The sequence below is a fragment of the Dermacentor albipictus genome, unplaced genomic scaffold, assembly GCF_038994185.2.
Source record: "Dermacentor albipictus isolate Rhodes 1998 colony unplaced genomic scaffold, USDA_Dalb.pri_finalv2 scaffold_11, whole genome shotgun sequence".
Lineage (NCBI taxonomy): Eukaryota > Metazoa > Arthropoda > Arachnida > Ixodida > Ixodidae > Dermacentor > Dermacentor albipictus.
In genome coordinates this window covers 1,800,896-1,872,984 of record NW_027225565.1, presented here as the reverse complement: position 1 = coordinate 1,872,984, position 72,089 = coordinate 1,800,896, and the positions used below count along the sequence as shown (strand labels likewise).

Here is a 72,089-nt window from a genome sequence, read left to right as displayed (position 1 = left end):
AAGCGGTTTCGGGAGACTCCATCGCGGCGACTGCGCGTAGTGGCGTTCGCTGTACGTATTCGGTCAAGAGATAGCCTCTGTAAACGATTCTGTGCTATCAGTTTGCCCAAGATCATTATATCGACAGTCAAAAACTTCCCTCATCTTGAGAGTACTTACATAAATGTCCAGGAGGGCTGCCGCGTGGTGTTTTTATTGAGCACCGTAAACGAAACCTATGAGGAGCGCGCCGCGTCATCGCTCATACTATGCAAGAGAGGCGCATCCGACAGATGGCGACTCCGTAACTCCTCGCCCCCAATATCACTACAACGCCAGTCGCTCCGGTCGCTGCCATGGAGTCGTCATCCTACGCGACTGCGCCGCGCGGAAAGCGTTCTGCTCAAAAGTATTCTGCAGCCGCACTGATTTTAGTGATGAGTATTCGAGCTTCGAGTCCGAAGATGACAGTACTTCTTCTTCAAGCTCTGACGGCGACGATGTTTCGAGTCAGCCCGGGACATCCGCAGCTGCTCACCGGTGAGTTACCTTTACGGCCTTGAGCAGTCACCGGCGTCGCGCGCACTTATCTGCCGACCTTTGTGCACAAACTTTGAGCTATTCTTGTTATCTGCAGGGTCCGTACGTCGCTACGCCAGGATGTGCTGCCATCGGCTGTGAAGAAACTTCAGTTCAGGCCAACAAGGCCGCCCGGAGCACACTTCTGCCCAGCCCTTCGGAGCAGCGCAAGACGTTTTACAACGGCGCGCGATTTTTTCCTCCTGTTGTTCCCCGCAGAAATGGTACGCACTATCTGCAAGAACACGAACATATATGCTTGGGTGCATATTTTGGAGCTTCCAAGCTATGCTGAAAGAGATGGGTCATGGAAAGAAGTGACTGCCGACGAACTAGTGAAGTTCATTGGACTGCTCATTTATATGGGCATTGTGAATGTGCCACGGAACCACCTTTACTGGAATACCAGTAGGCTTTTTTTCAGGGCTTCATTCGCAGAACGTTATACCAAGGAGGCGGTTTTCTGCACTTCTGCGCTTCCTAAGCGTCACTGATCCGGAGGCGACTACTGTAGCTTCGCACGGCAAGCTGCACCGCATATTGTGGCTTCTGCAGCACGTGAATACTACTTCAGGAGAACTTTTTCAACCTGCAAGGAACCTCTCTGTGGATGAAAGAATGGTCAAATCGAAAGGAAGATCGGTTATTCGGCAATACATGCGGGACAAAATTGTAAAGTGAGGATATAAATTGTGGGTGCTTGCCGATTCACAAACTGGCTATTCCGTTCAATTTTATGTGTACGCAGGCAAACGGGAAACAGCTAGTGCAAGTGGGCTAGCATTTGATGTGGTGACGCGACTGCGCAATGCCTACCTCAGTCAAGGATGCATTGTCTACATGGATAACTTTTACACATCTGCGTCTCTCTTTGCTCACCTGCTAAATCACAAAACCCTCGCTTGTGGCACGACACGTAAAGATTGTCGGTGCTTCCCATCTGAACTGAAGGACATGTCGTGGGAGAAAGCAAAGAGAGGTGATGATCGGTGGCTCCGAAGGAACGACATTCTCTATTTGCAATGGAAGGACAGGAAGGTTGTCCACATGAGGTCTACAGCGCACACTGCCAACAGGCATGTTACAGCCACAAGAAAAGAGAGAAGAGGGCGCGTGTGGACTATCATCCCAATCGAGAAGCCGCTACTGATTGACGACTATAATTCGGGGATGCTTGGTGTTGATAAGTCGGATCAGCTGATTGCATCTTATAACGTTTTGATGAACTGCGTGAGGTGGTGGAAAACACTCTTCTTTCATTGTATTGACATCACTGTTGTGAATAGCTTAATTATTTTTCATGAGCGCCGCCAGCAACACCTCTCGACACCGGAATTTCGAAGGAGCGCCCACTTCCACCAACTTTCTTTTCGGATGGAGCTCACCCAACAGCTGCTCGAGCTTGATGATGAAGAGGTTTCCCAAGTAGATCCTGTCCTCCAAAAAAAGTTCTGCACCATCCACAAAAGATGTCGAAAAGGTGAAACTGCAGGATGTGCTACCAAGAACGTAAAATCAAACAAAAGACGAACGTTGTCTGTGCAAACTGCGGAGTGCACCTGTGCCTCACGAAAATGAGGAACTGCTTCACCGCATGGCACAAGCGATGAAGCTGTTCCCAGTCTCTAGTTTTTTTTATGTAGCTGAAGAATGGCGTTGGACAGAGAATTTATTTTTTTAGACAGTGTTCCAGAGTCATTGATCTTCAAAATGTATATTCTCAATTTTCTTTGTTAATAACGCGTATGTGGATATTGCGCCTTTTCTTTCTTGTTTTTATCAACTTGCCACGAAAAATGGCACTTTTCCCAATTTTTGTGTGTTCCCTAATACATTTTTTGCTTTGTACCTTACGTTTTGGAAAGAGCATTCCATTATGTGCAATTTGGCATGCTGCAACGTGTGCTGGAGTATTATTTGTACTGGCAAAAAAAATTTCTTCCGAGACCTATAAAAAACGGTCATTTTCTCACGGTTTAACGTGAGAAAGCGGATTAACGAAAGAGTTAATGCAAGCAGGTATAAGTGGCCATATTGTAAGCAGCGTAATTAGATGGCAATAACTACACTGTATGCATACATTGTTCAAAGCCAATCTATAAAAAAATTTATGATGAAGACTCACTGAAGCAGTACTTGAAAAGGGTCCTCACCAGGCGTCATAGCAAATTTTGGTTATATGCTGGAAGTTGTTACGTGAGATCTAGGGAGCATTCTGCCGCAAACATTTTTCAAATCGGCTCATTAATAGCCGAGATAGAAATATTTCAGCAGGCGGGCTTCACCGCCAAGCAAGACTCTCTCTCCACCCGCCCCGTCTAGCCTTCGCAAGCGAAATTCCTTCCCTGCATTCTCCCATACGAGACCTCGAGGATCGCGTGACGCATACGTCACAGGCGCCGCCTTCAGTTCTTTCTTTCTCCTCGCTTCTTTTTTTCCTGCACTACGTATTTCGGCTAACCGTGCCTCGCTAGGTTGGTTTGTGTTAGCTAGCTAGGTTAGCTAGGTTGTGTTTTCCTAGCTAGATTTACAGAGCAGGATCAAGGCAGTAAAGCAGCAATCATGGAGTTAAGGACACTGCTGAGAGACGAGTTGTTGATTGTTGGTGAGGAACTGGGCCTATATGTACGCAAGGAAATGCTAAAATAGGAGTAATTGGAGCTAATTTCCGATCAGGCCAGTGAGGAAGAAATTGAAATGGGATTGAAACTTCTAAAAAAGAGAGAGAAACGGAAAGAGAAAGAGAAGAACGGGACAGAGAAAAACGAGAGAGAGGAACGCGATAAAGATCGCGAGTTAAGAAAAATGCAACTGGAACTTGAAAGCAAACGTTTGGAGTTGTCTCAAAGAAGTGAAGGCGCTCTTGGACGATGAAGTGAGGCAGAATTGTACCGCATGGATAGGCTATAAAAACCATTTGAGCTGGGGGCTGATATAGGCTTGTTCCTAAGCAATTTCGAAAGGACTTGCGAAAAGATGAACTTCGGCCCGAGTACATGGCCACAGGGGTTGCTGTCTATGTTGCCGTGTGAGGCGGCGGAAGTAATCGCCAGACTGAGTGCACAGGATGCATATGATTATACAAAAGTTAAGGCTAGTCTCTTGAAAAAATAGCGCTTTTCAGCCGAAGATTTTCGGCAAAGGTTTAGGAGCACAGGCAAGAAAGATAGCGAGTGCTATCCGGAGTTTGCATATAGCTTAACGGCTAACCTAGTCGAGTGGCTTAATAGCGCGGAAGCGTACGAGAGCAGAGACATGATCATTGAATGCATGTGTCTAGAGCAGTTTTACAAAACCATCCCCCAAGCTGAGAAACTGTGGGTGTAAGACAGAGGGAATGTAAACACTGTGGAAAGGGCGGCTGAATTAGCCGCAGAGAACGCAACCCGTAGAAAGTTGAACGCCAAGGACGGAAACTTGAATGGTCGAAATTGACCGCGCAAACCATTTCCGTTCAAAGGGGGTTCTTAGACTAGGCGATCGGAGCCTGTAGACATGGCGGAAAAGCCCGCAGAAAAGAGCGAGGGGAAACTTAACGGAGAAACCGCACAAAAAGAACAGAAAAGAAAATTCGAATCTTTTAGACCAATTTGCTGTTTGAAATGCCACAAACTGGGACATATAGCTGTAAACTTCGGCAAGCTTAGCGTTGTTTCCTCCTACGTGGAGGAAAAAGACGAGAATATGGAACTTTTATGTCCAAATCTCACGACCTGTAAGTTAATGGCAAACCATGCCGAGTGCTAAAAGACAGTGCCGCCATGATGGACATTGCCCATCCGTCTTACGTGAAGGTGGATGACTTCACCGGAGAAGTAGCGTGGATAAAACAAGTTGTAGAAGAACACAGCGTGTGTCTGCCCATGGCCAAAGTCAGAATCAGTGGACCATTCGGGGAGCTAGAGACTGAGGCTGCAGTTTCCAAATTTTCGACACTGCAGTACCCTTACATCTTCTCGAATCGTTCGAATCAGTTACTCCGTGACAAAGGGCTCAAACTGGGAGAGGGCATAGCACGTAAAGTACGTTAAGTAGTTAAGCAACGTGCGATTGACCTCTTGTCAAGGCATAATCTTCATAGGCTTGTCTGTAATGTCAAGAAAGCTAAATTCCTCACCTTAGAACTGTTTTTCTCGGCCAAGACCCATAAACAAGAAATTCCTTTTCGTGCTATAGTGTCAGAGATAGGGACTTGGCAGGTCTGTGTCACTACTTACCTACAGAACTACCTAGCTTAACTACCTTTTACAGACCCATTTTGACTACGTAATTCTCAGGCACTAGTTCAGTATTTGAGAGAGGAGAATCTTGGTGATTGTATAGGTTTTATTATGGATATCGAAGACCTGTATTATTGTTTGCCCTATGACGGGTTGCTAAATTCCGTAAATGAGTGCATTAAAGAACAAGTGCAAGAGTCACCTTTTATTGACAGATGCGGTGTTTCCATGGGAGCTTTTCTAGAAATTCTTTCAATGTACCTGAAGTCGACGCTGATTGGGTGGAGAGATGGCGTTTTTCTGCAGAAATCAGGCATTTGTATTGGCTCAAAGGTTGCCCCTATTCTTAGCAACATTTACCTGAGTAAGGTTGACAACTGCTTAGAGAAAGCCTTAGGTGATTGCGTTATCAAGATATTTCGTTACGTTGATGATTACCTGATTTTCTGCAATAGGGAAGAATTCGATTCCGCTGCTACCTCAGTAAGTGAGCAATTTAAACTTTATGGGGGAGGATTAAAGTTTACCAAGGAATTTCCTCAGCGACGCGTAATTCAGTTTCTTGACATTTCCTTGATCTTCGAACAAAATCATGTTTGTTGGCAGTACTCCCCAAGATCTTCGAAGCCGTTGCTAAACTTTCAATCCAAGCTTTCCAAAGTAGTAAAAGACGGAATTGCCATGTCGTGCCTTAAGTATTCCCTCACCAGATCTTGCATGCACAAAATGAGCGCCAGTTTTAATGTGCAGGTCCGGCACCTATTAGAAGCAGGTTATCCTAGTGTAACGGTGGCCACTGTGGCTGAGCGCCTAAAGAAGTCGGTTTCGAGAGGGACGGACGTGATTACAAAAAGCAGTAATAGCAAAAAAAGAGTAGTGGCTATTCCGTATATTCATTCGTGTCGCACAGGCTTAAAAAAGTTGCTAGTAGATATGATGTTAATGTTGCTTTCACTGCTCCCAATAAGCTAGGTAAGATATGCGCTGCCGTACAGAATAAAAAGGAGCGGGTAAAAGGCAAAAAACGAACAGATATTTGTCCAGTGAAGCACAATAAGAACAACAGTTTTACTGACTGTCGTATTAGTGTGGTTTATAAAATTTCCCTTAGCTGTGGCCAGTTCTACGTATGGCAAACGGGACGGTGTATCAATCAGAGGCTAATGGAACATAAAAGGTCGTTAACCGGTGGATCGCCTTCTAATCTTTCGCTACATTGCCGAGATTGTAACTGCACGCCTGAGTTAGATGAATGCGCGATATTGTACAGGCATAGGAATGAAGATACGCGTCTTATGGTAGAGGCATGGATATCTATAATGATGGAAGTGCGTGCGTGAGTCAGCCTTCGATTACTTTACATAAGGAAGAAATTAAGTGCCTTAACAGTTATCTCTCACGTAGACCGGCACGTGTTCCCGATTGAACGTGGTGTTACCATTCCTGAGCACGCGCAGATGAGTTTTGTCTCTTCTTTCTTTTTTTTTCGCCTCAGTGCTCCCTTCAGTTTATAGTCGGCGTTCGTGTTGTCGGCTTCTCTACTCTTGTGTCCTGTCTGCACGCCTCACTTCTATTTTGCATAATGGCTGTTTCAAAGACGTAGAAAACTTTGTAAGATCATGCGACGCCTGCCAGCGTTCTGGTAAACCAGGAGAGACATGGAAAGCTCAACTGAAGATAGTGCCTCTAATAACAGAGCCTTTCAGACAACGTTTAGTAGACACGGTAGGGCCCCTTCCGAAAACAAAATCGACTTTCAGGTACTTGTTTACCACACCTGTGTCCGGCTACAAAGTTTCCAGAAGCAATCCCCCTGAAACAGTTCAGCTCCACCGAAGTGGCAGACGCGCTGTTGACAGTGTTTTGCACGAGTTGGGTTTCCAGCCGAAATTCAGGCAGATCAAGGGTCAGTATTCACGAGCGCACTGACTTCCCCATTCTTGCAAAAGTGGGGGGTAAAGTTAATACACAGTTCTGTCTATCACCCTCACTCAAACAGTGTAGAGAGGTGGCATTCGGTGCTTAAGCGAGTTTTGCGTGCGCTCTGTTACGAGCACAAGGACGACTGGGAGAACTGTCTGCCGGCAACTTTGCTTTGCGAACGGTTCCACATGAAGTGACAGGGTTCTCGCCAGCAGAACTAGTGTATGGGAGGACACTCCGTGCTCCACTGAGAATGTTAAGAGAGATGTGGGAGGAAAGAGGGGAGAGTCCAACAGTGGTTGAATACGTGCTAAGTTTGCTGGAACGGCTAAGCACAACGCAAGAACTGGCCGGAAAGAACATGAGAATAGCTCAAAAGAACGCCAAATTCTATTACGACAAGAATGCGAGGCTTCGTATGTTTAACGCCGGAGACCAGGTAATGATCCTCAAACCTTCAAGAAAGAACAAGCTAGAAGTTCACTGGGACGGGCACGTTAAAGGGTTGCACAAACTTTCAGATACTAACTCTGCTCTGAAAATGCCCGGTCGCAGGAAGGAAGTGAAGATATCTCACCGTAATTTGATGAAGCCGTATGTAGAGCGGAGCAGAGCCGTTAACTATATCATCAAAGAGCAGGATGGCACTAGTACCAAGTTTAAGGAGTATAGGGCGACCTCCATCTCTGAAATCGGCCTAGAAGAAGTAGTAGAACACTCGGTGGGCTCACACGCTCTAAGGCCCGAGCAGCTAGATGAGCTAAGAGGTGTTAGGGAAATATGTCGAAAGATTCAGCGACCGGCCGGGTAGAACTGAACTAATAACGCATGAAATTGAGCTGACAAAAACCGAACCAGTAAGATCAAAGCCTACAGGGTGTCTCCAAGACAGAGAAATTATGGAGGCAGAGACACAGCGCATGCTAGAGTTGGGAGTTATTGAACCCGCTGAGAGTGACTACACGTCACCGCTAATACTGGTAGAAGCCCCTAACAAGGACCCTGGTCCGTGTGTTGACTACAGGAAGTTAAATGCCATCACTAGGGATCAGCTGTTCCCGATACCCAACATTGTGGAACGAATTGAAAGAGTTAGCGCTGCTAAATACATTTCAACTATAGATCTCGTGAGGGGGTACTGGCAAGTTCCCCTTTCAGAAAGCGCCAGCCGCTATGCCGCATTCATCTCACCTGTAGGCACTTTTCGCCCTCTCGCACTCAGCTTCGGGCTGAAGAACAGCCGTTTAGCTTCTCTAAGTTAGTGGATATTGTCTTAAAAGATTTGAAGGAGTTCGCCTTGTACTATCTTGATGATGTAGCAATTTTTTCGCACAGCTGGGAACAACACGTATCGCACCTCAAACAGGTGTTCTCACGGTTGAGGGAAGCCGGCGTAACGATGAAAGCGGAAAAGTGTAGGTTTGCTTGTTCGCAGGTTACTTATCTGGGCCATGTTGTCGGTCAGGGCATGAGACGGCCGGCCGAGCTAAAAGCAGCTATGATTGGAGAATTTTCTCAGCCGCGCACGAAAACAGACCTTCGTTCATTTTGGGACTTGCGGGGTACTATCAACGGTACATTCCGAATTACTCGCAAATGGCAAGTCCATTAACGGGCGCCCTCCGAAAGGGAGCGCCGAGTAACGTACACTGGGATAAGGACAAAGAGCACGCTTTCCAAAGTTTGAAAACGCTATTGGTTTCACGTCCTGTGCTTCGCGCGCCAGACTACACAAAGGAATTCATAGTTCAATGCGACGCAAGCGACAGAGGTATTGGTGTGGTACTTAGTCAGGTCGGCGACGATAACGAGGAGCATCCTATCCTCTACGCCAGCCGTAAACTAAATGTAAGAGAGGAAGCCTACAGCGCTTCAGAGAAGGAATGCGCTTGTTTTGTTTGGGCCGCCCAGAAGTTGTCGTGTTACTTGTATGGAGCGAAATTCATCTTCGAGACCGACCACTGTCCTCTGACGTGGCTCAATCAAATGTCACACAAAAATGGCCTCTTGCTCCGATGGAGTCTCACTCGCCAAGAGTACAACTTCTCCGTTAGATATAACAAGGGAAAGTTGCATAGCAATGCGGATGGTTTGAGCAGGCTAATTTGAATTCTGCGTTTGAGGGTCCCGCCTAAATTTTAGGGTTACTAGTGTTAATTTTTTTAAGCGAAGAAGATCTCCTCTCATTTAGTAGGATTCCCTCCATGTTTGCTGAATTTGTCAGCACGAAATTGCTTCAGAAATTGGCATAGCGAAATGCAGCATTTTTTTTTGTTTCTGCACTTATATTTCTTTTTTGAAGCCTAGCGGATCTAAGTGGGAGCCGAGGTACGTCATCTCGGCGCAGAGCCGTGTTGTAGGGTTCATTTTGCAGTTGCCTGTCCTTGTTGGATGTTCTGGGGCGGTGAAATCAATACACAAATGGTCGCTGCGAGTCAAGGCATCAATCACCCCCTGGCCACCAGGCGTTCTCATCCTGCCCAGTGGTTGTCAGCGCTAGACAGTCGAGATTTTTCGAGCCATGGAGGCGCTGTTAAGAACGGCCAGCTGCAGTGCAAGTTTGCCACCCAGTTACAACTATGGCGCAACATAGCTGTAAGAACGGTCAGCTGCATTGCAAGTTTGCCATTCCGGGAGCGTCACCGCCAACTTCTAGCCACAGCGTGACTAAATCGACTTTGTGTCGGGGAACAACATGGGCGTCCCCCACTCTCCGTCGCTTCAGCTAGGATGCGTTCGATGAAGCAAGCTTTGTGCTGAAACCGACACCAACCTCAAGCCTCATCGCCGTTGTGACGGAATGAGTTCGGCGGGCCAACTATTGTTCCCAAACTCCCCAACGCGCTACCCGGAACGGCTTCGAGTTATACGGGGCCCCTCTGACGTTGGCTCCGGACATTCGAACGTGTGTGCATTTGCGTGTGTAGACCGTCCTGCGGGGAGGTGGCTAGTTGGCGATGACGAAACGAATGTTCGCATCACCTTGTATCGGGAGAGGACCGAGTGTTTAAGAACCGCTGTTGTGCGGCTGCTCAGGTCAGCGGCTGCCCGCTGTTGTGCGGCTGCTCTCTCAAGCAGTCATTTTAGGCTGATGTACTTTCTCAAGCAGTCATGTTAGACTGGTATAGATACTGTAAATAAACCCATATTCCTCGTTCTCGATGAAAAGCTGTCCTTCCCTTCATCAACGTCCTCAGCGTGGATAAGTTGGACGATGGCATGGGCCAGCTATCTTCTAATTCACGCCCGACTCCAATCTTGACAACGGATCACGAGCGATGGGACTGAGCCCCCACTCCTGACATGGCTTAAAGCATACCTCAACTTTTGGTGAGCCCTTTCGTATTCCTTCTACAGGATGTTTTGTGTTGAGTGCATCAAAGACGTCATTCACTGTCATTGTAAACGCTTCTGTTCCCTCCGAGTCTTGAAGGCCTTCAACTCTTTCTGCCCTGCATAATTGCAATCCAATAGCAGTACTATGGCTGAACAGCTGTGGAGGGCAAAGAAAGTGTAACAGTCGCATTTGAAAAAACTTACAACGCAACAAAGAGCCACCTTCTATATTTTGGCATATTACTATTTTTAATCGCTCACCTGTGCAGCGAGTCGCACGTTCATTCTCTGCAAGTTTGTGGGGTTGACGTCGGCAGCTGAGAGCTTGGGGACGACCTTGAGATGATGCTTTCTTTCGCACTCATAGATGAGTTGATAGTGGGCAAAATTTATGCAGTAATCTCCAGCCTGAAAATAAGTTATCGACGGCAATCAGCACAGGTTATATATGACATAAACTACGCTAGCTCACCTGTCCATATTTGTGCTTGAGCAAATGGTTGCGTACACGCTCCAGGGCATGTGGCACATCAAACAAGAAATAAAGGTAGGCGCGCTCAGGCAGGCATCGATGTGGAATCTTGTGAGAAGGTAAAGTTACGCTGCCGCTGATTCCCATCTGCTGCCACATCGAGCGATTGTTCCCAGCCCCGTCAATGACTACGGCGACCACCATGTCACCATGTTTATGGAATTGCACTACTGCTTGCAACACCAGGTGTGCTAAAATCTTGCCAGGCACAGCACCTTTCGTGGCAAAGGTGGCAATCAATGGCACCCAGCTCTCCAGAAGTGGTACGAACATCATCACGATCTCATGATCTGCAAATTGGTCAGTTCCTTCATTTGAAATACCCCCGCAGTCCACAAAACCATCAAGTTTGAAGGTTGACTTGTTGAAATCGTACGCCTGGCGTAACCTAATTTCATCCAAAATCAGTGTGCCGAATTTCTTCCCATCTTCTCTGTTGCCCAGCTATTTTCTAATATGTTATATATAGAGAGGATTGAAACCATACTTGCATGGCATTCCTTTCAGAATTTGTGTGAGACGGCACAGGGAGGGCAAGGGCAGCATGTTCATGTCAGATAGAAGCTTATATGCTCGAGGGCTCGCTATCCTCAGCATTAAACATTTCAGAAGCCAGTCCGCATTGTACTGCGCACCACACGGAGACTTTGCTTGCAACTGTTTAAACGATGTCATAAATGAAAGTTGCTGTAAAGGCGGAAGTTCCGCCAGCGCTTCCTCGATTCAGTTATCGGGCATTTCAGAAATCTTTTTCTTCAGAGCCAAAATTTCCTTTTTTTGCTTTGTTGCTTTTGATGCGCAGCAGCCGCCCTAAGCAGCCTCTTCTTCACATTGCGCAGTTTCTGATATCACATGAGCGTTGCGCTCGAAGCCTTAATGCTCAGTCGAAGTTTCCTCTGTAAACGTTATAGGGGTATTACTCAGGCTCGCGCGTGCGCACCTGACCCTACTCTGGATCGCACAGCGCCGACGGAGCGGAAGTCGCTCCCCAGCACTTTCGCAGCAGCCCTAGCAGTCAGAGCTGTGACCCCTAACCCGCGGTTCGCAGTGAGTTGAGACCACGGCGGGTTCAGGCCAGGGGGGACAGGGTGAGTCTCGACCTAAGGTGTTTATTCACCTTAGGGTACAGAGATTCCAACAGACAGCAACAGCCACAACACACACAAATACAACACAATACACAACCACAGCGGCGGAGCATTCCGCACGTCTGGGGTGAAACAAACCGCACAATGTGGGAACCACAAAAGAGGCTGATAAGAGTTCAGCTCACCCAAAAGTGGATCCGCGCTCGGGCCCTGGGGCGGTGAGTCGCACACAAAGGCCGGGCGCAACAGGGGGGACGGCGTGCGGCGGTCTCAGCGGCGGATTTGAGATGCGGCCTTTCGCAAGCTCTTCCACTCTGAGACAAACGTGCTTCGGGGGAATAGCGCTTCTCCTCGAGCGGCGGAGAGGAGTCTCCCCAGTTCCAAGAAAGGGAAAGGAGGGAACGGGGTGCCTTGGCTGCAGCGTCGCGGCCAGGCGCGAAGAGCAGCGGGAGCGGCGTAGGTGCCCTCTCCCCGCTACCCTCCGCGAGCGAGCACGTGATTATCGCGTGATATCCGCGTGGCCGCTCCGGAGATATCGGGATGCGCGTGCGATCCCCACATCCCCCCCTCCTTAAAATAACCCTTTAGCCGCTAAGAGGCCGCCGTCACGTGAGGCTTTCCTGCGAGAGGGACATGCTACTCCGACAGCAACACGGTTTGAGTCCATGTTGGTGAGGGAGCAGCTCTAGCCGCAGACCGTCGTTGTCGCCGTGTAGGTGGTCGCGAGCCAGGCCGGAACATTGAACGATGCCACGGAGCATCTTGGCAGTAACGGGACGCAGCAGGAGGCAAGAAGGCTGCTGGGTCCGGGTCACCTTGCGTCTCGGCGGCGTCACCTGCCCAGTCGGACGTGCCGGGTCCGTGGTGGCGAAAGGGTCCCTGGATTTTTCTCGGCTGCCTCGCTTACGCTGACGCGATCCCCGAACCGGCCTCGAGATGGCGCAGGACAGCTGTCTTTTGGTGTTCCCGGGGTTCGTTGTCCTCTGGTATTGGCGCACCCTCGCGGGTGTCGGCACGCAAGATCGGCAAAGGCGCGCCGACCCGCCCCGACGATGGCTTGCACCTCGCTGCGCAGCAGGGGTCCACTCTGTCCTTGCGGGAGAAGTCTACGCTCGGCCTTGAGGCTGGATGCTTGGTTGCGGGGGCTTGCAACTCGGTCGCGGAGCTGTGCGGTGCGGTTCGGCGAATTCTGCGCCGCTGCCACCATTCCGGACCGGAAGTCGTCCGCTGAACCTCTCACCTCGCTGTTAGCCGCCGGAGGATCTTTTCTCGCCGCCTGTTGCCTGCACTGTGCTGCGGACTGCTTACGGCCTGCTCGTCCCCACCGGCAGTGGAGATGGTCTTTCCTTTTTGCTTGATGGTTGTTTCACGGCTCCCGACGGTCGGTCTGCTGCTGCGACAATTCTGTTAGCCCCTCTCGCTTCTTCCAAAGAGAAAGCGCGTGCTCGCTCTGGAAGCCTGCATGCTAGACATCGGAGGAGCATTCCGACCGATATCACGCACAATAAAATAGCCTCCGCGAACCGGACAGAGTTAGTTCTGCCGAGATCGCTAGTTATAATGCCGCACCGGGCTCGAACGTCGAGCCGTGCCACCCGATGCCGCTGCCTGCGGGCGCGGGAGAGCATTCTCCTCGGGCTACTCGTTCCCTCTGTCATAGTAGGGTTTGAGATCGCAGACATGCACCGGTCGGCTGATCGGTCTTAGCTTCAAGTCCGCCAGCCTGTACACGAGCGAAGAGACAGATTCTCGCACCCGGTACGGTCCTGTCCATTTCGGCGCCAGAGAAGCTGAGAATTTCTTACTGGCGTCGCTCAGGACGTGATTCCGTCTCAACACCAGGTCGCCCACTTTGTACTGAACTTCCCGATGAGAGCGGTCGTACTGCGCTTTCTGCTCGGCACGTGCAGTGCTCAGGTTCCGTTGCGCTTTTCGTAAAGCCTCCGTTACCTTCGCGCGCAGCCCAGTCGCATAATCGGCGCGTGCCGACGAAACAACCAGTTCCGTGCTGCATCGTTCCTGTAGAGTAAGTTCTACCGGATTCAACAGCTCCCTCCCAAGGTTGAGGGTGGCGGGGGTATACCCAGTCGATCGATTCACTGTCGACCTGATAGCAAATCCAATTTCAGGAAGACAAGCGTCCCACTCATTGTGCGTCCCCGCAAATGCAACTAGCATGTGCTTGATGTTGCGGTTCACACGCTCAGTGGGATTCGCCTGGGCATGGTACGTGGTTGTTCTCCTGTGCTTAATGGCGAGAGCTGCACAAGAGTCCACGAAATGTTTGGCAGTGAAGTAGGACGCATTGTCCGTTATCAGCTGCTCAGGATAGCCGAATCGTGTAAACACCTCGATCAGCTTTCCCATGATTACGCGTGCCGTCAGCTTCCGTAGGGGGAACAGTTCCACCCACTTGCTGAAATGGTCTGTGACTACGAGAAGGAATCGGTTCCCGCTCGGTGTCCTGGGGTAAGGCCTCATGACGTCACATGCCGCAATTTGCCACGGTGTTCGGCTATTGATCGGCTGCATGAGCCCGGGTGGGCGTCCACCACGCGGCTTCACGCGTTGGCACACGTTGCACGAGCGGGCGTAGCGCATCACCTCCCGCTTCATTCCAGGCCAGGTAGCAAAGCGGCACAACTTTAGATAAGTCTTAGGGCCACTTGCATGCCCGGCCAGGCACGTATCGTGAAAGTAGCGTAAAAGTGCTCCTCTCAGCGTGCGTGGAATCACCGCTTTGAAGGACTCGTGTGTATCCTTCTCAGCGGGAATGTATCTCAGCAGGACGCCGTCAGAGTCTAGCAGGTAGGAATCCAACGCGCTCACAGCAATACCAGCTGTTTCAGAGCGCCGCGCACCCACAGCAATACCAGCTGCGTCCATGTGCGCCGCGGCCGCGCCGCCGGGCTCCCGCAGCCCCTCAAACACTTTCTTACAAAATGGATCCTCCCGCTGTGCCTCTAACAGCTCCTTTCTGCCGAACACGCTCCCCACTGAACTGACGCAGTCCAAGTGGTTCACGCTTTCGTCCTGAGAAGGGGGTTCTTCCGCCCTTCCTTCGGGACCAGCGCCGTCGAGCAGTGTAGCAGTTACTCTGCTCTTAGGCTGAGTCACTGAGGGGTCACGATGGGTATTAATATTACCCCTCCTGACAACCTCAATCGTCGCAGCGGTTAGTCCGCTCTCAAGCTCAGTTTCGGGCGAGGTGAGTTGAGTAGTAATATCACTCTTCTCGCAGTCAACGGGCGCGCGCGAAAGTGCGTCCGCCACAACGTTGTTCTTTCCTCTCCTGTAGCGAACGGTAAAATCGTATCGCTGCAGGAGAAGTGCCCATCGCGCGAGCCGGCCGCTCGGCTCTCCTAAGCGCCTAAGCCAAGTTAGTGCCATATGATTGGTCTCAATTATGAATGGGACTCCATCAATATAGTAGTCAAACTTTTTGAGAGCGAAAATGATCGCCAGACATTCCTTTTCTGTCACGGAGTAATTTTTCTCTGCGGGAGTCAAAGAGCGGCTGGCAAAAGCTACCGGGCGCAAACTACCTTCGTGCTGTTGGAGCAAAACCGCTCCTAGGCCAAGGTTGCTGGCGTCCGTATGAATGACAAATTCTTTGTTCAAATCAGGTAGCCTTAACTCGGTGGTTTCCACGAGCGCGTTTACGAGGTTGCGCAGTGCCTCCTCTTGCTCGGGACCCCACCTCCACTGCTCACCTTTCCTCAACAGCATTGTCAAGGGGGCTTGCAGTGCAGCGCAGTTTGGGATGAACTGTCGATAGAAATTCGCCAGCCCCAAAAAGCGTCTCAGTCCGCCTATGTCTTCCGGTGACGGGTAGTTCAATAATGCCTGAACCTTGTCATCCCACGGTAGAAGGCGTCCATTATCCAGTTCAAACCCCAGTAGCGTTACTCGGGTTGCTGCGATCTGGGTCTTGGTCGGGTTTAGCGTTATCGCCGCAGACCTCAGACGCTCCAACACGTCCCTGAGATGGCGTAAGTGCCCATCAAAGGTACGCGAGTATACCACAACATCGTCCAGGTAAGCAAGAGCGTGGTGCCACCTTGCGTCACCCAAGACACGGTCCATCAGGCGCTGGTAAGTCGCAGGCGCACCGACAAGTCCTAATGGCATGCGGGTAAACTGGAAAAGTCCCCTGTGACAAGTGAAGGCAGTCTTCTCTCGGTCACAGGGGTCTACCTCCACCTGAAAGTATCCTCTGCTTGCATCGAGCGTAGTGAAGTACTTCGCTCCGCCAACGTTGGATACGATCGAGGGAATGCTAGGAAGCGGATATGCATCCTTGCGTGTCACCTCGTTCAGGCGGCGATAGTCAACACAAAGGCGGGGCATCCCATCCTTTTTAGGAACCAACACCACAGGAAAACCCCATGGGCTGTCCGACCTTTCAACAACGCCTGTATCGAGCAGTTCGTCCAGAGCGCTGTCTAGTGCTTTCCTCTTAGCCAAACTCACCGGCCGAGGATTACACTTCCACGGAGAGGCGTCGCCAGTCTCAATTTTGTGCCTGTATAGCGTAGTGCAACCAGGCCGCTCTGTGAATACGGCATCATATTCAGTCAGAAGCGCTGAGAGGCGAGCCTTTTCTTCCCCCGACAAACTGCTTTAGTCGTCCAGCAGCGGGTGGTATCGTTCGCCCCTCACTGCGGCACAGTCTGCCACCGCAGCGGGGGTTATGGGCTTTGCGGGAGGGGAGCAGTTCCCCTCCGCGCCTCTTTTCTCAGTGCGGTTGGCCGGACAGCATTTCGACCCGGCCGCAACCGTTCTGAGGGACCTTTTCGGGCAATCGTTTGGTCGGTCTGCGCGCGAAGCATCATCGAACGAAGTTGTCTCTGACGCTTTTTGAAATGAAACGAAAGGTTTCAGGGTGCCACATGCTCGTTCCCTATATCCTCCGTTGCAGACGTCAATAACAATGCCCGTCTTGGCGAGGAAGTCTCTACCAAGAATTATAGGAACCGACAGGCCGGGAAGGTGAGCTAGGTGCTGTCGCCTCACCCGTTTCTCCCACCGCACCACAAGCCTAGCAGCACAGCTCGCGTGTGCCGTGCCGCTGGCCAGTCGGAAGGTCACATTACTCTCTCTCAGTCGGATAGCGTTCCGACGGAGATGTTCACACACCTCGTCGCCAAATAGTGAAGCGCTTGCTGCTGTGTCTAACAGCGCAAAAAACCTGCGCCTGGCGACTGTAACCTCTATGAGCGGGACTGGCGTGTCGCTGGGCAATCCAAAACGACAAGCCAACGGGGCAAGGAGTTCGTGTGTCTCACTTCGCACCGCTGTAACCGCCGCCGGCCGTGCAGCATTGCTCACCAGCGGCCCCGCTCGTTTCCCGAAAGCGCGTGCTCTCGGTTCGCAGGCTGTCTGCAATCCCGGGCGAAGTGCCCCGGCTGGTTGCACCGATAACAGAGGAGAGCCGGCCTTTGACGGGCTTGGTGTCCAGTGCCTCGCGCCGTTTGACCGTTGTTCATCTCTATCGACTGCTCCCTTGCAGCCACGCTCTGCTCTCGCATCATCGAGCCGGCATATCGACCACGATTCTGCATACCTCGGCCATCGGCAGCGCATGCTGCACGCATGGCATAAGTGTACGGGTCGAGAGCCCGGTCAGATAAGCCTTAACCGTTTCTCATTTGTCCGTCACTGAAAGCAACCACACCATCTCCACCGGAACGAGTGCGAAAAGTGTCCCCGTTCCACGCGCATCGCGGCTCAAGTGCCCTCGACGCTGGGGGTGGAGGTCGGTACGAGCGCAAGGCGAGTATGTCCGCCTGTATGCGCTTTGCCTCCGAGGCCAGCTCATCCAAATCCCTGAACTTGCCTCTTAGGTACGCTGCGAAGGTGGGATGAGCTTGTCGTGTGACTCTCTCCACCTTATCGCAGTTCGGAGCGGTAGGGTCAGCGGTACGATAAAGTTCGTCCATCGCCCTGACGTACTCGAGCAAGGATTCGTACGGATGCTGAGTACGTAGCTCCAACTCGCGCCGCAGACGACGCTCGTAATCTGCGGGCAGGAATTCCTCGCGTAAGGCCGCTCGGAACTCAGCCAGCGTGCTAGACCGGTAGCCAGTAAGCCGGAACCAGCGGGCAGCGTGATCAGTTAACGACACTGGTACGACGCGTTCCAGTATCTCGCCATCGGACAGCCCCGTTGCGCGCTGGTAAGTCAGCATGCGATCGAGGTATTCGTTGACGCTAACTGAATCATGATACCCGCTCTAGGTGGGTAAGTCCACCCTCACTCTCGGTCTAGCAGCGGCGGCAGATGTCAGCAGAGTATTCTGCACGGCACCTGTCAACCCCTCAATCAAGCGCATCGCATCCTGCAACAGCGCATGTTGAGGCTCGCTCTGGCCAGTAATGCCTGGCACAGGAGCAGAACGCGTCGAGCAAGTATGCCGCAGTGGCTCCATGCTCTCCGCAAACACTGGTGAAGGGTTCGGCGTAATGTGCCTCACGCCTTCAAGGGTACATCCTGCCGGAGAGAGCGCCTCATGTGTCGCGCTACCCTCTTCGAAGCTTATCAAATTCCCAGGGCTAGTGTTCGCCGCACGGCATGACTGAGCGGTAGCAGTTACCGCCGCTTCGAATTGTTGCCTGTTGGTAGCAACCTGCGACAGCGTATACAACGGCTGTAAATCAGCCCCGTATGCTGCCATGGTTCGTTCGTGCAGTGGCAGTCACTCACACAAACAGACTCAACCTGTCACACCTCTGGCCCCACGTTGGGCGCCAAATATAGGGGTATTACTCAGGCTCGCGCGTGTACACCTGACCCTTCTCTGGATCGCACAGGGCCGACGGAGCGGCAGTCGCTCCCCAGCACTTTCGCAGCAGCCCTAGCAGTCAGAGCTGTGACCCCTAACCCGCGGTTCGCAGTGAGTTGCGACCACGGCGGGTTCAGGCCAGGGGGGACAGGGTGAGTCTCGACCTAAGGTGTTTATTCACCTTAGGGTACAGAGATTCCAACAGAAAGCAACAGCCACAACACACACAAATACAACACAAAACACAACCACAGCGGCGGAGCATTCCGCACGTCTGGGGTGAAACAAACCGCACAATGTGGGAACCACAAAAGAGGCTGATAAGAGTTCATCTCCCCCAAAAGTGGATCCGCGCTCGGGCCCTGGGGCGGTGAGTCGCACACAAAGGCCGGACGCAACAGGTGGGACGGCGTGCGGCGGTCTCAGCGGCGGATTTGAGATGCGGCCTTTCGCAAGCTCTTCCACTCTGAGACAAACGTGCTTCTGGGGAATAGCGCTTCTCCTCGAGCGGCGGAGAGGAGTCTCCCCAGTTCCAAGAAAGGGAAAGGAGGGAACGGGGTGCCTTGGCTGCAGCGTCGCGGCCAGGCGCGAAGAGCAGCGGGAGCGGCGGAGGTGCCCTCTCCCCGCTACCCTCCGCGAGCGAGCACGTGATTATCGCGTGATAACCGCGTGGCCGCTCCGGAGATATCGGGATGCGCGTGCGATCCCCACAACGTAGACAACGCGCACAGACTAGTTGCTTTGTAAGTACATTGCACTGCTTGTGGTGCATATTATATGAGGTCGCCGTGTCACGCTGGCCTGATTTCACGCCCTCACATATGTTCACGCTGTCTGCTTCTCTCAGGATTTTTTCACAATTGCAATGCTAGTCGCAGCTCGAAATACCCTCTTGTGAATTTTGTTGTAGCCGCTTAGTACCAACCTATTCAAGCACAACAGTTTTCATTACTCGCAGATGCCCGGCTACCAGTTGCCTCAAATAAAATACTGCACACCGCTTCTGTGTTGCCTCGTCCTCAACAATTTCGAATTTCCAGAGCGCAGAAGGCAGTGTCACGTTTGTGAGCTCGTTGAGCACGAAATGTGTAGCGCATATTTCTGAAGTTCCTTCTTCCGAGCCCAACAGCAAATTCGAAGTTGAAGCGCTGCCACTACAAGCTTCGCCCGATATACTTGCCGGCACTTGCGCTGGTTCTTTTCGTGGACGTCGTTTTCGCTTCACATTTTTTGGCTTTGAGATGTACTCTGGCAGCCCCGGAAAGAGCCGAGGGGGTGCGCCGGGAACAAGCATCCATTTCCAGTGAGGAATCAATATTTCTTTGTTCCCCACAACATGCTTGTAGTATTTCAAAATGTTGTCGTCCTCAAAGTGGCGTTCACACACTTTTGATTTGTTTGTGAGGCATTTGTCTTTTCGGTGCAGCACGCGTTCCCAACTTTTAAGCTCTCCAGCGCCTTGCGACGGTGCGAAAGAGTGGTGAACAGCAGCATCGTGTCTCAGGCCGCTGGTGCAGCCGAGGGCAAAACAGCACGGCATAGGGAACTTCTTGCTGTCATGAGACGCGGAAACGCTTCTTCGAGAAGCTTTTCAAGAGAGCAAGTCACGACACATCACACAACCCCTACAAAACGGAGAAGGATAACGGCAGACGATGCAGCGCAACCAAGAGGAAACCAAAAGTGAAAGCAGAAGTCAAGTTTTAAGTTCATTAGCAGAAACGCATATACAATACCTAGCTCAGATATGACAAATCTTTACAAAGAGGCTCGAAATTGACAATTGTGAAATAACTACTTTTCGAAATGGAAACCAGAAATCTACCAGAAATGAAGCAACTTCTATCAGAAGCGAAACAAAAAGTGACAAAAGAGGCGATCGTAGCGCCGCTAGTTAACGTGACCACCACTTCGGCCATCTGCCGAGCGAAGCTGTGAAACTGAATTATGGCTACGAACGTTGTCCCAGAGAGGACTTCTTTATTCTATTACGGTGTACTAGAACAGGGGCAGTGTGTGCAGGAAGAGCTCGCCGCTGAGGCGCTTCGTGTAGATAGCACAAGATGGCGCTGTATGCACAGAATCGAAACTTACTTTTGGAAATGCGGTTGTTTGCTTTAAATCAAGGGTACAATCAGGGCTCGACGGGAACCAAAGGTCAGTGGGTCACCTAGAACTGGGCGCTCACGGGAAGACTACAAATGGAGCTGTGCTGGGGGATATGGGCTGGACTAGTTTTGAAGTGAAGGAAGCTCGCAGTAAAATTGAGTATGAAGAACGGCTGAGGTATATGGAAGAAAGAAAATGGGCTGGGAGAGTGTTCAGGTATCTGTACAGGCAAACATTGATTCACAGTGAAGGAAAAGAACTAGGAAGCTTACCAGCAAGTATGCGGCCTGTGGGGTGGGCAACAAAGCAACAAAGAAGATCAAGTGGAAAGTCAGAGAGGCTGAATTAATCTGATGGGTGGCGGCAATGGAAAGGAAACCTGCCATGACTAACTACTTAAGAGGAAAAAACGAAATCAGGAAAGAAACCATGTATGATAACTCAAAGGGAAGCTCATTACTTTTCGAAGCGAAATCTGTATGCCTTAGAACACGCACCTATAAAGCGAGATATAAGAAGGAAGAAGAAGCATGTGCTTGCTGCGGTAAAGCTCGGGAAACGACGGAGCACATTTTATTAGAATGTGAAGACGTCTACCCAGCGGTCGATTTAGGCAGTACTGGCCTCCATGAAGCCCTTGGGATCAGCGGGAGCAGTGGTAAAGCAAACAGGTCCGCAACAGACATTAGTAAGAAGCGATTGGAGGATTGGTGGCAGAAAAGTAGGGAAACGACAAAAGACGGAGACGTACAAAAACACAGTTCGCAATATGGGATCAGATAATTTGGACGTGGTAGTTCATAGTGTTTTTTTTTCTTTTCTTTTTTCATTGGTAAACATAGGTAAGATATTAGGGAGCATAGTAGCAAGAGCTTGGTGGCGCAACCCACCGCCCCGTTCCAAAGGGGACGCTCATAACATCCATCCATCCATCCATCCGATGGCGCAGCGCTTGCGCTGCGCCTTAATATTCTTGTGATAATTTTCTTCCGCAGCCGAATAGACGTGCAAATGCTCGGCGGATGTTAAGATGCATGCCCGAAACTTACTTGATGTAAAAGATGAATTATATGTGCATTCCTAGGGCATATCAACGCCCATTAGACGGATTTACTAACCTGACAGCAAATGTTTTGCAGGGACCGCTGCAGTGGTGTAAACCCCTTAAGTTTGTTTTGAGCCACGCTGCCACGTAACCAGAAATTATTTGGATGTAAAACTCGGCTGGAAATAACTCCGCAGTAAAGCACATCAAATTGATTAAAACCAACTCGGAATCCAGATGCACACATTATCTTGTGCGGTTCGCATTCATAAAAAAGCGGCCGTGGCATCCGTGACCCTACATCAAGCGCCTACAGTTCCTCACCCACTCTTGTAGAAGGCAAAAGAATATGTACGTACATAGCCCAAAGACAAAGAGCTTAGCTTCTTGGCATTTAACTTCTTTCGCGATAAACATTTGTCCCTCGTTCTTTCATTTTATTTCGCGAACCCCCTCAACTACATTTGCACAGTTTATTCGTAATCTTTCTTTATTTACATGATGAAGTGCGCCCGAACGTCAGGCTCATGTGCGAGTATGAGACACAACCGACATCCTACATTCCAATGAAAGGAATAAAACAGGTAGGAAAGACGCCAAGTAAAAGAGATCACCGCAAAACTACACAAAGTATGCCAAAACACAAAAAACAGTGCCAGTACATTCCATTCCAAACAGCGGAACGATATGCGACAACGAATTCCTTAATTCATTTCTTAATTATATTCGCAAAATTAGCTTTTTGAATGCGCCAGAAAAAGTTGTAAATTCAGATAAAAAAGACAAGGGTCAGCATAGATATGCTGCACCCGCGAACATTAAGGTGCAGTTTTTTTTGTCCTGCTTTTCTTCACTGATTAAGACCTCTAACATAAATGTGCAGCCTTGTTAGGACATAAAAACGCACAACTGATGATGTAAAATCATCAGCATGTAATCTGCAGCCTATGGCATAGCCAATTAAATTTAAAGCTTTCACTAGAATCATGACATCAAGTATGCTGTCGCTGCCAAGCTCCTCTTTGCTGAAGAACGTTGTAAATATATTCCCTCAATTTTCTTTAGTGCTTAAAAATCAACTAGGAGGGTTACAGAAATCCTCCCATTTCACAAATTTGTGAATTTTGAGACTCTGCTACTGACACTAGAGTTCTGCAAAAGAAGAGAGTGGCCGTCCTCACATTTGTTGCGAGTAAAAAAAATCTGCTGGACATACTTTAACATATATAATGGATGAGGCGGTCATCGCTCCTTTTCTGCGCATAAGCCCGGTACTCTGCAGGAATACTGTTTAGCCCTGCTCTACAAGCGTTAAATTTCCAGCTTCAACAAACTCATCAAGTTACGTAACGTCCCCTTCCTTGTCAGAATTATGAGGCGAGTGAAGTAGCGATACCAAGTCTTTACTGACCTCTGTGTTCCTTGTTTGCATTGCCTTCACCAAGTTATAAGAAGACAGGCAATTCTCAACAATCAAAAATTGAGACGGCGTTGGGTGATCGTTGTATCCGCACGACTACCTCACAAGAAGTTCTACAACTTATATTGGTTTAGTCAAGATGTCAAGAGGTATTTAAAACCCTCTCCTTCCAAGTATTCTAACAGAGCCAAAGTGCTGCACAATGTCACACGGAGCCCATCTGCCGTCGACTGGCTCAAAAAGCCGCAAAGTCCTTTTGCATGGAAAGCATACTTAGCGCCAGCGAACAAGCATCGAAGGGAGACGAAAATACAATACGCTAACTTCAACAACTTGATTTTCAGGAAACACCCACCTTTTTAACCCAAGGAAAGTTATGCAGGTGGGTGTTTCCAGGTGGTATCGTCTCCCTTCTCTCCTTGTTCGTTGGCGCTAAATATACTTTCCAAGTCCGTCTACCAACACGCCCAACAAATGGCAATCGTTTTGCATGGGACTCCCAAGGAGACAGAAAGTCGAGGAATTCCTTCAGAGCAAGCACCTTCAGAGTCCTTCAGACACACTGGCCGCAACACACGGAGAACGCGTCCGTACAGCCCGTGCGACTGCAGCGCCGCCGCATACATCCGGGACCTGTCTACGCTCGCGCCTTCACAGCAGTGCGTGGCGCGCTCCGCCGTCTGAACACACTGCCCCTATTCTAGTACACTGTAATTCTATGGAGAGGTCTAAAGCCTGCGCGTCACGTGAGATGGCGTAGGCCACGTCACACCACGCCGGCCGGATCGCTCCTGCTCGATCACGGTGCGCTGCGACTCATGCGTTGAGTGCGCGATACCGCCCGATTTCATCAGGATTGTTATTTTTTCTCTTTACAAGCAATTCAGTCTCTCCGTTGTGTTCCGCACTGACATTCGATAAAAAACAGTTCACACTTGCACGGAGGGTGCCGGAGTGGTGCTGGGATATTCAATCATGAAATCTGGAGAGACTGTTTGCCGCATTAAGACGCCGTGAGCTACTTGATTGGAACCGGGTGGCGTTCACTGAGGTATTGTTTAACTATGAAATTGTTAACTTGCGGAATAATCAACCCATCCCTTGAAATACACTCATATCACAATACCATTGCGTAGTGCTTATTACGATTAATAAAGGGAAAATCAGACATCACGTGTTCGTAGCAATTGCTACAAAGGAAACCCTTTTACTAAGGAAACCCTGGTTTCCTTTGTAGCAATTGCTGCGAACGGGTGGGTGTCTGATTTTCCCTCTAATAATTACTTCCCTCCACCTTGCGGGTTTCCGCAGAACTACTTACGTCAATCACTTGCCTTTGCTTCGTGTTGTCGACAAATTCGACTTCGTCCTGCCACTTGCTGTCCCAGAACGGCGGTGGTCCCGGGTTCGAGTCCCGCACCAGGACGAATTTTTCTTCAACTCTGAGGCTTTTCTTTCGGGGAACCCGTATGGGTTTCCGTTGTAGCAATTGCTACGAACGGGTGGATGTCTGATTTTGCCTTCATTAATTACTTCTCTCCACCTTCCTGGCTTCCGCAGAACTACTTACGTTTATTACGATTATTCACAACGCTTTAGTGCCAATAACATCGACACAGTGCAACAAGAGTATTCAAAATGGCACAATTGGAAAATTCTTATCTAATGTTTCAATCTAATGTTTCTCTATGTCAGATTCATTTAAATTACTTCATTGTTTAAGTCATACATACATACCCATCAAGATCTGCTTGGCAAACGCTTTCTCGGTTTGACTGCGAGTACTATAAGCCGCGATCGCATGAAACCTAAATGTGACGTTGAAAGGTAAATTGTATTCAAAGATGATATTCTCGAGCGATCATTTCCGGTATGTGGTGCATCATCTTCAAGATGTTTGGTGTTGTCTACATCGGAGGCGTCGAAGTAGACGAATGAAATTCTTTCTGACGCAGCGCTAGAAACGAACCGTAACCGCATACTGCACTTCTCACCAAGGAGAACGTGGTGCGGCGGCCGTGGTGTAGTCCATGCCGCGGCAAGCCATCCATGAATGCAATGCCGCGAGAGCGAATTGGACGAAGCTTTATGACGGCCTCAGTCCGGCCTGTATGGGCGTGACTTTACGCACACTTAGCCACTTAGCCCCGAACCCTTATGGCCCGACCGTGCCAAGCCTTATCATCATTTATTATCCTCCATTACTACACATGGCGATAGTCATCTGATCGGTCGACGATTCCGGCGCTTCCAGCGTGCCAGGCAGCGGCCGGTGAAGTCGGACACGTCTTGCAGGAGACGCGAAGACCGCTAAAATTTTACCGTGCGATTTATTCGTGACTTGCAGCATCGCAGTGTTCAGATGTTGCCGCTGTGCTAGCGGACAAGAGCGCGGCGAGCGAGAGCTTGTTTGTTCGTCGAAGGCACAAACGCAACTCACTCGCTTCAGTGAAGGCGAACAGCAGGCTGCTGGTCAGCCAAGCTAGCGCGCGATGCACCCTGTGGTTGCGGTATGCGATAGGAGATGCTCTATTGCCGCGCCAGCCACAAAGGAATGCAGGGCTATGGCAGGGCGTCCAACTGTCGCCAACGTAACGTAACCGCGGCACGCGTGGGTCGCGTTCGTGTTAAGCCAGAGTATACCGCACCTTTTGCTTGGCCACCCCAATGCGCTCTTCTTCGCGCGGGGAAAGAACGCATCGAGGCCCTGCTGTTGAACGTAGAAACCTAGAGAGAGAAAACGGGCTGGACTCGGATAATACTTCGCAATAAAAAGACATCGCGGGCGCTCAACAGCGTCAGCACAGCGCACGAAGCAGGTAAAATTGGATACTAACTCTGCGGCTAGCAGGCGTGCGGGTCCTGGTCGCTGATACACTGGAAAGGAAACCAGACAGCAGGGGCGCTAGTTCTCGACACATTCTTCACGGTCATATTTCTTGTCGACGTTTCGCGCTTCCAGGCCCCTTCAATGAGTCTTTGATGCCAACTTGGGGTCATTAGTAACTGTCATGAAAATGTGCCATTTTACAATGACGAAAAAGAGTCCTTAAATTTCTCCATGCTGAGCGGCATACCTCAGTAGGGATCATCAGAGACAGCAACCTGATGCATTAGCATGCTGCGGCACACATGCACGGGGTATGTGCCACTTCCAGACATACCCTTTCAAACAAATGCTTTGGCGAGCTGCACGACGAACGTATACAGCTATGTGCCGTGCTTCAATTACGTGAGTATATCCCACTGACTGTGCAGCGAGCGAGGGAACAATACTCAGCGTTTGAGGCACCGGCGAGCCACACCTCTTTGCTCCGATGCCATGGGTGGACTTAGCGACAATGTCATTATATGGCCAGCATGTTCAGACAGAAAGAACCACAATACAGGAGCCCAGTTGCTGCATGGCGCTTTTCTCAGCGTTTCCGCACACCGGTACGCCATGCAGTTCAGCGTTCACACGCAGGCTTAGCGGCTGGGGCGCTAGATGGCGCCGAGTGATCTTCTAGAAGCGTGAAAAAGAAGTTCCACTGCAGTACACGGCTCATACATAACTCGTTTGGATGGTAGCCATACGTTGTGTTGCTATATTGATTCAATGCTAACGCATTGCTGTCGACAGTCATCGTGAGATAATTTTTGCTCCAGTTTTGTAATTTAACGACTTTGTCCTCTCCAGAAGGCAAGTGATCCCCGATCGACAAGGAGGCACGTGCTGTCGTTGTGGAATTAAAGAGGTTCCATGACTAGGTATTTGGCGGCCGACAGTAATATATGCAAACCCTGACAGTAACATATGCCAAATTACTGTCAGGCGTTTTCTCACATAAGTCACATAAGGGGTCCAGGAGAAATTCATGCCAATGAACACCTCGAAAAATCTGTGACTTGTTCTGTCCAAGATCAGCGGTCCGCCGACGGATATCACGTATAAAGACATTGCTTTTTCTGGTGAATGGTGCCTGTGCACTGCACACTTTCAGTTCTCATGATATTTGAAGTCCTTATTTTCGAAGGCCCGATGATGCGGTAAATTGCCTGCCTTCTGAAGCGGCGCCGAAGCTCAAGTCGCGTCACACCCGACGTCCAATAACAGATGTCGTCGGCATAGATCGAGGGCGGTACGGTGCATGGAAGATTGCCGGCGAGTCCAACAAGTGTTAAATTGGAGAGCGTTGGCCTCAGTACTCAAACCTGGGGGACCCCATGGTTACCGTAATGCTGGGAGGTTACGCAATCCTCAATAAGTGTGATAAATGATCTCCTTTGTAGGCAGCTAATATTCCAGAAGTAGATCATGCCGTCAAGTCCTACTGCCTCTAACGTGCTGATGATCGCTTCGTGTGTTACGTTTTCATTTGCTCCCTTAACATTCAGAAACAAGACTTGACGAGAAGGTAGCGCGATTACTTTGTTATCACAACGAACGCTTCAGCGCCTCCCGCTTTTTTCCGCTGATGTACATAGCGCACGGACATATGATCACAGTTGAGGGCTTGGTAGTCTTTCGATTAAATTCAAACAGTAATTTCTTTCTTATTTTTATGGAGAGCGTGTTTCAGATTTTACCGAAGTAATTTGAATCGCTGCCCACCCCAACCTATAATACATGCTATTTGAATTTCCTTTTGTTTGAAAGACAAATATGTAATTTCGGTGATGCTGGCCATTCTGATTGTCATATACAAATATGTGACCTGTTAGTAACTTGCAACTAACGACTTCTTTATTTCTGCAGATTCCTACGCAAATACTTTTCGAACGGGAGTGTTCAGTACGCCACTTAGTTAAATTTCTTTGCCTCGTCGTCAGCAACGCATCCTAATTGCATTTTGTGAGCAACTTCTACAGGCATGCGGCGCTCTCAAAGAAAACACTTTACTAGTTTACCCCGGCGCTTTTTCCCGATGACATTTCGCGCAAAATCTCCTGCAAAATAACTTTTCCTCAGCGAATGTTTTTATAAATCCACCACTCTGTTTCCCGAGAAAGATTAAAGAATGTAAAGTTTCGTTCGAATGAGGTGTTCTATTTGCAAGTGTATCTGTCTGCGGTCTGCTGTAGTGTGCCAACTGTCTGCTGTAGCGTGCACGCGCGACGTTTCCTTCGGTGGCGATAGGACGCAGATACGGCGACGCGTCATTTCAGGGCATGGTTTTTCGTGGCACTTTTTCATTTCCCTCGCTCGCATTTCGTCCTCCTGCGGTCTTGGTGGCAACGGCAGCGAGGTGACGTGGGACCATGGAATTATGAAACTGTACGGGGAGGGGGGGGGGGTGCGTTTCCAGCCCTCGTTCCGCTCAGACGTGTTTTTCCGTAGCTCCTGATTTGCGCCGCGCTTGCTGTTTTTGTTTTACCCGCTACTGGAATGCTGTTGCTTATGGACCGCTTTGGCGGTTCGTAATTACAACTGGCGCCTATCTACAAGGTTAAAAAATTAATTAAATATGAGGTTTTACGAGCCAAAACTACTTTCTGATTATGAGGCACGCCGTAGTGGAGGACTTCGGGAAGTTTGACCACCTGGGGTTCTTTAACGTGCACCTAAATCTAAGTTCACGGGTGCGTTCGCATCTCATCTCCATCGAAATGCGGCCGCCATGGCCGGGATTCAATCCCGTGACCTCGTGCTCAGCAGCCCAACACCATAGCCACTGAGCAACCACTGCGGGTTATCTACAAGGTCCGTCGTCATCTACACCCTCCTGCTGCGTCGTCCAACTCGAGTTCTTGCGCGGCTTCGCGAGTGCAGTGCCCCCGTGGCACTCGCCGCGTCGGCGCGGAGCGTCCAAGCTGTTGTCCGCGGCGTCGAAAGAGCGGAACGTTACCGATGCAACTGCCATCCAAGTCAGGAGCGTCTCCTTCGTGGGGACAAGTGCAACGTGTGAAGGTGGTACCCTGAGTATGGATACCACATACATGGAGCAGAACAGCCCTGCTGTCGTGGCGCACACCTCAGCCAAGAGAACGAATGAAGCTACTGGAATTCCATCAGATGAAAATGTAGCTGCAGCAGCCCGGAAAAGACTTCGCTCATCACAAGGCCTGCCCGCACCACCGACACGCACGTCTCCGGAGTCGCCAACGACATCGTGGTATAAAGTGGTTATCGAGCCTCGAGCTAGATATGACATGTCCACTCTGCAAAACAGTATCATTCAAGCTCCCCTGGACGCCTGCCTCGAGACTTCCCTATTTCAAGGTTTTGCTCTATACAAACCCACTAATATGGTCCCAGTATGGGTGTCTGCTATGGCACTAGTTAATAAACTCGAAGAACTGCAACAAGTACAAGTCTCGGAAGAATGTGTCCTTCCAGTCCAGGCGTACCTCGCCAGTTGTACCGATTTAAGACGTTACGTGGTTAATGGTGTTAACCTTGACGAAGAACCAGAGAGGCTCGAGCAGGAACTATCGTGCCCCAAACACAAGGTCGTGGCTTCTCGCTACCTAGGCAGCGGTCGTACGTGCCTAATCACGCTTCAAGGTCCTAATTCCCCACCTGAACGTATCCTGTATTACGGCTGCGTACTGCGCCCGCGTCCGTTCAAGCCTTACGTTGTGTACTGCTACTCTTGCTTTAAACAGGGACACATGAAATCATCCTGCCCCTACCGACCCAAGGACGACACCATGGAGCCTGAACCGTCAGCATCGTTTAGATGCGGCCTATGCCAAACAAACGATCATGACATCACTTCCACGACGTGTCCGACGAAGTTGAAGGCCGCTAAGAAGGGTTGACAACACCAATCGCGACAGCCAGCAAGGACCACTCGAGATCCATCAATGAAAGAAGTCCCTGCGTACAACGCTTAGGCCGTTCTGGCCTCGCTGGAAGAGGACGCTAGCCAGATGACAATAGCTAGTACAGCGACAAGTGATGCTGCCACTCGTACCTATAGCGCAGCTGTCTCGCTCGCCTGGCCAACCTTGAAAAGGAAATCCAACGTCTCAAGGAACGCCGTACAGTGCTCCGGCGTCATCATGACGAAGCGCGGCCATCGCATTCGCCATCAAGGTCTAGTCCTGCTCATATGGCTAACCCGGCATCTGTGTCGAAACCTTTTTCACCCCAAGAACTTCTGCGCTTCGTTGCGCAACAGCTCCAGCATCTCACCTCGGTTCTACTGGCCAATCTTAATTTTTGATGGCTGCTACGTCTTCAAGTGCGCCAGATGGCATCTTACAGTGGAACCTTCGCGGCATCGCGGGGAAGGTCGGAGAACAGCGTCAGCGTCTCAGATATGGGAAGCTGCGTGCTTGGGCTCTACTGCTTCAAGAATCCAACGGCCTGCCACCCATTCCAGGATTTGTGGCATACTCATCGCCTTCAATGTTGGATCGTAGGAGTGCTACGCCCGATGACCCTCCAGGAAAGGCTGCAGCGTATGTAAGATGCACTCTTCATCAGGCTCGCGTTGATCTTTCGCGGTGGTGTACTCCATGGCAAGAAGTCGTGGCCGTATTGGTTCGTCTCCAACGTACGGACGTTATCATCGTTTCGTACTATGCCCGCACCTACTGCGGTCGTACGGTTCGGTTGTGTCTCGGCTGGCTGGCGTACCTACAAAAGAAACATTCTGGTTGCCCCATTATGGTCGCAGGAGATTTTAACGCGCCCCGCATCACATGGGGATACGGTATTTCCAATGCGCGTGGTACATGTGTGCTGGACATATTTATGTGCGCCCAATACACTCTGCTTAATAATTTGTCAATGCACACCACTCGACATAGCCGCCTCCGCCGACTATGTCGAGTGGTGGACTGGGATCAATACAGGGCGGTATCAGAAAGCAATATATCCAATTTCATGCTGGACCCGTCCTATTGTCTTAAGGCAGCATTAGTTGAGGCGACACGTACGTCGTGGGTTGATGAATCACGAAGCGCTCCTGATTTGCAACTTCTGCGTCTCTGGGCGTCGCGCCGCTAAGCAGAACTTGCATCAGAACGTGACCCTGTATCAAATACCCTTCGCTTAGAGGCCCAACGCCTTACTGCGGTAGCTCGGCGCCATTAACACCGCTTAGAACGTGGCCGCTGGATGGACTGGTGCTCTTCTCTCTGACCGTCGTCGTCCATTAATGCCTCCATTTGGCGTACCTTTCGAGTAATGGAATGTGGTCGGCGCCCTCCAGAGCCCGCAGCCGGCGCCCTGTTAGAATCGGGCCAGACACCAGCAGTATTCGCAGAAACTGTCGGCCACACCTTTTTTACGGCTTTGGACACAGCACCGCCTCCCTTCGTTGTTCAAAACTGCCTTCCCGCGGACGCAGGCACGCCGCTTACGCTTTCCGACATCGAGGGTATACAAGCTGCCTTCACTACGGCGGAATTTTTAGCGGCAATGGACCTGTCAAAGCCATGCAAGGCACCAGGACCAGATGGCATACCGTATGAACTTTATAAAAACAGAGAAGGCAAGGTTCTCGAAGTGCTGTTGAGGGCCATAAATGAAGCTAAGGCTACAGGAGTTATTGGCGATTCTTGTCGGCATGCAGAAATTGTCCCTATTCCCAAACCTGGAAAACCCCAAGATAATATCGCTCATATGCGCCCAATAGCACTAATCTCAACGTTAGGCAAGCTGATGGAGCGTATGCTCGCGACACGTATTACATGGTGGCTCGAGTGGTACTCATGGTATCATCCTGGCCAAATCGGTTTCCGTGCTCATCTAGGCGCAGTGTATAGCCTTGGGTACCTATCGTCTATGGTTCTTATCGGAGGCCACTCCCGAAGAATTCGCATGATTCTGGTAATGGATATTCGTAAAGCTTACGACCATGTGAGTCACGAAGCAATTGTCGGAATTCTCCATTGGCTTCAGTTCCCTAGCCGTGTCTGCAGATTCGTCAAAGCCTTCCTGTGCGCTCGCACCTTCTCCATTCGCCTGGCTGGGCAAGCAGCAGGTCAGTTCGTCGAACATCGGGGTGTCCCACAAGGATCTGTGCTTGCACCAGTCCTTTTCAATATTGCTCTCCTTCCACTAGCTTGGAATCTAGCCACGATATATAACGCACAGTACACAATGTACGCAGATGACATCACTGTCTGGTCAGTTGATCCTGAAATCTGCCACCAAGAACGAGCGCTCCAAGAGGCCCTAAACATCACGCACAACTGGTGTGCTCAGATAGGCCTTGACATTTCCAAGGACAAGACGACGTACATGTTAGTAGAGAACAAGTATGGGCGCCGTCTACTGGCACTCCAACCTCTTCAGTTAACTCTGGATCAGCAACCATTACACGAAGTTTCAACTCTCCGTGTACTCGGCCTTGAAATGGATTCCTCAGGATCTGCGGGACCATGGTTCAAGAATGCAAAGCAACAGGCCGCAGAAACGACACAGTTGATACGTCGGATTGCGAAAAAATCTGGCGGAGCGCGCACGAACATGGCTCGCCTTCTTGTCCGTTCTGTATTGCAACCACGACTCGTCTACAGAGCCCAGATTCATCATCTCACGAAGGCAAAATGGGCTCGCCTTGATGCCATTAATAACGAAGCCTTGCGAGCCATAACGGGACTACCACGTCTCACTCCGTTGCCAACCCTACAGGCCGAGTCCCAACTCAACACTATTGACGAACTCGTACACCAACGTCGATGCGTGTGCGCCCTTAAGCCATCATATTTATTGCTCAGCTGCTTCACTGGCCCGGGACATGGGACAGGGAATAGACAATCCAGCATCTACGGGACGCGATGTAGCTCCGTGGCAGAGGGTACAATTAAGTGACAATAACCCTCTTGGTCGTCTGCATAGCCCGGTTCCCCGTCAGGCGAATGCCCATGTTTCCCGCCTTCATCACGACGATGACAATCAAGACGATGCGACTCTTGTAGCATACACTGATGCCAGTGTTAATGGCACCATGATTCACACAGCTCTCGTGTGTGCATCGATACCGGAGGCAGGCCAGAGGTGCTCGTATGTTGCCGATCCTGCACCACCATCCTACCTTGCCGAGCTTGCTGCCATACGAGACGGTTTGGCCGCGTTGCTCCCTACTGTTCAAGATGCTCGATACTCTCAACTGATCATTCGCACAGACTCTACTCAAGCCATCCACGACATGCGTTCGGTATCTCGGTCCACTCTATTCTCAGATAGCATTCACCGTCTTGCTGCCACTACGAATATCCTCATACTCGTCCAGTGGCTGACTCGAGCAGCCCTGCCGGGTCTCCTTGAAGCAGATATGGCAACCCACCCACAGACGGCTGTGGATGACTGATCCGGGAAAAGGAAAACCACCGACGTACCACACGAGCTCTCATACGTCCATGTGGGTCAGACCTCCCTGGTGGGTTAACCCGCCGAAAGGAGGTTACGTTAAGGAGGCTTTGTGTCGGGGTCGCGCTCACCCCGTCTGTGACCGCTCTCTGGCCACAACAGTACCATGTTCCATACTGCTCATCGTGCCCATTTTGCAACACAGAAATGCAAAATGTGACAGTGACGCACCTATTATGAACGTGCCCAGGACTTTATCAAAGCCGTCTCCACCAAATCCGGGCAACAGGCCTTCGGCCTGGCCGCCCACCCAACCTTGAACGTTGGATCGATGGACTACATCACCGTTCACTCCTCGATTTCTTGCAGGGGTCGAATCTGTTGGTGTATCTTTAACATCTTTTGTATTATGCCTACGGGCATGCTTTCGAATTAAAAAGAAACTGGTTGAGCCATTGAAAAATGTCGTTGGAAAAACAAGCGAATCGTTGCTCGCCATGTCATGTATGCAGGCAGTAGCTTTAGCTGTCGTCACGGTATACATCCTACGGATCCAGTTACGGGAGGGCTTGGTTCTTCCCTCCCCTCTCCTATCTCCCTTGACGTGCTTGCCCCCTGGATGTTCCTCTAGGTCTCCTCCTGCGCCCAATGCATGTCGAGGGCGGAGAGAGCGGATATGTGGTGTTTCAATGGGAACAAAAGAACGAAGGCGCAGCTGCAAAAAATAAACGCACGTCGCTCGGTAAATGTCAGTCTTGCGCTTTGTTTGACTATGATTTATGCCCCAGCTTGAGCGTCTGCCTCCGTGGCGCAATCGGCTAGCGCGTTCGGCTGTTAACCGAAAGGTTGGAGGTTCGAGCCCTCCCGGGGGCGTCAGCACTGTGTTTTGTGGCAATGTCAATCTTTTCTTTTCCTTTTTTTTACAAGTATTCTTGATGTAGATCGCGCTGCTAACCAAAGATGTTTGACACAGTCGCCTTGCGAACTGAAGTCGCGATTTCTTTTTCTCGGAACGGTGGCTCAAAGGTCGCCCAAGCTGAGTTGTACAACAATGCATACTGTCACTGTTTGCGAGTTCGCGTTCTCCTCGCTTGCTGTATTTCGGTAAACAACAACAACGACAACAATATAAATATATATATATATATATATATATATATATATATATATATATATATATATATATATATATATATATTCATATTGCTAACACGTTCATACAACTGCGACGCTCTGCGTTCACGGAATGCCAAGGCCGCGCCTCAACAATGTCTCTCATAAAACACGTCACACCATGGCGAGTACGCGGAGGCACCGACTGACGCCAGGTGCGCGAAAGTTTATACAGACGGCACAGCGATGACAAAAATGCTCAGACAACAAGCTGTATATTGTCCAAAAACACGCGCTGTAAGATATGTGGATAGTTATGTATAAGTTTACACGCTATAATATACAGCAAGAATATTCGTCTGGATCAGTAAAAATATTCTAAGCATGCTTGCGTCTGTCTTATGTTACGCCACTTGTAACGCCTTTCTATGGCTTGTATACAATCCTATAATCGGTTCGTATATTCTGACGCATTGTTCTAAATGCTTAGTACCAATATTATTACAGTTAAGTGTTTATTTGTTTATTTTTTGTAGAGCACCATCCGCGCATAGTGCTGTGCAAATGCGTGATTTGTTAAAGCCCGATGTGAAAATAGAGCAAAATGTCATACAACAGGGTCTTACTCGGCCACACAATCTCTGTTTTGGCAGTTTCTTGGTGCTTTCTAAAAGGCGATCGGATTTCATACTCCTTAAAAATTTAGCATTGGTGTTAAACCACCCACTTGCGTAATGCCACATTTCCATCTAATCCTGAGGTAGTAACAAAAATCTGTATTCCTCTATGATAGAGAGAGAAAGAAAATAATAAATGGAAGGTAGTGACATTAACGAGAACTGAGGCCGGTTGGCTACCTTACGCTGGGGGATAGGAAAAATGGAGTGAAACACCACAGTAAGAAGCGAAATTCCGCTGTGAATATCGGTCACCCCGTAGCAATAGTTTTGTGTTCTATATCACCGACGGTCACTCAATCCGGTAGCATTCGAAAATTTCAGCAGCGCCCTTGTGGCCTCTTGTAGCTGAGATATGCGAGGCCATGGTCGTAAGATCTTGTTCAAGTCGAATGGTTTTCTATCCAACTGATTTAGGGCTCTCCAGGGGTCTTTAATTTTCCAAAGCTGTGCATAAGAACAGCAGGTGTTTTATAGTCTCCTACACACCGCTGGTATTGCACTCGGCGCTGTCAGCCATTCTAATCAAACAGGTGTATGTATGCACTGGTGAATGCAACGCCTAAACGTAAGCTGCACAGCATTGTTTCCTCACTTCACGGAAGCCCAGGTAAAAGGCGCAGTTGCATAGATGGGTCAAGATAATGCGGTCGATGCTGGGGGAATTCAGGGGTGTTCCTCATATCCGATGTCATACGGTGCACCAGTTTGCGTCAGTGTTGGGCTGCGTCTGTCCTTGATAAAGCTACAGACAAAAGGTTTGTCCCTTCGAGGGCATTCCCAGCAGCTTCGTCGGCGAAGTCGTTGCCGGAGATACCGCAATGACCCGGCAGCCACTGAAACGCGACGTCGTGTCCTTTCGGACTCACATGATGGTGCGTTTCTCCTATGTTCAACACGAGTTGTACACAGGACACGCGGCGAAGAGCTCTAGTCGCAAATCACATAGCACCATTACGCCCTATAAACAAGTATATCACCACTCTTTTTTATTTTTTGGGTAGAAATCTTTCTTTTTACATTGCGAAAACACCGTACAGCTGAATTCATTTAAGGTACGTCACATCTGTGCCATAACGTATTAATGTTCCCTGAATTTTTTCTTTCTGAAATGTGACATTTATTACCAGAGTAACACAGTAACATTACAAACACAGGACAACTGTCTAGCACAAAGCTGATATTGCACGGTTATGCGCTCATTCGGTACGTAGAAGTATATTTCCTTTTTTTTTCTCATTATGCTCATATGCAAAAATCAGGAGGCTTTGTGTGCGTTTATGTGTCTGCGAAGCTATAGTAATGACCTCGATGTTTTGCGAAGCTCACAATGCCACACTTAACACCGCAGAGACGCAGGCACTCCAGTGTCAGTCCTGTATCTGCACTTCGCCGGCTTTCGTGTCGCGCGCGTTCATATATTGCTCTTCATTTTTGGCGGCCATATCATTTTGGTGGTTTCGAGGTAGTGGGTTTAATTCACACCGTCCTCATTTTGATTTGGGAGAGATGTAAAAAAAAGCTAATGTATTTAGACTTAGGTATACAAGATCTAGAGCATTAAGTGATCGAGATTGATCCCGAGGAAGGCCCCATTACGCCGTCCCACGTAGCCTGTGTGCTGACTGAGAAGGTGAAGCACCATAAATTGATTCAATCTTGAAAATTAAAGAAAAAATATATACAGACGGTTAGGCTTCACCAACCGCGAAATTTCGTCCGAAAGCACATTCCCTTGGATCCAATTAGGTATTTTCTTGCTCCAAGTTAGGCATTGCTAGGTCGTTGTTCGGCTGGTTCTAATTAAATCATTTGCAGTCGCAATGTCTTTCTTAAACTGTTGATTTATTGCACAGACGATGCGCATATTCACGCACACTGGGTTGCACATTGCATAGAGGGTTACTCGGTGGACACAGGAGGAGGAGGATTGCAGGCTCGCACAAAGACCGCTTTGTGGTTTCACACCGTGCTGGCCAGTGTTGTGGAGCAGTCTTCACGCTTGAATGAAGGATATGCCGGGGAAAACAGGTTGTCTCAGGGAGGTGGGTAGGCTTGGGCGGATATTTTTTACCCTTTGTTCACAGACTACAAAGACACATTGGCTAGGGCGAGCGATCATTTACACGTTCTTCAACGTATGGAAAGGCCAAAGCCAAGGTCGCGTACAAGGGGCCCGTGACGAAGTCCAAGTCCTTGATGTGTCGCAGTGTGTCACACACAGAACGCACAAAGTCAAACGGGTTGTCAAACAGTTCCCGCTTGAAGATGGCCGTCGCAGCCGTTGTCGAAGATAGACCATCGGGAAAGACATTCAACAAGTGCGGGCACTCCAATGGTGCCCAGCGGCTGAGTTGACTGTCACGCACCAAGCCGCCAGCATTAGTACCTGAACCAAATATCCAGTTTCGGTTTTGGGCTTGGCGTGTTTTAAACGCCAGCTTGCACGCGTTACGCCGGCTGCGCTGATGGACGCGGTATTCGCTTTCGCTTCCACAACGCTCAATCGCGCGGGACTTGGTGCGGAATCGTTTTATTTTTTAGTAAAAATCATTGCTAACGATCTTTACATGCGTCCATCGAATCTGTGCAACGTGCAATTTTATACAATAGATGAAACACGCCTTGTGAAATGAGGAAAACATTGTTTCGCTCTTTATGAATGCTCGTTCCGGGCTTCTTGTGCGTTCATCCAACGTTGTGCCACCAGGTGTGCAGCAGTAGTTCCCTTACGAAGCTGCAACGGACCGCATGAGCTGAACAAAAAAAAATTTAATTGCAATCGTGTGTCATTTTGTTTTTAACACCTCACAGGAAAACTTCGTGTAGAGGCGAAACGTGCGAAAATGGTGAATGGGTGGCATTACAAACAAGGGAAATTGGCTTTTACACACATGGCGTAGAAAATACCCGAGTCATGACTCATCGCAGGCAATACTAGCAACTATGAAGGCAACGTCTGATTTCCAAGCATGCCTCCATTCTCGGGCATTATTTCGTGCACTTTAAGAGCACAAATACGTGGGCGACTGCGCGTTTCCAAAACAATTTGGCCGCAGCCGATGCAATTGTAGGCAACGTACAAGGAGCTGGCCACAACACAGGCTATCGGTCAGACCATGCTAGACGCTCGGAGAATGTCTTCTACTCGCCTTCAAGACAAATGCGTGGTTGCAAAGACTGTTTTCTGTCCTTCAGAAGACCGAAATTTCGAGTTACGAGGTAGTGGTCGTTGGGCTCCTCGGCGTTATATCATGCGCGATCTGCCAGGTCAAACAACACACTCCCGTGTTGCCCACTCTTGGCAATTGCTTGTCACGTTTTGGACAAGCGTTAGTACCTAAAGCAGGTATACAGGATGTCTCAAGGAAGGCTTTAAGTAATTTTAAATAATAGATTTTCGGAGGTAAAATTGTTGTTGCGCGAAGTGATCAGGGGCCATGGCGGGCGCTATCAGATAGGTTGCAAGTGCAATTTAGGGGAAAAATTCACCAGCATTTGTTCATTAAGATTTAAATTATTATAGTTAGGTCGTTTATTGTGAAGAGGAAATTTTAGTGGATCATGAGTTCATCCGGTATCCACTGTTAGATATGTGAAATTGTAATTACGCGCTGAGTGACAGCGCTGGGAACCTGAGCTCTCCAGACAAACCAGCGGGGTCCTTCGGCAGCTGGGCGCGGCAAGGCCACGCCCAAGTGCTCATGTCACTCGGAGCGGTGCGCGTCACACGCCATCCCGCTCTTTTTTCTACTGCCCGAACAGAAGAAAGCGGCGTCGTGTTCATCATCCGCTGGAAGCTCCTTACACGCCCAAATGTGGCTTGTCATCACGAGCGCCGTGTGCGGCCTTGAGCTGTGACTGCGCGAATGCATTGCCCGATGCGAAGCGGTTTGCTTTGTGTTACACCGCGGTTGCTTTTCAAAAGATTTCCTTGCTTTTGCACTCCGGTATTTAGGTACTGATTTCAAATTGCAGCCAAAGCTACACTGTGGTCGCAGTCATGAAATTCCTTTATTTCTCGAGACGCCATTGACGTTGTAGAAAATGATCTTGAAGGCACGGGACTGCGCTGTTCCCCTGAAAAGTCGGAGCTTCTCCTATACCGCCCCAAACTCCATGGAGGCTCCCCACGGGGCTCCACGAATAAACACCAATACGAGGAAATAGAGCTGAACCTGAGTGATGGCAGACCCATACCCGTGGTCCCTGGCATCCGCGTTCTTGGTATGACCATAGAAGCCAACGGAGCTAACTCCACGGCTATCTCCAAGATCCGTCGACAGACCTCTAACACATTCAGACCGCTGAAACGAGTTACCAACCGACGAGGAGGTATGAAGGAAGAAAGCCTCATCCGCCTTGTCCAATCTTTTATCATCTGTCACATTACTTACGTTGCGCCCTTTCTCAACTGGTACAAAGCTGAAAAGTCTAAACAGGACATCATCATCAGAGGAGCCTATAAGCAGGCCTTAGGACTACCCAACCCCATTAGCACGGAACTTGTAGTACAATTAGGTATCCACAACACGCTAGACGAGTTAATCGAAGCCCAACGCCGATCGTAACAAGAGCGGCTTACTCCTCAAGGAAATGGGCCGCTGGATTCTAACCAAGCTTGATATCACCTACCACCGTAAGACATGGAGACAAACACCCAATAGCACGCGACATTCAGCAATGGACACACGCCAACCCTATTCCGAAAAACATGCAACCAGACCACAACAAAGAACGCAGGAAGGCAGGAGCTAACTACCTCATCAAAGCTTATGCCAACACCGCGGGCGTCACCTTCGTCGACGCAGCTGAGTATCACGATCTACTGCGCTTTGCGGTAGTTACCACAGCAGGCGGCTTGCTCCGACATGCTGCCAGCATCGCTAACCCAAAATGCCGAGACGGCCGAGGATGTGGCCATCGCCCTGGCCACTCTTGATCCAGCCTGTCACACCATACTGGGCAATTCTCGCGCAGAAATCAACAACTACATCAAGGGTCGTATTTCTGAGCAATCACTCCATATCTTACAAGCCCCGCATTCGTCTGCAAATAAAATCACCCTTGTCTGGATCCCAGCACGCGCCGGCGTTGTCCACGCGCACCTCACCAACCTCAACCAGGTTACACACGCCGTAGCACGAGGACTAGTCAACCGTGCCGGAGACAGTGAAGGTGCACCCGCGGAATGCGACCGCCTTACAAGATACAACGACCTTGTGAAGTCATTTTACCTCTCAAGAAGAACCTTCCCCACCCCTCACCACAAGTTAAAGAGAGCACAGGCAACCACCCTTCGCCGGTTACAGACGAATACATACCCCCTCCCTCACACGCTATCACACCGTATTGCCCGATATCTACCCGAGTCAGACGTGCAAGTGTGTAAACCTGAATGAGCAACACTCCCTCACATGCTATGGGAGTGCAAACATCAATACCCAGACCTTAATTTCGCTAGAATAGCAGCTTGGGCTTGTTGGTTTTCCATCCTGCTAGTAACAGCGCAAAATATAGACAAGGGACGAGACAGGAAGACACCACAGCGCTTGTGGTGTCTTCCTGTCTCGTCCCTTGTCTATATTTTGCGCTGTTACTAGCAGGCAGACCTTAATCCCGTGACCCTCTCGTCGAGATGGGACGCCGCCCTGCGCAGCTCCCATCTCGACGACCAATTCTGGGCGACCCAGGAGGCCTATGAATCGGTGAAGAGGCAGGACCTCGACGTGCCCACTTGGGAGGCCTAGGCCCAGCCGACTGAACTGCTGGTGCTCATTAAAGTTCACTCTCTCTATCTCTCTTGAGTAACGCTGAATAGCTTACACCAAATGGCCAAAATGTTGGCCTTGCAACCAATACATAACCGCGCGATCTTTCACTCAGCGTACCGAACTCACAATCATGTCCTCGGCGACGTTGGCCAGCGCTGTGGCGATTCTGTCCTTGAGATCCTGGAGGCTTGTTGAGGCTGTTTGGTGCACTTCCCCTGTTACATGTCCCCAAGGCAAAAGGTCCAATGGTGCAAAATCTGTGGCCCTCGGTGGCCACGGAATGTGCCCGCCGCGCCCGATTCACTAGGAAAGAATGGTCAGATCAAAGAAACGCACAGCAGAAGAAGACGAATGCGGTGGCGCTCCATCGTATCGGTACCAGGGGCGTAGCCAGGGGGAGCTCATGTAGCTTCGGCCCCTCCCGAAATTCTTTCGTGCTGTCGTGCACCGCCGACCAAAACAACCCCCAGCGCCGGAAATCATTCTGGATTTTGTCTAGAATGTCCTTTTTGCGTTCGAAAAGACATTTCAACGCGAACATTGCCAACTCCAGTTGTATTTCGGGGCAGCGCCCATGCACCGGGGATCACATAACGCAAGGAGCCCCATCCGAGCACAGTTTCAAGGGCGTTTTGATGACGAGCAGGCTCGTCGCGGCATTTCGCGGAGGCCGAGGAACTTACGGAGCGCATGGATTTCAACTCTGAAACTTTATAGGTATAAATTTCTAATAAACTTTTGATGCGAAAGGTGGATTGACTTTTCCAAAATCATGCTCTAGATTTTCAGTGCCGGAAATTTGTGTGTTTAATGTTGTTATAAACCCTTGATGCCATGGGTGCTTTGAATTTTCCAAATTCGTACATCGGACCATACAACGAGACAACCCAAGTCAACACACTATCAGACAAGTTGACAAAGCACGCTGCGAAGTACGATGAGACGAAGCGTTGTGGTGGTTAATTTTTGCCGTCATGTCACGTAAATTAATATCAACAGTTTTTTTTCACCTGCGTCAAGGTATCCACGTCGAACAATGAAGCCAGGAAAGGTGATTACGTGCTTATTTATTTTTCCACGTTGACTTTTATTTGCGACGACACATTGAGCCCCTTCAATTTTTTTTTCTCGACACCCGCAGACTGTCGGAGCCTTCCAGAGAGCATACGTTTTTCTTGTCTTGTTCCGACCCCCGCGCGGCGCCTTTCGGAAATCCACTCTTGCCGAGTGGATTTTCACTTGGCAGAGTTTTGGACGCTTTCTGGCTAGCATACGAGATAAATAAATAAATAAATAAATAAATAAATAAATAAATAAATAAATAAATAAATAAATAAAGATTTCACTGTATTAGTTTTGGTACTAACCCTTTATGATGACGCATGAAAATATATTGTTACGGAAGGATGAACGAAGAGAGGAATAAGACCGTGAGCTGCTGGCTGCTGCAGGTTGTGGGCGGTGATCCATCTTGTCTACGCTGACTCATCCTGTATATATATATTGTAAATACAGTCTTCATATACTCGTAACATCACCGTAACATATCGGTGGAGGTGCGTTGTACCGCGGCTGGAAACGGAGCTCCGCAGTGGACGAGGCATCACCGTCCGCACAATGAATAACGGTGAGCATGCGGGATGAACGTCGTTGCCGCCTCCAACGTCACCGTCGCCACCTACGGCGCTGTCGCCTCCGGTTGTGGTGTAGCAACCCAAGGATCCTGGAATTTTCTGTGGGGCCGATGGCGCCGACGTTCAGGAGTCGGTAGCTATGTACGAACGCGTGAGTGGAATCAGCAGATGGGACCCTACGCTTATGCTAGCCAACCTATTGTTCTACCTACGAGGCTCGGCAATGGTGTGGTACGAAAACCACGAAGGGGAGCTCACCAGCTGGGACCGATGCAAAGAGCAGTTGACAGAGTTGTTTTGCAAACCAGGTGGCCGTAAGATTGTCGCAAAGCAGGAACTGGCCTCCCATGCCCAATCCCCCACGGAGTCCTATGTATCGAACATCCAGGACGTGCTGGCACTTTGTCATAAAGCCGATTGCGACATGACAGAAGCTGAAAAGGTCGGGCACGTGCTTAGGAGAATTGCTGACGACGCCTTTAATCTGCCCATGTGCAAAAGCTGTTCTACAGTTGATGCCATCATTAAAGCGTGCCGACAATTCGAGCAGGCAGAAAAGCCGATGCGTCTTGCAACCAGTTGCCATATTTCCCAATGCTGCTGCAACGTGGATGTGGGAAGCTAAACCGGCACAGCAGCATGCATCGCCATCAGAGGACGTGGTGTGAATCGTTCGACGTGAACTGGATGCGACGGCACCCGCAGCTTTCTGTTCGCGTAGCCCTGATGCTACCACTTTTTCGTTTCCCTTCGTACAAGCCATCGTTCGCCGGGAAATTGAAGACATTGGATTACATTCTGTCTGTGCTGTCACCAATCCCAGAGCTAACGAACGCCCTTCTACTATTTTCCCTCCACCCCACCGCTTCTCCCTGCGTTATCGCAAGCCGACTTAGTGGAGAACTGCGGACGACCAGTCTGTATGTTTCATCTGTCGCCGCATTGGTCATGTCGTCCGATACTGTCGCATTCCGAGGCTTTCAATACCTTCCACGCCGACCAACTTGAGCCGTTATGATGAAAATGCCCGCAATGTTTCGCCAACCACCGAGTCTAATAGCGCAGACAACTCTGCTAGGAACACGTGGTACAGTCGCTCACCATCACCGCGCGGACACCAGTCTAGCTCACCGCATACATGTCGCCCATCTTCCCGTTCGCCGCAGCCACGTCGCTTTTCGTCCTCTGTGGCGTTTGGCCGCATCCTTTCGGAAGACTAAGAAACGCAGCCCTCGGAGGTGGCGCTGCATTCGCTACTACAGCAACATACATCTGTCTGTGCCCATAATGAGAAGTGTAATAGACGGTAAAATAGACTGCGTACCTGTCCAAGCAATCGTCGACACTAGAGCCCACGTATCTTTGATGAGTACCAGCCTACGTAGACGCCTATACAAGGTCCTCACCGGAGCTGCTGCCCGAGTGCTTCGTGTGGCCGACGGCGGCGTGCTGGTTGTTCTTGGATTGTGTATTGCGCGTTTAATTATAGCTGGCCACCCAACTTCTGTTCTCTTTGCTGTGATCGACAACTTCCCTCACGACGTTATCTTTGGATTCGACTTTTTATCCACTCATTCTGCTCTCATCGACTGCGCGACCGGCGTTCTTCAGTTGGAACTGCCTCAACTCGCCGATGCTCCGAGCACCGCCCCACTACACTTGTGCTCGCTTCAAGATGTGCGTCTGTCACCCGAGGCAGCTACTTACGTTACTTTGACCACCCAGCCACATGTTCCTGACGGTGAATATGTGCTTCGCCCCATCATCGACGTGCTTTTGAACCGGAGCGTTGGTGTTCCGCATACTTTGGTCACGGTTACAAACAACGACGTCGTTCTACCGCTCCTGAATTTCAGCTTGTGGCCTCAAGTGATTCTGGCCGGCAAGTCCTTGGCCAGCGTTTCTAGTGGTTCCGAATGTTACATTGAGAGTCTGAATGCTGAGAGTGGCTTATTAGCGCCCATCGCAGCTCACAGCTCTGGTTCTTCAACAGATGACTTCGTGAAAATGATTTCAACTGACCTCACTTCTGCATAGGCCACGGAAATGCGTCACCTGCTTGAATAATCTTTGATTTCGGCAACAGGCCTTTAGGCCAAACATCTGTTGTGCACCACCGTAAAAACACTGGAGACACGAATCCTATTCGTCGGCCTCCCTATCCGGTATCGGTATCGCATGCTGAACATCGAGTCATCCAATTAAAAACGGACAAAATGCTCCCCAAAGTGGTCATAGAGCCTTCAGCTAGCCCTTGGGCTCCGCCTTTGGCCTTTGTGAAAAAAAGAGGTGGTAAATACCTGGCGTTTTTGCGTCGAATATCTCCACTTAAACAAGACCACACGAAAAGACGTCTACCCACTATCACGCATCGATGACGCCTTAGACTGCTGGCATGGAGCTAAATAATTCTCGTCCATCGATCTTCGATCCGGCTACTGGCAGATTTCAGTTGATGAAATGGACCGCGCGAAGACGGCCTTCATCACGCCGGATGGCTTATATCAGTCCAAAGTCATGCCCTTTGGCCTATGCAATGCTCCTGCGACATTTGAACGTATGATGAACTTTTTTCTGCGAGGCTACAAATGGACCACCTATATCTGTTACCTTGACGACGTTATCGTTTTTTTCTCCCTCATTCGGCAGCCACCTCACCAGACTCACTGCCATTCTTGCGGTATTCCGAAAAGCCGGCCTCCAACTGAACTCCACGAAGTGTCAATTTGGGCGCCGTAAGATTACCGTGTTGGGACACCTCGTTGACGCATCCGGTGTCCAACCATATCCGGAAAAAGTTCGCGCCGTACGCAGTTCCCTGTACCAGGTTCTGCTTCCGACGTGTGCTGCTTTGCCGTCCTGTGAGCTTACTTTCGCCGTTTCGTCAAAAACTTCGTCGACGTTGCTCGACCTTTGACAGATATTCTAAAGAAGAACACGCTGTTCTCAGGTGCCCTGAGCAAGCTCACGCGTTTGCCGCTCTCATCGGGTTTTTGAACACCCCTCCCATATTTGCCCACTTTGATGAATCTGCACCGACCGAAGTCCACACTGACGCAAGCGTCCACGGCATAGGCGCTGTTCTGGCGCAACAGCAGAATGGTATCGAGTGCGTGATAACTTACGCCAGCCGCCTGTTGTCACCTGCCGAGAGAAATTACTCCATCACCGAGCGGGAGTGCTTGGCTTGAGTTTGGGCTGTCGCAAAGTTCCGGCCATATTTGTACGGCCGCACGTTTTCGGGTCGTAACAGACCTTACGCCCTCTGCTGGCTGTCTTCTCTCTGGGACCCCACAGGACGGCTTGGACACTGGGCGTTGCGGCTCCAGGAATTTTCATTTGTTATCAACTATATAAACCAGGACGCTGACTGCCTTTCGCGTCACCCCGTGGATCCTCCCGATCCTGTTGTGCATGATCAGGTGACTTGCGTGATGGCTTTGACTGACCTGACCGACATGCGCGCTGAACAACAACGCGACGCATCCTTACAGTGAATCATCGCCGGAGTGCAATCTGGCAGCACCGACGGCAGATGCCGCATGTTCGTGCTGCATGACGCAATCCTCTTCCTCAGCAATATCAACCCTGACAGCCCTGATTTGCTGCTTGCGCTTCCTCGACATCTGCGAGCCATCGTTCTTGAACAACTTCACGATGCACCGACGGCGGGACACCTTGGAGTTTTGCGTACATACTACCACGTACGACGCCGGTTTTTCTGGCTGGGTCTCTACCGCTCTGTGAGTCATCATCATCATCATCATCATCATCATCATCAGCCTGGTTACGCCCACTGCAGGGCAAAGGCTTCTCCCATACTTCTCCAACAACCCCGGTCATGTACTAATTGTGGCCATGTCGTCCCGCCCACCTCCGCCCACCTATCTGCCGCCCCCTGCTACGCTTCCTTCCCTTGGAATCCAGTCCGTAACCCTTAATGACCATCGGTTATCTTCCCTCCTCATTACATGTCCTGCACATGCCAATTTCTTTTTCTTGATTTCAGCTAAGATGTCATTACCTCGCGTTTGTTCCCTCACCCAATCTGCTCTTTTCCCTTAACGTTACACCGATCATTCTTCTTTCCATAGCTCATTGCGTCGTCCTCAATTTGAGTAGAACCCTTTTCGTAAGCCTCCAGGTTTCTGTTCCGTAGGTGAGTACTGGTAAGACACAACTATTGCTCACAGCTCTGTGAGTCGTTATGCCACAACTTGCTAACTGTGTCTGCGCCGGAAGAAAACTCCGCTGCCACCTGTCGGGTGACGCGATCCCATTGAATTTCCCTCTGAACCATTCTTTCGTGTAGCGCTTGACCGGCCTGGCCCTTTTCTGACGACAACTAGGGGAAATAAGTGGATAGCCGTCGCTACTGATGGCGCGACACGCTACGCGATAACAAAGCCGTTGCCGACCAGTTGCGCAACAGACGTCGCCGATTTTCTCCTTCACGAAGGTCATTCTCAAAACACACAGCTCCTCGACAGTTACTTGCAGACCGCGGCCGGTCGTTCTTGGCTCGAGTTGTGGACGACCTCCTCCGCTCTTGTGCCACTGAACACAAGCTGTCCACCGCCTACCTCCCACAAACGAACGGTCTTACGGAACGTCTCAACAGAGCACTCACAGAGATGCTGTCAAAGTACGTTTCTAACGATCACCGCGACGGGGACGCCACGCTGGCCTACGTGACATCGCGTATGACTCGTCTCGACATGACACCGCAGGAGATTCACCCTTATTATTGTCTGTATGATCGCGACCCCACATTGCCTTTTGGCGCCATCCTACCTTCTGTGCCCCGCGTTACCACAGAGTAGGCTCGCTGAGTAGGCTACGAACCGATTACGGGATTGTATCCAAGCCATAGAAAGGCGATACAAGTGACGCGACATAGAACAAACGCAGGCATTCTTAGAATGTTTCTATTGAACCAGAGGAATATTCTTGCTGTATATTAGAGCGTGTGAAAATATAACTGAGCGGCACACGTTTTCTGAATTTCAGTCCATGCTAAGCTAGCGCTCACGGTGAACAATCGCATCGCTGTTTTCGTAGTTTTCTTTCTTGCTGTCATTCACGTTTTTTTTCTAGTTTCTCTGTTTAGCCTTCCAGAACCTATTGAAGCCATTCTGCTTTCATTCACTAGTTCACGGATTTCACTCTATAGCAGGAATAGGTGCTTCATTGTGTATACGGCAGTATGCACATATCCAACAGCGCGTATTCGTGGACAATATACAGCACGCTGTCTGAACATTTTGGTCATCGCTGTGCCGTCAGCGACCCTGCGTGTACATATATATATATATATATATATATATATATATATATATATATATATATATATATATATATATATATATATAATCACGATGCGTGTCTCACGGGAACAAATTGTCGTCGCTGTCGTTGTTTGTCGAAATACAGCAAGCGAGCAGAACGCGATCTCGCGATGAATGACAATCTGCATGGTTGTACAACTCAGCTTGGGCGAGCTTTGAGCCGCCGTTCCGAGAAAAAGAGATCGCGAGTTCAGCTCGCAAGGCGACTATCTTTTGTTAGCAGGGCGACCCTCTGCATCAAGAGTACTCGTAAAAAAAAATAAAAAAAATATTGACATTGCAACAAAAGAATGCTGCCGCCTCCGGGAGGGTTCGAACCTCCATCCTTTCGGCTAACAGCCGAACGCGCTAGCCGATTGCGCCACGAAGGCAGACACCTACGCTAGGAAATAAATGATTGTCGAGCAAAGCGCCAGACTGACATTTAGCGAGCGAGGTGCGCTTTGTTTTTCCAGCTGCGCCTTCGTTCTTTTGTTCCCATTGAAACGTGACATATCCACTCTCTCCACCCTCGATATGCAATGGGCGCAGGGGCACACCTAGAGGAACATCCAGGGGGCAAGCACGTCAAGGGGGAGAAGAACCGAGCCCTCCCGTATCTGGATCCGTAGGATGTATACCTTGACGACAGCTAGAGCTACTGCCTGCATACATGGAATGGCAAGTAACGATTCGCTTGTTTTTCCAACGGCATTTGTCAATGGCTTTAACAGTTTTATTATTCCATGTTCCCACGTCACCTCGCTGCCGTTGCCACCAAGACCGCAGGAGGACGAAATGCGATTGAGGGAAATGAAAAAAGCGCCACGAAAAAACATGCCCGGGAATGAGGCGCCGCAGTATCTGCTTCCTATCGCCACCGAAGGAAACGTCGCGCGTGCACGCTACAGCAGACAGTTGGTTGAGGTCACACAATTAGAGATACACTTACAAATGGAACAGCTCATTCGAACGAAACATTACATTCTTTAAACTTTTTCGGGAGACAGAGTGGTGGATCTGAAGCTTTATAAAAACATTCGCTGAGGAAAAGTTATTTTGCAGGAGATGTTGTGCGAAATGTCATCCGGAAAAAGCGCCGGAGTAAACTATTAAAGTGTTTTCTTTGAGAGCGCCGCATGCCTGTAGAAGTTGCTCACAAAACGCAATTAGGATGCGTTGCTGACGACCAGGCTAAGAAAATTAACTAAGGGACGTAGTGAACACTCCCGTTCAAAAAGTATTTGCGTTGGAAACTACAGAAATAAAGAAGTCGTTAGTTGTAAGTTACTAATAGGTCACATATTTTTATATGATAATCAGAATGGCCGGCATCACCGAAATTACGTATTTGCCTTTAAAAAAAGTCGTTTTTTTCATATTCAAATAGCATGTATTATTGCTAGGTATGGGTGGCGATTCAAATTACTTCGGTAAAATCAGAAACACCCACTCTAGAAAAAAAAGAACGACAAGAGTCACGGTTGGGATTTATTCGAAAGACTACGAATTACAGGCCCGCAGTTGTGATCATGTGACCGTGCGCTATGTAGTACATTATCGGAGAAAAGCGCGAGGCGCTGAAACGTTCGTTGTGATAAACAAGTCACCGAACTGCCTGCTCATCAGCGCAGGTATCTAGAGAAAAATTCAAAACTGCTCTCAGTTATTAAAGGGTCCCTGAAACGGTTCGGACAAATTTTGTGGACACGTAGGGTACAGCTTAAGTAGAACATTCGCACCACAATTTAAGTGAGGCGTTACGCATTAATGCAGCTACAAGCGATTACAAGTTACTATCCTCCCTAGCCATGCTTTTGCCCATCAACTCGTTCACCAAGCGATCGCGGCTAAGCTCCGCCTCCACTGGTTCTGCGTCACGATGCGACGTCACATCGTCCACTTCCTGTTGTTTTGGAGCCCGCCCGCACGAAACCTCTCCGGTAGCCGCTTGGCCGTCGACCCCAAGCGAGAGCTTTCGAAGCAGCGTGCGTTGCCTGCATTCTGTCGCAGCGCCGAACGTGTCTGGTATCCTGATAACCACACGCTAACTGAGCGTTTCGACGGAACGGTGGAGGAATAAACTCAAGCTGATGAAGGAACATTAGCGTAGACCTACGTGAACTTCCTGATCGGTCTCCACGGACCAGTCACCCGTTGGCGCAGAGCTTAACGAGCCAAAGAAAGCGCTAATATTGCTCTAACCAAGTGTAAAACATTTTAAACATTTACAACAACAATGCGTTAACTATTACGCTCCTGCGAAAAATTTACCCCAGCAGCAAAGAAGAATACATTATGTTACTGCTACAGTGTGTGGTTGAGCTCTATGCCACCAAGTGGCTGCAACATGCAGACAATTCACATTTGCGCGTCTCTTCATCTCCTGAAACGACACGCAAGGGGATATGGCCAGGCCCTGTCCCCTTGTGCTTGCGTTTACCCTAATACCGGACTCACGATACGCAATAACGTTGGTAATCTTCCGGTGTAAAGTGACGGTCGCAGTCGCGCAAATCCTGGCGCCGATCGGATATCGGCAGTCCGATGCGCTGTAGCCAGTCCGCTCGACTAGTATCTTGCAGAGAGACACGATGTCACAGCTTGACATATTGCGATCCACTACGTTTGCAGTCCCCAACGCAACAAAGTCGGATCATAGCGCTTGCGAAAAGACAGACCGACACTGACGGCGGAGCTCTCGTCAAAGATGGGGCACGTTGTAACACAAGCAGACGGCACTTGCTGTGTGCCGGAAGTGCTTAAGTGCACTGGAAAATTGTTCTTGTGCAGCCAAATAATAAAGCAAAATTCCTAAAAAATGAAAGAAAACGGAAGGAAAACGAGGATAGAGAGTCACGTGATTCGGCTATCCTCGGCAACCCAACTTCCTCTGAAGACGTCCCTGCTGATTGCCGGGACCTTGTGCGCGGCGCTTTCTGGTTAGGAACAGGCCAACATGGTTGTCGGACCATTGGTGTTTGTTTAGTGCGGGGTAACGATTGGTGGCTTAGTGGCGCCTGCCTTCAGAGGCATGGAGGCACGTAGGAAGAAAAACGCGTGCGTTTCTGCTATCGCGGGCGGTCTTCTTCGCTTCAAATCCGTTGCCTTGACTCGTGCAGAAAGGCTGCGGAAGCAGATCCATAACGAGATAATTTTCCAAGCCTCAGTCGCGCTTACCAGCACAGTTAGCCGGCGCCATCACTGCGAAAACCGTCCAGAGCATGCAGACCCGAGCGAGGTCGACTGTTTCGTCAAATCAGCTGTTGTGTACCTGGAACTCCGGTGCGTATTTTTTTGCTACTATTTGTTCCACTGTCTTGCAGCTACCTATGATGAGGCGATATCTTTCGCGGGATAGTTATGTTTCGCGTGTTTGCTTAGTAAAATGTCCTGCTGCGTGCTTTTGGTTGTGAAATAAATAAATAGCATATCCTTCACTCTAAACGCCGAAGTCGTCGTCTTTCCTTGAGATTGAAGTGCACTCTTTTGTAAGATTGTGTGGGACGTCGTTACGCTGTTGAGACGTGCCTATTGAGTATTCGGCGGTCTATTGAGAGGCAAAAGGCATTGAACGGAACGACAGCGTCAACTCGGACCGTCTGCCATAAACAGTGGGCCGGCGCGGCCTCAAGTATGGTCGGGGTCCCCGGCTCGCCAGTCGCTCGTTGGGCACAAAATGAGACAAGTATATTTCACACGGAAAAGCAGTCACTGCGACCCCTGCATGCTCCCTTGATCGCCTGAACATGTTTGCAGGTGCGAAAGACAGATTATTTCCCAGAAGATGTCCCCAAATGCGACGAACCACCGTCGGAAGGGCGGCATGATTGCCTTCCCACGTTTGCAAAGCGAAAGGTTTCCTCGTTTCTCTGATACCGTCCCGAAACGCGACCAGTCGTCCTTTAGGTGGCCGTCGCGGGTTGACGGTTACAATGCCGGTTGCTTACCCGACGGCTTGGTTCGCTGCGTTACATGACTGACATAATGCAGACTCGACTGCTTCATATACATGAATTCCTGTACTCAACCTCGGCGCGCGTTCGCCAAGCTTACTATTTGCGCATATCGGAAAAACTCCGCAGTCTATAGAAGCAACGAAAAAGGCCCGACTAAATCTGCCACCTGCCCATCACGTGAGGGCCTGTTTCCCATCATTCCATTCCTATAAACTTTTTATGACTAGGCTTAAAAACTGTCACGTGACGCCCCCTACTAATTTGTATACTTCCTCCATGCCAGCAGCGTCCGATACCGTATGAATACTTTCTGCGTGGCACTATAACCTGTAAACTGGAACCAGGGCACGACACTACAACGTATATTGTGCTTGTAAGATATTTTTTCTGCATATTAGGTGCATGAATGGGGCTGTTGAAGGAATCGTCGAACCCCAATTCGCCGCGATTTCGAGCTACAGGTCGCAACACAATCGCTGCGTTAGTGTGGATACATATAGGCATCGGCTCCACATATTGAAATGCACGCGGTGCGCTTCCATGGGAATTATTTGTCTACATTTTATGGTAATGATACGCGCTCTTTGCAGTGAAATAATTTTATATTGCCCTCCATTACCTCAATTTTCTACGAAATGCGCCGAAACTTCCTTTTTACTTGAAAGAAACTCAAACTGCCATTCAACGAGACACTGGCACTCAGCTAAACAATGTGTGTTTGTGGATAGCCCACGCTTAGCTGGCGGTCCACCTGCTCTGCTAAAATTGATCACGGCATTCTCTGTTATTGTTGCACTGGTTATAGAAAAGTTAGCAACGCTGTATAACCTCAAGCGGCAAGGTAATGCACACTTTGCATAACTAATTTAAGGCATAAATCTCCGTTCCATTATTTATTTACTTTCCTTTAATTCGCATTTAAACGCGAACAGTTTTCGAGTTCAATTAAGCAAGATAGGCCGCTGTGCTTGAGAGCACGTTAACAAGATCACCAGGGTGCTTTGAATGTCTACTGTCCTTCTGCGTATCGCGGAACTCGCTCGCCGTGCGACGAGAGGAAATCTGAAGCTGTGTGAAAGGGCCTCCTATCCTACCCGCAGTACAACGATACTCTCGAAAGTGAGGGCAACTATTTCAGCGACTCAAACGCGTCTCGCGACTCACTGGAAGTCTCGTACTGACGTTTCATCGCACATCGAGTGGATTGTCAGTCCGCTTTCGAAAATGTCTTGGTTGGAAAGTAATCTGTACTTCTTAAAGGATATGTTTGAACTTTCAAGTTGCTTTTTGAAGACGATTGTTGCATACTTAGTAGGCTATGTGTAAATAGACGTTTTAGGGACAATGGAACCAAGATTTGAACATTTCGTATACGTATGCCGTTTTCGTAATAAACTTACTTGGAATTTGGCGCTTTTAATGTACATATTGCGTCTCTCCTGGTATATCCTCTCCTTTCTTTTTCGCACCATTGCGTGAATTGTAGCAAAGTACCAACAAGCCTCAGTACTTCTACAGAGACGGGCACTCAGCCATGGTATCTCTATTTTCCCTCTTTTTTTTTTTGACGTTGGCGCCGTGATCATTGCAACGTCTGCCATGTACGTATGAACAGCTGTGCCGCCTGTAAGCCGGGAAAGTGGCGGATAGCCATCCTCTTCTCGTTAAATGAATAAAAATTATGCTTCGAAGTGATTCCTTTACTAGTACAATGTCATAAAGTGTTTTAGTGCTCCTCTGGTGACGGGAGATTTGCCGACAGATGTGCCGCGACTGCAGAAGTGGCACCTCGCGCACCCTCTGTAGTTCATGTGCGTGCGCGATTGATCAGAGTGAAAGAGCGTGCTGGTAGATAAAAAAAAAAAGTCGCAGTTTCGCTCAAAAGGCGAAGCATGGACTTCGATAACAATTTACTATTTTACTATACGATGCAAGGGTAGCAGTTTTATCGACCGTATAGATTTGCAAACGTCCGCATGGGTGATTGCGTGACGCCGTTGTGAAGCACGGCCACCTGCTTTTTCCCACGGATCCATTTGTTCAAAGCGTGTCAACACAATGAGAACTTCACAGCTCCGCTCCGAATTCTGTGGCTTAACTTTTTGCATGCTTTTTTTTTAAAGGGGGCATCGCGTATCATCAGTAACAACATAGTGTTTATTGTATCCTCGGCGGGCTGTAGACGAGACCACTAAGTTTAACGACCCGGTCGTATTTGCTTAGTAGTTTGGTGTTGAGCTGCTGAGCACGAACTCTCGGGATCTGATCCCGGCCACGGCGGACGCATATCGATGGGTGCGAAATGCGAAAACACCCATGTACCTAGATTTAGGTGCACGTTAAAAAAGCCCAGGTGGTCCAAATATCGGGAGGACCCCTCTACGGCGTGCCTCATCATCAGACCGTGTTTTTGGCACGTAGAACCCCATAATCTATTAATATAATACAAGTTTAAACGCGGAAGCGTTCACTAAAGGTTCAGCGACATCAAGCAAAAAAATAAAACTCATTCATCCCTCTAAAACTGCAGCAAACAAAGCGCGATTTCATATCTTCTCCGTCGAACAGGCTCGATCCACCACCGCCGTCGCTCTTGCTCGTGAAGCAACGTCGGAAACTGAGTGTGTTTCTGGTGAGCTTTTGTGCGTGTTAAAGTACCCAACTACGCAACAGTCGTTTCAAAACATCGCGTTCACGGCTTACAGAAGCGTTAAATCACGATCAAGAGCGTAAGCATGACAGCGCGCATAGGCGCCGACGGGAACAGTGCCTACCCGAACCCGCTTCCGCTTTGCAGCCTTGGCGACAGGTGGCGTTGTCGCGGTTTTGCCCATCGCGTTAGCAAGCGTGCCGAACGCGAATTCGCGCAGCGTGACATCTGCCTTGGAATACAATTCAGCTTGTGCAGGGTATGAGCACGAGCACATCATAACTGGGTTTCTCCGTTCTTTCTGCGCATGCGCGAGGAGCAATGGCCGGGAGAGAGAAATGTGGGGACTTTCGGTCCTTGAGATTTCTGTTCGTCTGGGCACTACGGAGAAGAAAGTGAGGTATCTTCTCGGATGCTTAAGTGGCAAAGCATTAATTACACCGTGCCGATGCATTGTTCATTAGTGTCGTTTGGCAAGGTCAGCATATCGCACACTTAGGAGATTCGCGGCAGCGGAAACAGTTTATGAATTCGACGGCCGTGCCGATGGGAGTTTGTTGCTTTTTTTGTTTTGTTTTTTTTTTGCGGTGGTTTCATATTAAATTCTGACAGTCGTAGGGGAATACGTTTGGACGTGAGGCGTTTTCTCTGGTGACTTTAATTGCAAAGCATTGCGTCGTGCTGATGCATTCACAAGGGTCTACTGATATATGAAATATCGTGACGACCATCTTTCTTTAGAATACATGTGTTCCGTATTCATCCACACGGCATAGTGTTTTGCCAGTGTGGCTGTCAGGATGTCTCAGTTTGAACGCGCCATAATGGTGCGTTCACACTGAGCCATTCGGCGTCTGGAGCGGCGCCCAGTTCGGCGGAAACCATGTCGTCGGCGGCGAGATCCGCCGGAATAGCCCCTTCCGCGCCTATCGCACCCGGACGGATTTTTGCGGCAGCTGCCGCCGGATTCCCTCACCGCCAACCAATCGGAGCGCGTCTCAGCAATTCGAAACATGGCCGCCAAGCTCGACGCGCTCGTCATATCGCAGTCTTCGAACGCGTCGCGACACCGGAAATCCTCATCTAATTGGTACGTAACCGCGCCGTCCTTTTCGACAAGTACCACGCGAAGCGCAAGGTTTAAGCGACCTGACAAGGTGGTGCGACCAAGCTACGCGTGCTCTTGCAAAGCAGCACGAACCCACCAATGTCGGTGGCATGTACGATCTGCGGCTCAGATTGCATGGCGACGCAAGTTGTAGTACTTTCACATACAGAGTACCAAATGTTCCATTCCCACGAATCTACAAGTGTGTTGTATGCTCAGGTATATTAGGAACTAATGCATCGGCACGGCAGTTGAATTCATAAGCTGTTTCCGTTCTCGCGATTCCCCTGAAGTTTGTGGTATGCTCAACGACACTAATGAACGATGTATCGGCGCGACATAATGCTTTGCCACTAAAGTCATCCGAGAAGACACCTCACTTCCAAACGTATCCCCCTGCGACTATAAAAATTTAATATGCTACCGTCGCAATAAAATAGTAACAAACTCACTCTGGACACGGCTTCTTCGCCTTGCCGGCCGCGATTTCTGTCGATTGCGTTGCCAGCTATGCTATAGGCACGAGCGGAGCTAACAACTTTCTTTTCCTTATTACCCAGGAGAAGAGAAATCTCAAGGATCGAAAGTCCCCACATTTCATTTTCGCGACCACTGCTCCTCGCCCCTGCGCAGAAAGAACGGCGAAATCCAATTTTTATGTGCTCGTGTATGAGCCCTTGTTTCGAAAAAAAAAGCAGCATTAGCTTGCAGGGTGACAGCGTGGCGGTCGACATGACAAATGGGTGACAAAAATGAGCGCTAATAAAAAGAATAAAAATGCCGCCGCCGCCCCCGGGATGGCTCGAACCTCCAAACTTTCGGCTAACAGCCGAACGCGCTAGCCTATTGCGCCATGGAGGCAAAAATTTAAGCGACAATATGAACTATACTGGAGCGAAAGAGCATGTTAACATTTTGCGTTCGACCTGGCCTTTATTTTTCCGGCTGCGAATTAATTCTTATGTTCACTTTCCCGCGCGGTATTTTCGCTTTCTTCTCCCTCGCTATGTATTGGGCGCAGGCCAGCACTTTCCTCCACTTTCACCTCCCTCCTTTAAGAACCTCCTTTGACATCTCCTGGAGCGACGTTCTTAGACAAGCTTCAGTTTCAGAGCTCCCTAAGCGAGCCCACTGGCCGACGTGGCCACAACGGGTGTCACTGAAACTAACGGCGCTGCAGTCGCGTCTTTCATCATGCGGCACGCGTCGTCTGCTCCTGCTGCGACGCGTCGTTTGCACTAACGGGCCTGTAGGCGCTTATCCGTCGGTAAACGTAGTTTAGATACGCAACCTGAGTTTTGTGACAAACCTGCCGCGAGTAAGTAACAGCGACTTCACGGTGTCTGTGCACTATAGGCGCTGCAGTAACGCATCTCTCACGCAGCGCGCGTCGTCTACTCCTGCAATGCCACCTCTGCGGTGGGTCGTTTTCCCCAACTGGCCTGTGCTGTTCGCTCGTTGACGACTGTGTTTTGGCTGTCCGCACAATATTTTATGCGAAGGACCCTTTAATGACATCTTTAGCTAGTCTTTAGAGGCTGCAACTACACCGCAAATAAGCGGTCGCGCACTGCGATTCCGCTTTTCAACCAACTTTTTCCCTATAAAAGCGCCACGCTGCTCACTTCAGAGGGGGCTTTATTTTTGGCTGCTTATTCTTAATATGTCTCGTAATTAAAGACGGCGAGCGCCTGTGCAGACGTAGGGACATTAACGCATCACGCCCAGCAGTGGCTTGAGACAACGCTGTGGCGAATTTATCCACCCCCGTCAACGCTTCTTCGCCTAATAAATTTAATTGACACATGTATTTTTTATAGTTGTCCGCAGATATTATGGGACGTGCAAAAGCGTTGGAAGTCATCTGTGAGCAGCGACAAGGACGAAGTTAAATACTATAAACATACTTAAGTCAAAGCTTAATTTATTTTCTTTTTAACGAACAAAAGAAAAAAACACTGTGACACTTTTTTATTTACTTTGTCCACAAAAAAGTTATTTTGAGCTGCTTTTGCTCAAAGCAATTTTGCTCATTTTCTGGCTGCTTGCACCTGCTCTGTCAGCGATGCCTCACTGTTCATTTTTTTGAAAAGAATGGCATGAGCATGACAAGATAGAACTTGATGACATTAGCAGTCACCTCCTCATAATGATTATCACATCCTAGTGCCGGCACAGATGCTTTCCTTAGCCCGTCCAGGATGCTCCAAAATAAGTCACCGTAAACTGCGTTACTGTCGAGTGTGTCACGAATTATTTCTCCCATGTGTGTGATGACAGTGATCACTCTGAAAGACGGTTCACGCAAGCACCCTGGCTTCAATGACCTCAGCTCTGTGAAAAGGCTATGCGAGGGTCGTGGCTCACCCGCACTTGGTGGCACACAAGCTCTTTCCAGTGACTCAACACGCCGTTCGCAAGACATGGATTTCGTAACATCCTTCAATGTATATCCAGCCAGGTAGTAGACAGCCATTTCTTGTGTTCCTGCTTTCTGATACCCGTGGTCGCCCAAGTCATGCATGTGGCCTTCTGAAAGACTCATCCCACAGAGCTTTTTGTACTGCTTTGCTTCAACTGCACCTTTCAGCTCATCAGCAGCTTCCGCCTTTTGCCCCAAGCTGTCGTGAAGGGACACCAGAACACCATCGGGCGCGCCAGAGCAATTTCCTCTCGCTGCATATTTCACAGGTGTGAGCGAAGACAACAATCTATAAATCTGGCTGAATTGAACTACGGATGGGTGGTCCTCATCGCCATGAAATGAACGGACAACACCGAAAAATTTCTTAAAATATGGGGTTTTACGTGCCAAAAGAAATTTCTGATTATGAGGCACGCCGTAGTGGAGGACTCCGGAATTTTCGACCACCTGGGGATCTTTAACGTGCACCTAAATCTAAGTACACGGGTGTTTTCACATTTAGCCCCAATCGAAATGCGGCCGCAGTGGCCGGGATTCGGTCCCGCGACCTCGTGCTCAGCAACCCAACACCATAGCCACTGAGCAATCACGGCGGGACGGAATATTTCTGAAACGAATAAAGAAAGCATTCTGTGAGTAATATTGCCTATGGACTTCTTAATTTAATGGTCCTATAGCGTGCAGTAATGAAAGTGATCACGAGAAAACACATGTCATTTGCGGTTTGTGCATGCATTAAATGTTCAACAGCTCTCCACATTTTCAACAAGCATTTGCGCATTACCTCTAGGGGATCATGGTTCAGCTTCACTGTCAGTATGTAGGGGACACCGGCTTCGTGGAAATCATCAATTATGTCGCGTACCGACATTAGCGTAACACGCAAAGCTTCGGTTGTCTGTCGCGAAGCAAACATAAGAATGTTTCGGTGGTGGTAGTTGTGTTCCCTGATGCTGAGCAGGTCGAGAAACTTCTTGATTATCTGCGCAAATAAATGAATTTATAGTTTGCACTAAACTGTAGGGCTTCCATTAAAACGTCATGTACATTGGCTGTTAAGAACGGCCATCTGCAGTGCAAGTTAGCCACCCAGTCACAACTATGGCGGTGTTACGTTTCGCCTACGACGCGCGGTATAGCCGGTGCGGATGCAACGGACGCCGGGGCTTCATTCAAAGCGGCGGACATTTTGGCCCGTTCAGCGCTGCCATGACGCCTCCCCGCCAAGCGCATCCTGGCATGTTTCGATGCCACGTGTATTCGTGTGTGCGTGTGTGTGTGTGTGCATGTTGGTGCCCACGCTTGTCCAAGCGCGGCAGCCGGGGAGAGGAGCTCCCCAAGTGTGAAGCGAGGAGGTCTGACCGGCGCCGGCCCGGTGGATGAGTCACTACACTCGTCTCAACATGTCTCTCAGCTTGTCCGTGCCCCGCCGTCATGTGCCCTCATCCCGTGACCTTCCTCCTTGCCCTCGACTCCGAGAGTATAAAAGCAGCTGCCCCCGGACGCCAAGAGAGAGGCTCTGAATTCTTCCGTCGAGAAGCGTGCTCTCCCGTCTCTCCACTTCGGTTGACCTGACCGGCCACTCTTTTGCGATGCTAGAATAAACAAGTTGTTCTGTTAGCAGCAGACTCATGCTTTGCCAGGACCTTCGGATGCTTCCAGTTGTGCCCCAGGCCGCCAGGCCAACGCTACCCTTGGGGCTTGCGACCCATTTGCAACAACTCGTGCCAGCGGTGCGACTGCAATAACGGGTGTCAGCACTGAGGTTCCAATAGCTGGTTGCCAGCGGTGAGATCGCGACAACGGAGGCCAGCAGCGAAGATATGCGGTTGACTGTATGCTGAGCAGCACAACGACCATCCGGGAGCAGTGCAACGAGCCCTGTGTGATGACTGGTTGCCTGCAGCGGAACGACTGCGCTGAATTCTTGGCTGCGAGGTTTGGTGAGTGCGGGACTTTCTTCTTCTGAGTTTTGCCAGGCTTTTGTTAGTGTCAGAAACAGAGCTGGTAATTGTGGTTGTCGTTGCTGCCGGGTTAGTTAGCGGCAAGACAACAGTAGGCATTAGAGAAAGCAGCATTCAGAGCAGCCATGGATTTGAAGTCGTTGCGCAAACCGAAATTGTTGGAGCTTGCAAGGGAGTTGGGTCTGGATGTCTCAGACAAACTCAGAAAACCAGTACTGCTGAGGGCTATTCTTGAGTTAGAAGCTGAGGATGACGAGCTGTCGGAATGCCTTGAGACCATTGAGGAGAGGGCAAAAAGACAGGAGCGCGAACTTAAAGAACAGAAAGAGAAAGATGAGCGTGAACGAAAAGAACAAAAAGAAAAAGATGAGCGTGAACGTAAAGAACAGATAGAGCGAGAGCAACAAGAGAAAGAAAGAGAGCGCGACCGTCAACACGCTTTGGAAATGAAGCGTCTCGAGTTAGAGATGGGACGCGCTCGTAATGGAAGTCAGGCACACGGTGCAGGAGAACGAGTATTGTTTAAAATGTCTGACCTAATGCGGCCGTTTAAGCTTGGAGAGGACCTTGGTTTATTCCTGGTTAACTTTGAGCGAACGTGCGAGAAGCAGGGGTTCTCTCGGGAAACGTGGCCACAACGCTTGCTCACTTTGTTACCCGGCGATGCGGCCGACGTAGTCGCTCGCTTGAATAGAGAGGAGGCAGAGGATTTCAACAAAGTGAAATCGAGTCTGCTAAAAAAGTACAGGCTGTCAGCGGAGGCGTTCCATCTGAAGTTTCGGGAAAATGAGAAAGGTAAAAGTGAGTCATATACAGAGTTTGCCTACAGGCTTATGTCAAACATGCAGGAGTGGCTCAAAGAAGAGAAAGCGTTTGGTGACCACGAGAAAGTTCTGCAGTGTTTCGGGCTGGAACAGTTTTATGGTCGGTTACCTGAGAAGGTGCGGTACTGGGTCTTGGATAGGACAGACGTTAGTACGGTGGCTAGAGCCGCTGAGCTAGCCGAGGAATTTTTGACGCGTCGGGCTCGCGGAGCTAAGGACGGTCAAAAGGGTGAATTTGGCTCCAAGTTTGAGAGGCCGAAGTTCACGCCCATGAGAGCAAAGGGGGACACACGTAGTGCGGATGCCAGTGAAAGCAGTCCGACCGAACGTAAGAAGACGGCGGCAACCGAAGCTGTACGCAGAAAGCGGTTCGAGACGAGGCAAGTGCGCGTGTGTTATACGTGCCAAAAGCCGGGTCACTTTTCGGCGCAGTGTCCAGATACAAAAACAAAAGTCGTGTTTTTGTCATTATGCAGCACTGACGAGAACATGAAGCTTCTCGAGCCTTACATGCGAGACCTCCTCGTGAACGGGAAAGAGTGGCGAGTGCTTCGCGATTCCGCAGCTACAATGGATGTAGTTCACCCCTCTTACGTAGAACCCGATATGTTCACGGGCGAGTGCGCATGGATCAAGCAAGCCGTGGAAGCTCATAGCGTGTGTCTGCCCGTAGCAAAAGCGCTTATTGAAGGACCTTTCGGAGCAATTGAGACGGAGGCCGCACTGTCGTCTATGCTGCCCCCCCAGTACCCGTACCTATTTTCCAACAGGTCCGATCACCTCCTGCGCGAGAAGGGGCTTTTGTTTGGTGAGGCTAGCGTTCAGGCCTTAACCAGACCGAAGGTTCGGGAGCTCGCTGGAAAGGCGGTAGTTGCGGGGCCGACGTTGTCGAACGATGAGAAAGGGTCAGAGGCACAGAAAGCTGATATTCAGAGCACGCCCGAACTGAATAAAATTGAGCCTGTAGCGTTAAAGGCTCCAGATACTGGAGAGGAAATTCCCGATGCGGGAAAGTTAGAAGAGCTATCTGCAGATTTGCTCATCGCGCGTACGTCAGAGGGATTTAATAGGTTGCTAAAAGTCAGCCGGTCGGCTTTGATAGCCGAGCAAAAGAAGGATGGCAGCCTAGAAAACATACGCTGCATTGTCAAGGAAGGTATCGCCAAGAAAAATGCTCGCTTTGTGGAAAGAGGTGGGGCCTTGTACCGGAAGTATCTAGACCGCAGGGGAGTGGAGTTCAATGAGCTGATCGTGGCTCCATGCTATCGCCAGGATCTGTTGCGCTTGTCGCGTGGGGGTTCGTGGTCCGGACAGCTAGGAGTTAAGAAAACTAAGGACCGTCTCTTGCAAGAGTACTATTGGCCAGGGTGTTTTCGGGACGCAGACCACTTTGTGAGGACATGTGACACCTGTCAGCGGGTGGGCAAACCAGGGGACAAATCGAGGGCGCCGTTGAAGTTGGTACCTATTATTACGGAGCCTTTTAGACGGCTAGTTATTGATACAGTGGGACCTCTGCCGGTAACAACCATGGGGTACAGACACACTTTGACTGTGATCTGCCCAGCGACAAAGTTCCCTCAAGCAGTGCCGCTTAAAGAACTCAGCTCAGTTGAGATAGTCAATGCACTACTGTCCATATTTGCGCGAGCTGGTTTTCCTGCGGAAATCCAATCAGATCAGGGCACAGTATTTACTAGCGCTTTGACGACAGCCTTTCTCGAAAGGTGCGGGGTAAAGCTGTTACACAGCTCAGTGTACCACCCCCAGTCGAATTCCGTTGAGAAGCTCCCCTACGTCATGAAGCGCGTGTTGAGAGCATTGTGGTTTGAACAACAAACTGACTGGGAGCTGTGTCTGCCTGGGGTGATGTTTGCATTGAGGACCGCGCCGCATGCGGCTACAGGGTTTTGGCCAGCTGAGCTAGTGTACGGTCGCTCGCTGCGATCTCCGCTTCGCATACTTCGAGACGGATCACTGGCCTCTCCAATGGTTGCAGACCATCTCTTCCACAAATGGGCGCCTCCTGCGCTGGAGCCTCGCTTTGCAACAATATTCCTTTGAGGTGCGTTACAAAAAGGGGAGTCTCAACGGTAACGCCGATGGCTTAAGTGGAAGCCCCTAACATAGGAATAAGCCTCAAAGTTGTTTGTTACTGATGTTTTTCTTCCTGAGGCAGGATTTTTAACATATTGCTTTTGTGTAGTGTTTCAAAATCATGATGTGCTTTCTAGTGCAATTTTCCAACTTGTGGATGTGTTCTGAGTGCTGCTAGACTATTGTAAGGAAAAAGGCAGTAGAAAAAAAAAGGGGGGGGGGAAAGAGCCTGGCATGGCTTAGTGAGGGTTGTGCCGTGCTTGCTGACTGAGTGGTTCTAACGCTTGCTGGCAACGAGAGAAAAATGGCAACTCTCCCGAAATCACTTTGCAGTGTCCTGTGTGAACCTGAACGTGAGAACGAGGCCTTCTCTGTGTGCTGCGCTCAAGAAAGGCCTAGGGACGACCGACTTCGGTTGAGCATCATCTAGCGACATCCCTCCGGACAGCGGATGCAGTCCCCTGACTATCGGGATCTCCTTCACCCGGCGGGGCGGTCTGTTACGTTTCGCAGACGACGCGCGGTATAGCCGGCGCGGATGCAACGGACGGCGGCGCTTCATTCAAAGCAGCGGACATTTTGGCCCGTTCAGCGCTGCCGCGACGCCTCCCCGCCAAGCGCGTCCAGGCATGTTTCGATGCCATGTGTATTCGTGTGTGCGTGTGTGTGTGTGTGCATGTTCGTGCCCACGCTTGTCCAAGCGCGGCAGCCGGGGAGAGGAGCTCCCCAAGTGTGAAGCGAGGAGGTCTGACCGGCGCCGGCCCGATGGATGAGTCACTACACTCGTCTCAACATGTCTCTCAGCTTGTCCGTGCCCCGCCGTCATGTGCCCTCATCCCGTGACCTTCCTCCTTGCCCTCGACTCCGAGAGTATAAAAGCAGCTGCCCCCGGACGCCAAGAGAAAGGCTCCGAATTCTTCCGTCGAGAAGCGTGCTCTCCCGTCTCTCCACTTCGGTTGACCTGACCGGCCACTCTTTTGCGATGCTAGAATAAACAAGTTGTTCTGTTAGCAGTAGACTCATGCTTTGCCAGGACCTTCGGATGCTTCCAGTTGTGCCCCAGGCCGCCAGGCCAACGCTACCCTTGGGGCTTGCGACCCATTTGCAACAACTCGTGCCAGCGGTGCGACTGCAATAACGGGTGTCAGCGCTGAAGCTCCAACAGCGGAAACATCGCTGTTAAGAACGGCCAGCTGCAGTGCGAGTTTGCCACGCAGTTACAACTATGGCGGCAACATCGCTGTTAAGAACGGCCAGCTCCTGTGCAAGCTTGCCACCCGGTTACAAATATGGCGGCAACATTCCGGGAGCGTCACCACCAACTTCTATCCACAGCATGACTAAATCGACTTTGTGTCGGGGAACAATATAGGCATCCCCCACTCTCCGTTGCTTCAGCTAGGATGCGTTCGATGAAGCAAGCTTTGTGCTGAAACCGACACCAACCTCAAGCCTCATCGCCGTTGTGACGGAATGAGTTCGGCGGGCCAACTATTGTTCCCAAACTCCCCAACCCGCTACCCGGAACGGCTCTATCTTCTACGGGGCCCCTCTGACGTCAGCTCCGGACATTTGAACGTGTGTGCATTTGTGTGTGTAGACCATCCTGCGGGGAGGTGGCTAGTTGGAAATGACGAAACGAACGTTCGCATCACCTTGTATCGGGAGACGACAGAGTATTTAAAAACCGCTGTTGTGCGGCTGCTCAGGCCACTCTCTCTCAAGCAGTGATGTTAGGCTGATGTACTTTCACAAGCAGTCATGTTAGACTGGTATAAATACTGTAAATAAACCCATATTCCTCGTTCTCGATGAGAAGCAGTCCTTCCCTTCATCAACGTCCTCATCGTGGATAAGTTGGACGATGGCATAGGCCAACTATCTTCTAATTCATGTCCGACTCCAATCCTGACAACGGATCACGAGCGATGGGACTGAGCCCCCAATCCTGATATGGCTTAAAGCATACCTCAATTTTTGGTGGGCCCTTTCGTATTTCTTCTGCAGGATGTTTTGTGTTGAGTGCATCAAAGACGTCATTCACTGTCATTGTAAACGCTTCTGTTCCCTCCGAGTCTTGAAGGCCTTCAACGCTTTCTGCCCTGTATAACTGCAATCCAACAGCAGTACTACGGCTTAACAGCTGTGGAAGGCAAAGAAAGTGTAACAGTTGCAGTTGAAAAAACTTACAACGCAACAAAGAGCCACCTTCTACATTTTGGCATATTACTTTTTTTAATCACTGACCTGTGCAGCGAGTCGCACATTCATTCTCTGCAAGTTTGTGGGGTTGACGTCGGCTGCTGAGAGCTTGGGGACGACCTTGAGATGATGCTTTCTTTCGCAATCATAGAGGAGTTGATAGTGGGCAAAGTTTATGCAGTAATCTCCAGCCTGAAAGTAAGTTATCGACGGCAATCAGCAGAGGTTATATATGAAATAAACTACGCTAGCTCACCTGTCCATATTTGTGCTTGAGCAAATGGTTGCGTACACGCTCCAGGCCGTGTGGCACATCACACAGGAAATAAAGGTACGCGCGCTCAGGCAGGCACCGATGTGGAATCTTGTTAGAAGGTAAGGTTACGCTGCCGCTGATTCCCATCTGCTGCCACATCGAGCGATTGTTGCCAGCCCCGTCAATGATTACGGCGACCACCATAGCACCATGTTTATGCAATTGCATTACTGGTTGCAACACCAGCTGTGCTAAAATCTCGCCACGCGCAGCACCTTTCGTGGCAAAGGTGGCAATAAATGGCACCCAGCTCTCCAGAAGTGGTACGAACATCAGCACGATCGCATGATCTGCAAATCGGTCAGTCCCTTCATTTGAAATACCCCCGCAGTCGACAAAACCATCAAGTTTGAAGGTTGACTTGTTGAAATCGTACGCCTGGCATAACTTCATTTTATCCAAAATCAGTGTGCCGAATTTCTTCCCATCTGCTCTGTGTCCCAGCTGTTTTCCAATAGCTTCGATACAGCGAGGATTGAAACCATACTTGTATGGCATTCCTTTGAGAATTTGTGTGAGACGGCTCAGGGAGGGCAAGGGCATCATGTTCATGTCAGATAGAAGCTTATATGCTTGAGGGCTCGCTATCCTCAGCATTAAACAATTCAGAAGCCAGTCCGCATTGTACCGCGCGCCACAAGGAGACTTTGCTTGCAGCTGCTTAAACGATGTTACAAATGAAAGTTGCTGTAAAGGCGGAAGTCCCACCAGCGCTTCCTCGATTCAGTTATCGCACATTTCAGAAAGCTTTTTCTTCAGAGCCGAAATTTCCTTCTTTTGCTTTTGATGCACAGCAGCCGCCCTAAGCAGCCGTTTCTACACAATGCGTAGTTTCTGATATCACATCAGCGTTGCGCTCGGAGCCTTAATGCTCACACGAAGTTTCCTCTGTAAACGTAGACAACGCGCACAGACTAGTTGCTTTGTAAGAAAATTGCACTGCTTGTGGTGCATATTATATGATGTCGCCGTGTGACGCTGGCGTGCTTTCACGCCCTCACATATGGTCAAGCTGTCTGCTTCTCTCAGGATTCTTTTCATACTTGCAATGCTAGTCGCAGCTCGAAATAGCCTCTTGTGAATTTTGTTGTAGCCGCTTATAGTACCAGCCTATTCAAGCACAACAGTTTTCATTACCCGGCTACCAGTTGCCTCATATAAAATACTGCACAATACTTCTGTATTGCGTCGTCCTCAACAATTTCGAATTTCCAGAGCGCAGAAGGCAGTGTCACGTTTGTGAGTTCGTTGAGCACAAAATGTGTAGTGCATATTTCTGAAGTTCCTTCTTCCGAGCCCAACAGCAAGTTCGAAGTTGAAGCGCTGCCACTACAAGCTTCGCCCGATATACTTGCCGGCACTTGCACTGGTTCTTTTCGTGGACGTAGTTTTCGCTTCACATTTTTTGTCTTTGAGATGTGCTCTGGCAGCCCAGGAAAGAGCCGAGGGAGTGCGCCGAGAACAAGCATCAATTTCCCGCGAGGAATCAACATTTTTTTGTTACCCACAACATGCTTGTAGTATTTCAAAATGTTGTCGTACTCAAAGTGGCGTTCACACACTTTTGATTTGTTTGTGAGGCGTTTGTCTTTTCGGTGTAGCACGCGTTCCCAACTTTTAAGCTCGCCAGCGCCTTGAGACGGTGCGAAAGAGTGGTGAACAGCAGCATCGTGTCTCAGGCCGCTGGTGCAGCCGGGGGCAAAACAGCGCGGCATAGGGAACTTCTTGCTGTGATGAGACGCGGAAACGCTTCTTCGAGAAGCTTTTCAAGAGAGTAAGTCACGACACATCACACAACACCTACAAAACGGAGAAGGATAACGGCAGACGATGCAGCGCAACCAAGAGGAAACCAAAAGTGAAAGCAGAAGTCAAGTTTCAAGTTCTTTAGCAGAAACGCATTTACAATACCTAGCTCATATATGACAAATTTTTACAAAGAGGCTCAAAATTAACAATTGTGAAACAAATACTTCTCGAAATGGAAACCAGAAATCTATAAGAAATGAAGCAACTTCTATCAGAAGCGAAACAAAAAGTGACAAAAGACTCGATCGTAGCGCCGCTAGTTAGCGTGACCACCACTTCGGCCATCTGCCGAGCGGAGCTGTGAAACTGAAGTATGGCTACCAACGTTGTCCCAGAGAGGTCTTCTTTATTCTATTACGGTGTACTAGAACAGGGGCAGTGTGTTCAGGAAGAGCTCGCCGCTGAGGCGCTTCGTGTTGATAGCACAAGATGGCACTGTATGCACAGAACCAAAACTTACCTTTGGAAATGCGGTTGTTTGCTTTAAATCAAGGGTACAATCAGGGCTCGACGGGAATCAAAGGTCAGTGGGTCGCCTCGCATTGGGCGCTCACGGGAAGACTAGAAATGGAGCTGTGCAGGGGGATATGGGCTGGACTAGTTTTGAAGTGAGGGAAGCTCGCAGTCAAATTGAGTATGAAGAACGGCTGAGGAATATGGAAGAAAGTAAATGGGCTGGGAGAGTGTTCAGGTATCTGTACAGGCAAAACATTGATTCACAGTGGAGGAAAAGAACTAGGAAGCTTACCAGCAAGTATGCGGCCTGTGGGGTGGGCAACACAGCAACGAAGAAGGTCAAGTGGAAAGTCAGAGAGGTCTGATTAATCTGATGGGTGGTGGCGATGGAAAAGAAACCTGCCATGAGTTTCTACTTAAGAGGAAAAAATGAAATCAGGAAAGAAACCATGTATGATAACTCAAAGGGAAGCTCATTACTTTTCGAAGCGAAATCGGTATGCCTTAGAACACGCACCTATAAAGCGAGATATAAGAAGGAAGAAGAAGCATGTGCTTGCTGCGGCAAAGCTAGGGAAACGACGGAGCATATTTTATTAGAATGTGAACACGTCTACCCAGCGGTCGATTTATGCAGTACTGGCCTCCTTGAAGCCCTTGGGATCAGCGGGAGCAGTGGCAAAGCAAACAGGTCCGCAATAGACATTAGTAAGAGGCGATTGGAGGATTGGTGGCAGAAAAGTAGGGAAAAGACAAAGGACGGAGACGTACAAAAACACAGTTCGCAATAGGGGATCAGAAATTTTGGACGTGGTAGTTCATAGTGTTTTTTTTTCTTTTCTTTTTTCATTGGTAAACCTAGGTATGATATTAGGTAGCACAGCAGCAAGAGCTTGGTAGCGCAACCCACCGGCCCGTTCCAAAGGGGACGCTCATAACAGCCATCCATCCATCCATGCGATGGTGCAGCGCTTGCGCTGCGCGTTAATATTTTTCTGATAATTTTCTGCCGCAGCCGAATAGACGTGCAAATGCTCGGCGGATGTTAAGATGCATGCCCGAAACTTACTTGATGTAAAAGATGAATTATATGCGCATTCCTAGGGCATCTGAACGCCCATTAGACGGATGTACTAACCTGACAGCAAATGTTTCCAGAGACCGCAGCAATGGGGTAAAGCCCTTAAGTTTATTTTGAGCCACGCTGCCACGTCACCAGAAATTATTCGGATGTAAAACTCGGCTGTAAATAACTCCGCAGTAAAGGACATCGAATTGATTATAACCAACTCGGAATCCAGGTGCACACATTATCTTGTGCGGTTCGCATTCATAAAAAGCGGCCGCGGCATCCGTGACCCTACGTCAAGCGCCTATAGTTCCTCAGCCACTCTTGTAGAAGGCAAAAGAATATGTACGTACATAGCCCAAAGACAAAGAGCTTACCTGCTTGGCATTTAGCTTCTTTCGCGATAAACATTTGTCCCTCGTTCTTTCATTCTGTTTCCCGAACCCCCCCCCCCCCCCCGCAACTAAATTTGCCCAATTTATTCGTAATCTTTCTTTATTTACATCATGAAGTGCGCCCGAAGTCAGGCTCATGTGCGAGTATGAAACACGCCGACATCCTACATTTCTATGAAATGAATAAAACAGGTAGCAAAGACGCCAAGTAAAAGAGATCACCGCAAAATTACACAAAGTATGCCAAAACACAGAAAAACAGTGCCAGTACATTTCATTCCAAACAACAGCGGAAGAATATGCGACAACGAATTCCTTAATTCATTTTTTAATTATATTCGCAAAATTAGCTTTTTGAAGGCGCCAGAAAAAGTTGTGAATTCAGATAAAAAAGACAAGGGTCCGCATACATATGCTGCACCCGCGAACGTTAAAGTGCAGTTTGTTTTTCTCCTGCTTTTCTTCACTGAATAAGACCTCTAACATAAATATGCAGCCTTGTTAGGGCACAAAAGCGCACAACTGATGGTGTGAAATCATCAGCATGTAATCTGCAGCCTATGGCATAGCCAATTAAATTTAAAGGTTTCACTAGAATCATGACATCAAGTATGCTGTCGCTGCCAAGCTCCTCTTTGGTGAAGAACGTTGTAAATATATCCCTCAATTTTCTGTAGTGCTTAAAAATCAACTTGGACGGATGAAGAAATCCTCTCATTTCACAAATTTGTGAATTTTGAGACTCTGCTACTGACAGTAGAGTTCTGCAAAAGAAGAGGGCGGCAGTCCCCACATTTGTTGCGACATACTCTAACATATATAATGGATGAGGCGGTCATCGCTCCTTTTCTCCGCATAAGCCCGGTGCTCTGCAGGAGTACTGTTTAGCCCTGCTCTACCAACGTTAAATTTCCAGCTTCAACTAACACATCAAGTTACGTAACGTCCCCTTACTTGTCTGAATTATGAGGTGAGTGAAGTAGCGATACCAAGTATTTACTCACCTCTGTGTTCCCTGTTTGCATTGCTTTCGCCAAGTTATATGAAGACAGGGAATTCTCAACAATCAAAAATTGAGACGGCGTTGGGTGATCGTTGTATCCGCACGACTACCTCACAAGAAGTTCTACAACTTATATTGGTTTAGTGAAGATGTCAAGAGGTATTTAAAACCCTCTCCTTCCAAGTATTCTAACAGAGCCAAAGTGCTGCACAATGTCACACGGAGCCCATCTGCCGTCGACTGGCTCAAAAAGCCGCAAAGTCCTTTTGCATTGGAAGGCATATTTAGCGCCAGCGAACAAGCATCGAAGGGAGACGAAAATACAATACGCTAACTTCAACAACTTGATTTTCAGGAAACTACCACCTATTTAACCCAAGGAAAGTTATGTAGGCGGGTGTTTCCAGGTGGTATCCTCTCCCTTCTCTCCTTGTTCGTTGGCGCTAAATATACTTTCCAAGTACGTCTACCAACACGCCCAACAAATGGCAATCGTTTTGCATGGGACTCCCAAGGAGACAGAAACTCGAGGAATTCCTTCAGAGCAAGCACCTTCAGAGTCATTCAGAGCAACTGGCCGCAACACACGGAGAACGCGTCCGTACAGCCCGTGCGACTGCAGCGCCGCCGCATACATCCGGGACCTGTCTACGCTCCCGGCTTCAAAGCACTGCGTGGCGCGCTCCGCCGTCTGAAGACAGTGCCCCTCTTCTAGTACACTGTAATTCTATGGAGAGGTCTAAGGCCTGCGCGTCACGTGAGATGGCGTAGGCCACGTCACACCGCGCCGGCCGGATCGCTCCTGCTCGATCACGGTGCGCTGCGACTCATGCGTTGAGTGCGCGATACCGCCCGATTTCATAAGGATTATTATTTTTTCTCTTTACAAGCAATTCAGTCTCTCCGTTGTGTTCCACACTGACATTCGTTAAAAAACAGTTTACACTTGCACGGAGGGTGCCGTAGCGGTGCTGGGATATTCAATCATGAAAGCTGGAGAGACTGTTTGCCGCATTAAGACGTCGTGAGCTGCTTGATTGGAACCGGGTGGCGTTCACTGAGGTATTGTTTAACAATGACATTTTTAACTTGCGGAATAATCAACCCATCCCTTGAAATATACTCATATTACGATACCATTGCGTAGAGTTTATTACGAATAAAAAAGGGAAAATCAGACATCCACGTGTTCGTAGCAATTGCTACAAACGAAACCCTTTTACTAAGGAAACCAGGGTTTCCTTAGCTAGCCGCCTGGTTCGCACAGATGGTAGAGCGGCTGCCCCAGAAAGGCAGTGGTCCCGGGTTTGAGTCCCGGACAAGGACGAATTTTTCTTCAACTCTGAGGCTTTTCTTTCGGGGAACCCGTTTGGGTTTCCGTTGTAGCAATTGCTACGAACGGGTGGATGTCTGATTTTGCCTTCATTAATTACTTCTCTCCACCTTCCTGGTTTCCGCAGAACTACTTACGTTTATTACGATTATTCACAACGCTTTAGTGCCAATAACATCGACACAGTGCAACAAGAGTATTCAAAATGGCACAATTGGAAAATTCTTATCTAATGTTTCAATCTAATGTTTCTCTATGTCAGATTCATTTAAACTACTTCATTGTTTAAGTCATACATACATACCCATCAAGATCTGCTTGGCAAACGCTTTCTCGGTTTGACTGCGAGTACTATAAGCCGCGATCGCATGAAACCCAAATGTGACGTTGAAAGGTAAATTGTATTCAAAGATGATATTCTCGAGCGATCATTTCCGGGATATGGGGCATCATCTTCAAGATATTTGGTGTTGTCTACATCGGAGGCGTCGAAGTAGACGAACGACATTCTTTCTGACGCAGCGCTAGAAACGAACAGTAACCGCATACTGCACTTCTCACCAAGGAGAACGTGGTGCGGCGGCCATAGTGTAGTACATGTGGCGGCAAGCCATCCATGAATGCAATGCCGCGAGAGCGAAATGGACGAAGCTTTATGACGGCCGCAGTCCGGCCTGTATGGGCGTGAC

General features: G+C 49.5%; 2 non-coding genes across 2 annotated transcripts; one reads left to right on the top strand and one right to left on the bottom strand.

Annotated features, from left to right (window-relative positions):
• Positions 1 to 34,064: 34,064 nt before the first annotated feature.
• Positions 34,065 to 34,138, top strand: TRNAN-GUU (transfer RNA asparagine (anticodon GUU)). Its single transcript has one exon. It is a non-coding gene; the product is annotated as a tRNA-Asn (tRNA).
• Positions 34,139 to 48,108: 13,970 nt separating this feature from the next.
• TRNAN-GUU (transfer RNA asparagine (anticodon GUU)) lies at positions 48,109 to 48,182 on the bottom strand. Its single transcript has one exon. It is a non-coding gene; the product is annotated as a tRNA-Asn (tRNA).
• Between the last annotated feature and the right edge of the window lie 23,907 nt (positions 48,183 to 72,089).